The 60,948-nt window shown below is 40.3% G+C and overlaps 1 protein-coding gene across 4 annotated transcripts; it reads right to left on the bottom strand.

Moving 5' to 3' along the window:
- Positions 1-365: 365 nt before the first annotated feature.
- Positions 366-48,522, bottom strand: trim44 (tripartite motif containing 44). 4 transcript variants are annotated; one of them, XM_042412441.1, is made up of 6 exons: positions 48,418-48,522; positions 46,559-47,226; positions 44,977-45,054; positions 36,255-36,545; positions 29,022-29,044; positions 366-1,886 (listed from the first exon to the last, which is right to left on the bottom strand). In XM_042412441.1, exons 1-6 carry the CDS (start codon positions 48,482-48,484, stop codon positions 1,802-1,804), a joined length of 1,212 nt encoding a protein of 403 aa, XP_042268375.1. In that variant the 5' UTR covers positions 48,485-48,522; the 3' UTR covers positions 366-1,801. The 4 variants fall into 4 exon arrangements, with proteins under 4 accessions (XP_042268375.1, XP_042268377.1, XP_042268378.1 ...); XM_042412443.1 differs by having other exon boundaries at positions 46,559-47,246; positions 48,418-48,490; XM_042412444.1 differs by lacking the exon at positions 48,418-48,522 and adding an exon at positions 47,910-48,411 and having other exon boundaries at positions 46,559-47,246.
- Between the last annotated feature and the right edge of the window lie 12,426 nt (positions 48,523-60,948).

Genomic DNA, 60,948 nt, shown 5'->3' with positions numbered 1-60,948 from the left:
TTGTGGCAGCCAGTTGATGAAACTGGGTTCGGGTTTGTCTGGGCCTGTAGGCATGAACCAGTCAGCATTTAAATGCATCTGTGGAGAAGCAGAGAACCTAAAGAGCTCTCCTGCTCCATCCACCGCCCCAATCCCCTTTTGTTCCCAAACCTCCTATTCCCAGTACTATCTGGATGAGTTGCTGCTTTGAATTTTGATGAAGGAAAAACCAGAAATCTGCCCCTTTCCCATATTCTCTTTACAACACTTCATCTCTCTTCCTGTCTCCATCCATCGTCACGTGCCTGTAAGGTTTTCAGATAATAGTGTCACGGATGACTGATGTCTGAGCTTTCAGGTGTTTGTGGTGTTTTTCAAGAGACAAATAATGCAGGAATTTTTCTTAAAGTGAAAACGTGAATGTCATCTGCAACATCCACTCTAAGAAACAGGCTGTTTATTTATAGATTTAAGACAAAAATAGACAAATAAAAACAGAGGAAACATCAGACAGCCTGACTTCCTGTCTGTTGTTACACAAGAATAAAGAATGAGCTGTTTTTTTTTCAATAGTCTGTTGACACATCAACATTTCCCCTGGGTGGGTACACAAATCTCAGTGCATCTTAGTGCAGTGCTAGAGTAGCAAAGTCAGGTTGTTGTCATACAGGCCCCACATATTATGGGTGACACTGCTTCAATTTTGAATTTAAGGCAACAGAATCAATCACATTAAAAACAAACTGCTGGTACAAACAGACTTGCAGCGGTACATCATGAATGAAAGCTATGGCTGAGCGGGTCAAGGTAGAAAGTGCATACGCTTGTCTGAACTGTAATCCGTCATACGCCGCAGATTGGCCCGGGAGTAATGAGCCTTTACATTACAGTACATAGAGAGCAGATACTGCGAGAGGGCTATTTTGCACAGTCAAATTACAGTTCGATTTTCACCTAACAAAGACTCAGCAACATTCACCAATCAATGGGTGTCAAAATGCTCCCTTCTTCTGATAATAGATTTGACGAGTACTTGCATATGAGGAAGCATGCACAAATCTACAATAAAGAATCAGCTGGTAGGGCAGAAAGTTAGGATTGTAGGGAAAGGAGGGTTGAAGACAGTGGGATGAGGGAAAGCACAATAGACAACATTATAGAAAATAAGCTATAGACAGGTCTCCTTTTTTTTTACAATCAAAATATAATACCCAGAAACACCTTTGTGATATATTCTCTCAATGACGTAAGGCATTGGGGCATATGACAAATGTTCCCTTTCTGTGTCTGAGAGTGTCCAAAGTATTTGTCAAAACGACAGAACCAAAATGATATTGCGAATAAATGAAGAGTGAAGCACACCGTGTCACAGAATTTCCCATTTCTGACATCTGTTGGGCTTAACAGATGCTCTGCTCAGCTGCCTACCCAGGCTCCTCTCTGAGTCAGCCAGGCTCACCAGTAAGCCAAGGATCTGACTGGCTGTGGAAATTGAGCCTGATGGTAATTGATTGCACATATCTTGCGTGCTTCAATTAAAGAAAGTTAGTAGCTAGTGAGGGATTAAAAAGTTTGAGAGCAGAAAAGACGTGGCCATCCATATTTGTCACAGCAGTCCTCTTCAAGGTCAGCTCACTGCCAGCAGGCACGGGGAAGGGGAAGGGAGTGGAGGGGAGTGGAGGGGAGGGGAGGGGAGGGGAGGGGAGGGGAGACGGGTGAGAGGAAGACAGCTGACAGAGAGGGCCAGCCTGACAGCTCAACAGGGCTGACAGCTGACTGAAGCAGAAACTGAAGGACAGGTGGATGCGGTAAGAGTCTGTTATCAGGGGGCGTGGTCCATGGATGGTCCAGAATCATTGTCTCCAAAGTCCCGTGGGTCCATGGGGTCTGCCCTTGGCTCTGGCAGCCTGGAAGAGAAATGGCAGAAACAGAAATAAATCAGATGACTTCTCGAGTCTTCCAACTGTAACTAACACCTGAATACAGCCACACAAACTCACATTCCAACCACACACCCTCCACCATGCACACATATTATGGAAATATAATAAACCTTTGTGAAATGTAATCGGCTTCAATCAAGCTACGCCTTAAGTAGAAATCATCCATTCTGTCAGTTTTATATTAGCAGCTCTGTGGTGACAGAGACAAAGTGATAGCTAAATTGCAGGGACCTGTAGCAATCCAAGCCTGGCTGATAGATTCAATTTCACTGGAGACAGTCTACACTAATCATATGCTCTAATTGGACAATGTCGTAAGGGTGATAGAGCACTGCTAGTCCCTGAGAAGCAACTCTCCTCTGTAACTTCTCCCATTCCACCTTCCATCTTTTTTTAATTATGATTTCCCCCCCATATCTACCACATCCATTTTTAAAAGATTATATGTCAGCGTGTTTTCCTAAACACACACTTATGATATGGGGGTGCTGTTTAATTCAATGAGATTCAATTCACTTTAGAGCTATGCCATTTAATTCCGCCATTCAAATGTTTCCTATGACCTTCGGCAGTTAGTTTGCATTTATATTTGTGAATTTATTGTCATTTATCAGAGCAAGAATCAACAAAGAATAGATTATTCCACTCAAATCTTTAATGTCGTACTGATGCACAAACTGGAAGAGAAGAAGGTCAAGTTAACTGCTATGGCAGCTTGACTTACTGTACACTTTTTTTGGGCTTAAAAGTAGTATTACTGATTCTTTAGTTTGGGGACAGAAATGATATAACTGTTACATATGAAGCTTTTACTTGGATGAAAAAATCAGATAACCAGATAAATTGTCAATTAAGCAGCTACATCAGTATGTAACCATAGCGCAGATGCTTTGTTCTCATTATTACATTGGGAGGGAGAGTGGTTCATGGCAACCAATAAAGAAACAGATTATTTGTATATTAAGCAATATCATCACTCATACAAATGGTTACAAAACAAAGTGGATCTAATGAATAAATCATTTCCCCCACGAGCATGGTGAGTATTAACAAAACATACAAACACAGAAAATGTAACTGTATGGAAAGCATCTAAAAGTGGTGGGCAGAGGATAAGATAGCTAAATGAAATGTGGATGTAACAAAAATGTTTCATCAAAAAATATTACATCTCAACATCTAAGTTTAAGTAAGATTTGTTGTGCTCAGAGCAAGGAATGAAAGACAAAAGGACCTAGTCAACATGATCTGTAAGTGATTCCTCTAAAACAAGACATGCTAGCAGCTCTGTGAGGCTGTACTTGGGCACTAAAACCACACCGGTGCTTTGAGCTAAATGCTCAGTTTAGCATGTTAGCATGCTAGTATTTGCTTATTACCTCTAAACACAAACTACAGCTGAGGAACACAGAAATGTTGTTAATTTTGCAGGTATTTGGTCATATATGAAACTAGTGGACAAGTTAAAATTCTGACCTGATGATGGTGCTAGAGAAAAAGTTAAGGGATCATTAAAGTTATTTCAATTCCTTCTGAAGGAGACATGAATCTCTGCACCAAACTTTACGGCAATCCCATCTAATAGAAACAGTTCACTCAAAACCACAAGTGTGAACCTCATGATGGCGCTACAAAAAGTCAGGGGATCATATGAGTTATTAGGATACACCCTCTGGGGACCATGAGTGTCTGTAGAAAACTTTATCTTTATCCATAGTGGTTGAGATATTTCAGTTGGGGTTTCAGTGGTAGACTGACTGACTGGTTATAGAGCCATATTGCTAACATGGCTATCAATAGCCATTTTTTGCTACCGATAATTCAACTCAAATAAGACTTTCTCAACTGCTGAACTTCAAATCTCAAGACTAGAGCTGTAATGATTAAGCGGTTGGTCACAGCTACTAAATTAATCGTCAACTATTTTGGTAATTGATTAATTCGTTTTGAATTTCGTCATTTTTTTAAGAAGAAAATTTCTAAATTCTCTGATTCCAGCTTCTTAAATGTGAATATTTTCTAGTTTCTTTAGTAGTAAACTGAATATCTTTGGGTTATGAACTGATGGTTGGGGCAAAATAAGACATTTGAGGAAGTCACCTTGGGTTGTGGGAAACAGTGATCAACATTTTTCACCATTTTCTGACATTTTATGGACCAAACAACTAATCGATTAATTGAGAAAATAATCAACAGATCAATCAATAATGAAAATAATCATTAGTTGCAGCCCTACTCAAGACTATACACTGTCTATCAAGCTATCAAATCATATGTATTCAGTAAGGGATAATACCTAACAAGTTGTACCCCCCATTCTCAGTCCCTGCATCATCCATTACAACCATGGAACGTACAACTTGTTGGTATTCTTACCATGCATGCTTTAACCTTCTTTACAGGGTTTGTGGATACAAAACAGTTTCACAATATGAACACTGGCTGAAATGAACACTATACAGTACTTGCAAAACATAAGAGCACAACCATGCCTATAATTTTGTAATCTCTCATGCAATATCTGAACAGTTGTCATAAGAACTGAATATGCTTCAGGACACAGAATTGAGACTTGCCTGCATAGAATGATACAATTTTCAATCAAGCAGAAAATTAATAAATGCTAGATAAACCTGTTGGTTTTGTGTTGGTTATCTAGTGATATTATGTGGTCTCTATCTCCTGTCTCTCCTTCAAGGACACAATTTCCATCCATCTCTGCCTCTCTGACGCCGAAGCTTCTCTCCGGCACTATCTTAAACACTGTTCCGCCTCCGCCGCCTCCGCTTTCCTGCCCATGCTGTAATGCAGTACAATCTTTGAGGAAAAATCTACGCATCTGTTAATAGACTGCAATATCTTTCTGAGCGCTGCTCCCTGAGTATTCCTGTTTGACATACTTCTGTTGGCAGAAACAAAGAGCTGCTTCCTCTCCCTTCCTGCACCTCCTCAAGGAGCACATCACCACAGAACAAACTCACAACAGGGCATCTTATCAAAGAGCAGCAACAAATGTGAGCATGCATAAATGCGGCAGTGGCTCAGGAGGTAGAGCGGGTCGTCTGCTAATCTGAAGATCGGCGGTTCGATCCCCAGCTCCTCCAGCCCACATGGTGAAGTGTCCTTGGGCAAGATACTGAACCCCAAATTGCTCCCGCAGGCTGTGCCTTCGGTGTGTGAGTGTGTGTGTGAATGATTAGAAACTACTCCTGATGAGCAGGTTGGCACCATCAGTGTATGAATGCGGCATGTAGTGTAAAGTGCTTTGAGTGGTCGGAAGACTAGAGAGGCGCTATATAAATGCAGTCCATTTACCATATATGTACAGTCGTAAAACATTTTGATGACCTATTGGCTTTTCAGACCTAAATATATTACCTCAAAAATGCCCAGTGGTCAAGCTAAAAACACAAATCAATTCAATTAATTAAATGGGCTTTTGAGAACAACACATTAATATGAATATTGACAATAATATGAATATTAACACAACACTAAGATTGATATATATTAATTATATATATATATACAGTATATCCTATGTATTTTTGTGTTTGTGTGTGTGAGTGCATGTGTGTTGTGTGTGTCTAGATTATTCACTGTCCCTCAGGTTGTGGCATGTTGATACATATTAAGGAGCAAGATATGCCCTGTCTCCTTCTCCCAGGAGTATTTTTATTTTGAAATCTGAAACTACAGAGTTGAACTTGTTAAAGTGAATGTTCCTTATTTCATTGAATATTTTACATTGTAGGAGGAAGTGCATCTCTGTCTCAACCTCACCTGTCGAACAGTGACACCATATTCTGTTCTGTTCTAATTCTGCTCGACATGCATTTGTTGGCGTTTTTCTCATCTGCAGAATTCTGCATGTAAAGATTCTGCTGGATGTTTGTCCCAGTGGGTATAGCTATAATGACTGACCCCATATTTCACTACCATACAGCACAATCGGCAAGATGACACTATCAAATATTTTAAGCCAGATTTTAATTAAAATTTGGAAATTATAAAGATTTTCTTTTAATTGCATTTAGAGCTCTTTCAGCTTTTTCTTTTAGTGCATTCACTGCCATGCTGAAACTCCCTGATGCTGCCATTGTTATACCAAGGTTGGTATAACTCATACTATGTTCAATATGATTATTTATGGTAAACTGGTATTCGTTCCCAGCAGTTTTCAGTTTTAACAAAGCAGCAGACACACATATACACACACACCTTGGCATCAAGTGTCAACTAACTGACTGCCAAAAGAAACGACGATTTTGGACAGAGTGTATACATATGCATACAGGTTTAGTTGCTACATAGGTATGCCATCTCTCTTAAGTATACATTCGAGAGATTAATTATTCAAAAGTGCTGATCCCATTCAAATTCTTGGCAAAGCTACCACGTGTACTTTCATCCACCACACTGATTTTACTCAGCATTCAAATTGTCTACTATATCACACAGGAAAGGCTGTTCAGTCTTTTCGTTGTCAGCACAGCACAAAAGTCTGCACTGAGCTCTCAAATGCAGCTCCCTCCTGTCTGAGATGGTGTTTGGGGTAAAACGTTGGCAGACTTATTTGTGTAAGGCAATTTCATCTTGCATCTCCAGTCAACCAAAACAGTCACCCTGCTCTTCATAAAAAAAAAAAAAAGAAAAAGAAAAAGAAAAAAGAAAGTAATTACAAATATATTCATATGACACAAAGTGAGGCCTCCACCATGGAGGCAAATGAACTATTTATATTCAGACGGTCCTTGCTAAGCCTTAGGACACATGGATGTAATAACTTATTTATTCCACCCGCAGGAAAAAGGCCATTACTTGACAGAGAGAGAGCGAGAGAAAGAGAGAGAGAGGCAGTGAATGGGTTGGGTGGTAGAGAGAAAAAAGAGAGTGGAGCTTTGACATGCAACAAAATGTCAGCGGGTGGGTGATAAATTCCCTACAAGTTAAAGCCCTTGCTTTATTCTCTTTTTTTGTCTGCTCATCTTCCCTGGCCTAAGTAAAAGATCACTTTGCTGTGTTTGTGTGTGTGTGTGTGTGTGTGTGTGTGTGTTTGTGCGAATGGGCGGCTTGTTCCTGACGACTGGGTTCTTTCCTACCATGACTTATTCATAAGCTTTAATGCAGTCAATGTATTATTGATCAGGACCGATCATTGCCTCCTCCACTTGGTGTGACCATGGCCTGCGGACAGAGGCGAGCTGTGGCTGGGAGGCCTGCTGCAGAGCTCTCCGTCTGGGCTTCAGTGAAACACACTGGCTGTGCTCCTTTGGTGATGGATGGACAACAGCTTTAGTGTGTGGAAATTCGAAACTCTGTGTATGTGTGTGGGAAGGGAGAGATAAGAGTTTAGATAGGACTGATAGAGTAGAACAAAGCTAATCTTACTAATGTCCCCTGTCTGTGTGAAACAGAAAAGTTTCTCCAATAGCCCTAAAATGAACACATCGCTCACAGGAGAAAACCTCTACCTCCTCATGAGGAAAACAGAAGGAGGGAGTGTGCATGATCTTGCCTAGACTTTGACTTTCGTCTCTCTCATTCAATTCCTGTTTTGGCCTCAACCCCGTGGAGCTCTCTGGGAGATAGAGGAGGGAGGGGTCCTTGCCCTGATTAAGTTTGAATTCCCTGCTCTTGGCAGAGAAGCTGCAGGACTCCTAAGTCATCATCCGGAAACACTCCCATCACGCCGTGGCAGCCTTGCCAGCTTGATCCAGCCTCATTGCCATATGAATAATCATACTGCAGTAGTTTGGATATGCTGAATGGATTTAAGGTGTGTGTATGTGAGTGCACATGTGTAAAATGATGGAGAGAAGGAAGGGGGTGGAGATGAAGAGCAAACTGGGGTTTGCAGATAGGGCAGCAGGGTTCTTCTTGATTAAGCAAAGAGGTTGAATGAGAATAAGGCTGTGTACACAGCACTAGTGGCAATCATCTGCAGGGGAAAATAACTACTGCAATTTGCATTTCCAAACACCGGTGATGCCATCTAAACGTACTCTATCACATAAGATGGCAGGGCCCATTTCTCAAGCCCTGGAGGTCTATGAGGTTTGGTCTAATGAGAGAGGAACCTTAATGTTTATTGATAGAGCCCATGAGGACAGACTCTTACCCTTACTCTCCAGTGAAGCACTGCACTCTGCCGCTACTTAACGAAGTAAAACTTGTCATTCCTGCAGGATGATTTAACACTACAAACAGCTTCATGACAAGAGATGACCGTGATATGGAAAAATAGATCAAATAGGGGAGTGGAAGGGGGGAAAGACTGAGGGTAAAGCATTAATGACTTGGGGGGAAAAAGGAAAGCGAATGTTTAAAAAACAATAACTAATTTGTAGATGGCAATCTAATAAAAAGAAAAGACATACTGCAGGCTATTATGAGTAATTTAGCTTCTCTGCGCTGATGCTCTGCTGGATCTAATTGGCCGTTGTCCTGGAAGGGTTCCTTCTCTCTCTTTTGCCGTCTCTCTGCCAACTTCCCCTCTTCTCTCTATGGATTTATGTTCCTTTCCTTTCATCTCACAGGCCTGTCTAGGGACGTGTAATTTAGAAATAGCCCCTGCACACACCTTTCATTAAGAGCACCCCTGTGATCTTCCCAACACTTTGCACTGCAATGATCCTGCCAGCTAGAATTTGGGATATAGATGTATCTTAATGAGAAGAAATGTGAGAGAAAAAACAAGGAGGGCAAAGGAGTGACACAGAGAGGTGGAGGGGACTTAAGGAAGGAAAAGCCAATTTATCAGAGTTTCAAGAACACAAAGAACACAGAACAAAAGGAGAAGATCCGGAGTGGTGGCAGGAAGTGACATCATGATGATCTGAGTTTGTTGCTGAGGCTCAGACATGAGAAGGCAGAGGTGATGGGTAAATATGGAAGCTGTGACAGAGAAATACATTTTTTCTATTAAAGGTTACTCAGACCATGATCAGATACAGTGCTTATGTTCTCATGCTCTACTGCAGAGAGTAGTTCAAGCACTGTGGGGACAGACAACAAAAGGTGTAAGAGTCTAGAAGAGTCACATCAATTTTTGTTGATATCTAGTTAAGTTAGAGAATTTGTACTTAATGGAATAAATTCACCTGAAGTAACAAAGGAGGTAATGTAGATACTGATACTGCTACTGGGTGTGATAAATGTAAAAAAAAAAAAAAAAGAGAGGAAAAAAAAAAATAAATAAAATTTAAGCAAATAATTTAGCAATTGATCCAAGAGAATCATCAGTGTTATTCCTCCCAGAATTAGGTGCAACAATTGAAATAGTTGATAGCCATCTTAAACGGTGAATCAGTATCTCTAAAAGAGCTTGATACTGGTTAGAATCGTATTTTCAAGAGAAGACTTTCAGTGTTGGTACTATGAGTTTTGTTCTTTTTTCTATTCATATGCTACCATTAGGCCACCCTGTTAACAAATAATCTCAGTTTCCACACACTGTATATGGTTAACACACATAATATGTGACCTAAGTACCCAAATGATGTTCTTCATCTACTTTCAGAACCATCAAAATTGTGTTTTGAAATTTTTTACAGTTTAATGCAAATACACCAGCAGATTCTGTGCATATATAGTCTGTGACTGTATAGCTTTTCTAATCATCAACAATCTTGGCTCATTATCTCATTATGTTTTTTTTTTTCTTAACAGCACCATACAAAGGCATATATGTATAATATAACAGATTTCTGCTGTCCCATGCTAGCAGAACTTTGAAAGAGTCATTCATACTGTAGCTCTGTATTCTTTATACTGTTGACATAATTGTGCATCCCTTCATGTCATTCAAAATGCAGCTACTCAAGTTTTAACTGCTAAAAAGATACAAAAGCATTTTGCTCCGACTCTTCTATCACTTCACTGGTTACCTGTTATTTTTAGAACTGACTATTTTAAAATTTGAGTGATTGAGTTACTTTAAAAGCATGACTGGGTCTGCCCCATGATACATCACAGACCTTTTGACAGTTAGTGCACAGACTGAGATCAAGCTAGGGAGGTCAGTAAAATGTTTGAAGTCACTTCTATCAATCCTGTCTAGGCTTGCTTAATAAATAAATTCTTCATGTTGATAACCTCCTTGTCTTTTATAATTTATCTTACGTGTAGATGTTTTTTTTTTTTTAATCTGTTGATGTCTACAACAATTTTGGCCTCATTCATTTTTGTTCCTTTACCCTATCCTGATTGATTTGTATTTTAAGACGTCTTCTGTAAAAAACACCATTATCCTCAGCTAACAGACTTTCTGTCCTGTCATGGTGGAGAGATAAAATGTCACAGAGTGTGACAGCAGTTATTGAGAAGCCAGGACTCTATTAAGACTCTGTGGTGAGAGGCTGCTATGTGGGCACAGGTGCTACCAGCTGTGCAGGTGTTGGAGGTGGATGGCAGGTTGGATGACTCACAGCCTGACTTTCATGACTGTTTCACTACTTTGCTTTTAAACCACTGACACCAAGGATTTGCATTAGATGGCTGTTTGATTAACTGATTCTGTAATGCCTAAGCCTTTTAATTAGATTATTAAATGAACTGTGATATAGTACATGCACCCACCTACTAGAAACGTCGTCCTTAAGCAAAAATTGAAGCCATGTCTAATGTTCTCTGATGCAGTAACACACACACACACACACATACTCTGCAAAGCAGACACATAGGGATCCATGATGTTAGCAATATGCCTTGAGACAAAGAAAACAACCACAACACTGTTCTTCCTCCATGAGATGAGAGAATAATCTACGTGGGTGTCAAAATCCCCCTAGGCATTTAAATGATAAATCCGTAAAATTTCTTTATGGCCTGCGTCTGTGCAGCAACCCCCAGTTGAGCCACAGTCGCAGCAGTATTGGCTTTGTTTACATAGTGATTTATTGGACTGAGCAGTTTCTTTTCCCTAGAAACATAACTGTCTCTGCTCATGATATCCGGGCTGACCACAGCAAACTGCATACACTGAAGGAAAATGTGGTGATAATTTAATATCTAAACTGACAGCTTGATCAAGCAAAAAAAGTGTTATCATTTATCTTATCAATTATGAATCAAACATGAGTCTTTCTCAGTCATTACATCGCATTTTGAGATGAAACACAAATATGCAGACGTGTACAATTTACATGCGCATTTACATGAAATTAATTATTGACTGTATCCAAATGCCTGAAAATTAGTGGGAGAGAGTGAAGACAACGGACTGACCAAAGAGAGAGACTACCGTCATGTGTTCTGAGCTGACTGAATAATTGCTGCAAACAATGACAATCTGCCTCTTTCAGATTCACTGGTCTATCCCTACTGTTCACTGGGACTGTCTTCCCCGGAAAAACAATGCAACACCCTGTGGTGTTTCCATGCTGTTCCAAAGACTTAATCAGTTCATGGAGGAAGAGAAGAGACAAGGCGCAACAACAGCCAAAGCATTATAGTACAGGGGACAGAGCTAGGGGCTGTTTACTACGACCCTTTGTGTGAACTGCAGCTTATTCATCAGAACAAAATGAGAGGCGAGGATAAACCCATCTCATCATCCACCAGTTGTATCGCCTCAAGTAGGCCCCATTCAAACGTATGTTCATTCATGCCATTGTTTTAGAATGTGCATCAGGAAGCACGGGGCGTAGCACTCCAACCAAGGATTGCGTGCAGTCAACTCTCTTCATGATGCATCTATTATCCTGAGGACGCCTTCTCCTGCACACAGACTGTGAACAGTTCGGTGGAAAGGTCAGTGATGCGGAATAAAATACTGTGCTGATGCTCAGCCAATCAGAATAATCACACAGGTTTGTCTGCAGTGCAGCAGGTGCGAGGAGGTTGGATGAAAACCGTTATCCCTCCGTGAACTAATGTCTTGCTCATTTCGACACAGGTACCCGTCGTTACAGAGGAATTAATGTCGAGCCATTCAGATAAGGGTATTAAACCACTGTGAAGACTCAATCTTACATTGGCTCATTTAGTGATTTTACCATTTCTGTGGCCACTGGGGCAATTGAGGAATTAATTGAGGAGAACTCGAGTATGCCTGTCCATGTAGCCCACAAAAATAAAACTGCTCATTAGTGTAAATTTGAAATTAAATCTGACCTGAACACGCATCCGGGTTGTTATTCACTTCAGGTATATAATTGTGTGCGGACCATCAAGTGTGGAAAATACACCACAATGCTTCCTTTAAAGCCCCTCGTCACTGAGATGCAATCTGACAATCAACAATTACCCTGAATGGGTAACACCCCTGTGTAGCACAGGACTGTGCCTTCCAATTTTCCAGAGCCATTATACTCTTGGTCACAAATTAAATGGCTATGAACGACATTAAGAAGATCCCTTAGAGGGGAGCAAGGAGGAGATAATGGAATCACCTTAATGGTTCCCTGTTGTATAACAAAGAGCAAGGGGAGTGAGGACAGACATGTTGGCTGTTGTCTGCTAACGAGAAGTTCAATCTTAGGGGGCTTATATTGTGTCATTTCATAGTATTATTAATTTTCCATTCTTACAAATATGTGCAGCAATTCATTTCTAAAACATAGTAAAACCCAGATCCATAAAGAGACCCAGTGGGTGGTTATGAAACAGGATAAATGGCTCACTGTTTTCTACTATCCTTGCTTTTTCTCACCACACAAAGTAAATGCTATTGTTTGGTGTTTCACTGCAACAGAGAAATGACCCAGTCCTCGAGTGGTGCAGCTCAAAATGGAACTGATGACAACCTGAGCTCAGTTTACAGGTTACGGCTGATGTAATGGGCTGCTGTCTCCTGACAGGCTTGGACAAACTGCTAAAAGGTTAACTGATAGTTCAAAAAGTGAAATGGACCTTAATAAAAAAAAGGAGTGGGGGTGGGGGGGGGACCATTTGCAAAGAAGAAAAAAAAGCCTTAGTCTTATTGGGAACAAGGTTTAGGTGTTTCACTCACCTCTGCAGCGTAGGAAAGAATATGGGACTCTTTAGTAATAAGTCAGTAAGACTTAGAGTTATACAGTTCAAAAACTTACACAGAGCTTATATCATTCCCTCCAGACTTGAAAAAATGGATCCATGCTCCTCTGATCTCTGCTGGCATGATTGTGGACAAATGACTTTAATTCTTATACTGTGGCACTGCCCAATAGTCAGGTCCTTCTGGACAGAAATGTTTAATTCAATACCAGTAAGTATGACTATAAACGTCCCACCGTGGCTTGTTGTTTCCTTAAGGTCTATGTCCACGTAAAGATAGAAAGATAGCAGGCCAAGTGTTTTTGGCTGCTAAGGGAATGATTTTGTTGAATTTGACAATTCGCAACACAACTGTTTACTTGATTTTTTTATCTTAATAGTATGGGAAGAATTTATAATATCTAATATTAACTACTATTCAGATTTTTTTTTTGATCAGATGAAGAGCTGCATTTCGAAATTACACATTCACAGTGGTATTATCTTTTCCATCATACCTTCTCTTTGTTTTTGAGTCTGTATCTAAGATGATTTAGAAACTTAAAGCTCAGGTAAACCCTTTGATGACAAATATATATATATAACAAAGAAGAAGGACGGAAGAAAGAAAAGGAAAACAGAAATCTGACTTCTTGCACCTGAGTTACTTCCATCCCCTTTTCAGTGTAACTCAAACTGTCAAAGCAAAAAAAAAAACATGAAAGTCTTCTGGCCACATCTCAATCAGGAATGTGAAAGCATGTAATACTGTATATTTAGCCTTTGATCACCACCATGGTTAAGTTCATCTGTTTGGGTCAAAATGTGTAAACTCATCTATCAACTGTCTGGATAAATTGAGTCACTATTCTTACAGAACGCTGAAATAAAATAAACAGTAAACTGACATGAAGCGACACAATTTAATCACACAGTGGTTCAATTCAGCCGTCTGAACAAGTCTGTCAAACAGAATTGTATTACACTGAGTAAACACAGTGTATGACCACTTACATTGGGGAGGTATGTTTTCCTCGACTTTTATCTGGACTCTGTGATATATTGTAGCTATTTGTATTGCAAAATATTGTGTATTATAAAATCTTTATCATAATACCGTCATCATCAGTAAAGCATGTCAATGTCATTGTAAACTACTCTCATGAGTGGTTTACAATATAGTTGATTCCTTCAGCGCAAGCTTCAGGCCAAAAATAATGTGAGAGACTGCTATAAAAATCTAACAAACCATGTTCCTGTTCAAACCCTTTTCAATTAGGAAACAACATGCCCTTTCCTCTGGCACTGCTCTCAAGCCAAACTTTATATTTTTGCCCCTTTAGTGGTAAGCATCTAATAATAGCAAAGTTGTCTTTCCATGTTGCATCCACACAACAAATTTGTTTTCTGGTGTGTAAAGAGCATTGCAGCCTCACAGGGCTGCTAGTGCAGCTGCAGTCTTTCAGTCTTTTCCTCCTTCTGTTCTCTTGTTGTTGTGCTCCTCTGTTTATACTCATTATGGTAGTTAAATAAAACATAAAAGCACTTTTAATAATTAAATTCCTTCTCAAACACACTTTAGCACAGTGCCATTGTCTGATATTGTGTTATTGTTAGGTGCTTATATTCTTATTTAGTTGCATTTTTGCTGTAGCACTGGCATTGTTGCATGTGATTGGAAATATAATGTCAAACCCCACCTCTTATATGTCTAAATGCACATAGCTTGATCAGAAATATTCTCTGATTAAAGCTGATCACTTGTTTTGTCAAACCAGTTATCTAAGTATTAATAATAGGCATACTGTACACACATATCTGAGGCACAGACTGTGTTGATTTTGCTTAATTATACAGGTCCCAGGTCAGGGGATAACTGATACTTGCTAAGTACAGCAAAACCTAATTTTCCTGAATGTTTCCTTAAAAACATGCAAACTTTAAATGCAGATTATATCTTTGGCTTAAATTGAAATTTGTGTAGTATCTAATACTCCTTTGAAGTTTGAATCTCAAGCCCACAAGAGTGAGAAATGGAGAGAAAACACATTGGAGAGATAAACTTTTATCTGTCCTTTGGAAAGCACACAGGATCAGCTTACAGGTAATGAATAGTGAGCGCCTACGCTGTCCCCACACTCACTTTAACTTAAGACTTTTTTCTACTTTTTCCAATCTCTGTCCCTCAGCGTGTCCTGTATCTGCTTTTCAATGGTTTCTCCTTTTTTCTCTTCCTGTTCCTCAAGTCATTTGCCCCCGCCGACCTCTCTCTGTCCCTCTCTGCCTTTTGTCGTCGCCATAGGCACCATCGATCCAGAGTTACTGAAGGGAGTCCTTCCTAGCCTGATCTGCACAGTCAGTCATGTGACCACTGTGCTGGCTCTGTCCCAGGGCCAGACAGCCATTATGAAGACTGACTGGTCACAGCAGCGCCCACACACTTGGCAGGCTGGCAGAGCTGCCCCCTGTTGCCTCTTTCAAACGGCCCCTTCTCTGACAGCAGAATGCCGGCGCCACCTTAATCAGTGGGCTGCCCAGGTGCCTCGACGAGCTGTCCCAGAATCTGGATCGCTCTGGAGAGATTTTAAAATTAAAAGGCTGTTTACACCACACTTGGAGCAATGATACAAACTCCTCCTCTGTCAGCAATCTCCTCTATCAGAGATGGAGGGATGTCAGAGGCACATATGGTCAGAGAAGAGGAGGAGGAGCAGAGGAAAAAAGAGAGGGAGAAAAAAAAAGTGTGCGTCTATGAGACAAACACACAGAGCTGGAGAACAGACTGGCTATTAGGCAAAGCCTTCTGTCATATGAAAACTCCCCCTCCCCTGCATCTAATCCCTGTCATCCAAGCCCTCAGTGTGAAGGACACCCAGACAGACAGCCCAGAAAACCTGGGATCCAGACTGTCACAACTCTCATCTCGCTTGATAAAAGTCTCATATGCCTCATCCGTCCCTCCCCCTTTCTTCCTCTGCAGAATGTTAAACACGCTGTGGAATAAAGGACTTCCCTCAGGGTGCAGCACAAAAGTCTTTCTCTTGCAACAAACAAAAAGATTAACAGCTGTGATCTCAACAACAAAACCAGCATAAAAGAAAAGTCCTGCCAGTGAATTTTGCGCTATAATGCAAACATGTAGGCTAAGCATCAGACTTTACATGCCAGTCTGCACAAACTGAGACTAGTTTGGGTTTTATTAAGTCTGAACTGGAATTTTTGTTCCTGCTGCAGCAGCATAGTTAGATGCAGGATTGCAACACAGTGAAATACAGTCATGGGACTTGACAGCTCCCCAGTACTGCCTAACTAATAAACTTTTATGTGTTACTAATGCATCCTGTAAAACATCACTCATGAAAGACTGTCTTCTCCTGAAGGTGACATGCCCCCGTAAGATATTTAATCGTCAGGAAACCGGTGAGAAAAAAAATTGACCATCCTTGGAAATTGCATTTTTATCTGTAATCACAATAGATTTCAATTTAAAACATATGTGCACAAAATTCACAAAAATCAAAAGCAATGATATGTAATAGTTTTAAAAAATGTAAGCAATTATCCTGCTCAACAGGGAAACCCAGACATGCAAATGGGACCTCCATCAAAAAAAAAGCAATTAATTTTTGGTTCACGTCCCTCCCCTCGCAGAACATCGCTGGATTAAGGTGATTTTGTAAAGTGCATGCTAAATCTCCCATTAGAATCCTGGGGTAGTAATAAATCCCAACCATCTCCTCATTCCTCTCTAGCCAATACCATAAATCTACATGGTGACAGGGCTTGTCGTGGGGGCTGCTGAATTAAACATGCCAACCTTCGCAACACTCCCCCTTCCCCTCACTGGCAGAATAACTGAGCAGAGGGACGAACTGTGGACTAGGAGAGAGAGAGTGCCCTGACAACCGCCCCGCTGAGCCGTCAAACATGTGCTGTGACGTTGTTGCTGTGTCCAACTGCGGGAGCTGCGGAAAAGGGAGATGTTTGCCAATTGTGTGTGTATATGTGTATGTGTATGCGCTTGTGCATCTTCTGTGTTGACAGTTCATACCTAGGGCCAGAGGTTTGATAAGGCACTGATTCATTGCCCTGTGGTTCAGCCTGCCACTATCGTCTTCCTACATCTCCACCAAGTTGAAATCAGACCTGTAATTCCAACCCAAGGCTAACACACTGTGATGAGCGCGTGTGTGTGTGTGGTTAAAGGGGACATGCTAGGTGAGACAGTGTGAAGCATCTGTGAGTGTAAGCATCTTCCTGTCTGTGTGGAGAGACAGTTGCCTTGTTCTTTCCATTTTTCCTCTAATTACCCTAACCATGCAAGTGTGTGTGTGTGTGTGTGTGTGTGTGTGTGTGTTGGTGTTGGAATGAATAATGAATGTTTATACAGAGTGTGACATTTTTTGAGTGCTTTTACTCGTGTGTGTGTGTGTTTGCGTGTGTGTGCGTGTGTGTGCGTGTGTGTGAGAGCATTGCATGCATGATAGGGTGCAAGGCAAAGTCTGTACAGATCCAGTATGACAATCTGCCTTGTAGATAGAACACTGAGAGAGGACGAGTGTGTATGAAGAGCGAGAGAGAGGAAATAGGAGAGAGAGAATATGCAGCTTCCATAGAACCTATTTCTTCTGTTTGTAAATGGGTATAAATCCCTGACATGAAACAAGACAGGAGAAGAGGGAGCTCTAATGGCCTTGTCCAGGTCCTGCTAGTCATATCAGCCTCATATCCAGGTCAAATAATGTTATTCTCAAATGCAAACAAAACTCACAAGCGCTGGTAGATTGTACAGCATGCTACATACCCATCAGACCAATGAGCAACTGGCTGATTGGCAGTTTCCCATGGTGATGATTTGAGCTGACAACATTGACATTTGCTGATCATTACAGTCCAGCTGTTAAATGTTCAGATCGGATAATATGTAACCTAAAAACGCACACCAGCGACTGTATAGATTGTTCAAATGAGAATATGGCGGTCTGAACTGGCAAATCACCATCCCTGCTAATGCCACAACTATTTTTAGCCAGGCTAATGGCATGTCTCTGGGGATGGCAATGTCTGTCTGTAGGTCGGTCCACCACATTGGTCCAGAGAGAAATATTTCAACAATGATTAGAGGGACAGAAGTTTTGTTAGACATTAATGATACCCAGGCATGAAACCAACTAGCTTGGGTGATCTCATATCGTTTCCTCTAGCGCCATCATGAGGTTGACATTTTTGCTTTATAGTGAAATGTCTTAACATGAAATTAGGCATGGATGACCATGATGCACAAAGGATGAATGTTTATCATTTATGGTGATGGATGATGTATCCTAATGACTTTGGTAAACCCCTGACTTTTCGTCCAGTGTCACCGTGACGTTGACATTTGTGGTTTTGAGTGAAATGTCTCAACAACTATGGGATGGATTGCTATAAAGTTGTGTCCAGGTATTCATGAACCTCTTGGGATGAACTGCCATGACTTTGGCGACACCCTGACAAGGTTTATGACCAAATACAGTACCTGCAAAATAATGACATTCCCATAATCCTCAGCTGTACTTAGTGTTTAGCGCCAAGTAGTAAATGTTAGCATGCTAACTAACAAAACTAAGATGGTGAACATGGTAGCTGATAAATATCAGCATGTTAGCATTGTCATGGTGAGCATCTTAGCATGCTGATGTTGGTATTTATCTCAAAGCACCGCTAGCATAGTTGTAGACTCGTAGGGCCCTATCTTACGCCCAGCACAAAGCGGCACCAAACGCGACGCAAGTGCTTTTGTTGCTATAAGACGTAATGACGAATAAAATTGCCTAATTATTTAACCAAATCGTTGCAATACACGTAGGTATTTAAACAGACAGACAACAACAGATCAGATACAGATCGACTTTCCTACTGCATGAGGAACACATGAGGAAATAAATAAGGTGAAAACAATGATTAAACTAACAAAGGAAATAAATCTGCACAGCTTCTAGCTGCTGCCAGCAAAAGGATCAGCACCTTGGAGAGCTGATCAAGTACTGATAACTGTGTTGATGATTCTTTACATGATCAAAATTAATGATTTAATTTTTGAGCAATATTTAACAAATATTCTTTAACATTTTTGAGAGCACAGTGACCAGGTTTCCATACTTTCAGCCATTAAAACCCTGCTGATTTGACCTGTTACTCCATTACTGAACAAAACTATTTTAAAGAAATCAAAGCTGTAATTAAAAAAATAAACCTTTACAAAAATCAAACGATACAAATACATTTGCAACAAATTAATGATCAGGGTCCTAAACTGGTGGTCTGGGGATGTCCACGGGAGGGTTCAGGAGCAGCAGGGGCCAGTGTGCTCGTTATGGATTGTGCGCTTTCACTTTGCGCACGAGCAGATCCGTTTCCTCTGCAGGGAAGCGTTCCTTCTCACTACTTGGCAAATGCGCTATCATAATAGCAATCCGCCAAGGTGCAAGTGCACCTGGCTTTTAAAGGGAATGGGAGATGATACTCTGATTGGTTTATTGCATGTTACGCCCAAAACACACCCATGATTAATTAGGAGACAATGGACAACCCCTGTGAACCATGCGCCATTTTTCCACTGTTAAAGCAAAAGTGGATTTGGACACACCCTATATGCACTTGCACCATGCGCTTCAGACCATGCACTTTAGATTGTTAAAATAGGGCCCGTAGTCCTGTCAAAAGAATGTACATTGATTTTTATTTCTGATTGAAATTTGAGCATTTAAAATGTGCCTTTACCCTTATTTCACAATCATGTTACAGCCATTATACAAGATAGATGGTGCTTTACAGTCAGGCGGCTAAAAAGCCTAAAGGCATTGCGTGTGACTGACTTTAAAATATTACTCAATCTATCAGAATTGGAAATAGAAGGTCATTTCTACACCACGGCGGGAGAGCTGCATCCCGCCAGATATGTTTTGCCATGGTGATGAAATACCACAACATCTGCACAGTTGGAGTTCCTGCTGTCTGCCAACTTCTTCCTCACTGCACTTCCTCAATCACTTTTCTCTCACTTATTTTTGTCCTGTCGCTTTCTTCTTTTCAAATAATTGCTCGAGAGCACAAATACACACCCATGTCAACACATTACAACACACATGCACTCACCACAGAAGTATCTGCTTTCAGGGGGGAGAAAGTGAGCTGTAATTAACACATTTTGATTCATTTTTTATTTCTCATACTACTTCCTCACAGCCTTCTCTCTTGACAGAACGCACAAGCCAAAGAAGCTTCCATGACAATATGATTATTAGATGGGACAGCTAGAGAAGTCTGGGTGGGTAACTTAATGAGTAGGTGCAGAGAGTAAGAATTAACAAGACAGTCTGGAAAAAAATGAGTGCAGCACATAGAAAGGCTGCTCTGTATTCATAAATAACGAAGTAGATAATAACACATCAACACGTTTGACGATGTGACATGAATATGGCATGTTCTGCCTCAATTTACAGTTGCAGAGACAGTAAAGGAAGACGACTACTAAAAAAACAAACAAAAAAAAACGAGTATGGTTTCTAAGTCTAAGGGACACAGTATGATGTTCAACAGCACAAGGTTATCAGGAAGGGTATTTGTTGAAGCAGATATAACAAAATATGGACCACTGGAAGAGATAAAATGCTCATACCAAGAAACTTGGTGAAGTTTGCCACCAGAGACTAACCTATTGTTGCTGCTTTGTGCACTAGAGCCTTCTGAAATATTATTTGCTATGCTCTTTTTCATTTTTCATGCTTTTCCCTTCTGTATTACCAGCCTAGCCAGAAAGCTTACTGTAGTTTCCCCATTTTCATGCACGTCCCCTTTTTCTCTTCTTTCCTCTTCAGCAGTCACCCCACATCGTCCTTGTTGGAGTGGTAATACATCTCTACAGGCTACACCTTATGCACATCTCCCCTCAGCCTGGATACACCATACCTGTGCTTGACTTCAGTCTTCTTACATTCACCACTAGAAATACTTTGCCTTTATCATTTCTTTCCTAACAGCATTTTGTTCCTTGTATGTCTTTATTACTATGCTGCTTAGAATAATGTTAACACACAAATGTCTTCTATTTTAACTTGTCCCTCTGGATAAGAACATCAGCCTTACTTGTGAAATATGAATTGCAAAAGGTTCTGAACCCCACTACTTTGCGTTAAATTTAGCCTTTTTTCATACTTAAAGGCGGAGTTCAACAAATATGAATATTTAAAGAGTCCTGTGGTGCTCCTTGTTAAATTGTTAAATCCTTTTTTTCTTATCAGCTTTTCAATGTCAGCAGAACAAAACTGACAATCATTCCTTTTCTCAAGGTATAAAGTGTCTATGCTGACACTGATCTCTGAAGAAAAGCACTTCAGCACACATAACACATGAGCGTGCATGCAGTACAATATGTCTGCGAACACACCTTTGCACACATGCTCTATACACACAAACACACACACAGATAACAAAACAGCAGGGAGAAGTGCAAGGAAAGGTGTGTGGGAGAGAGATGTATTTTACACACATGGATTAACAATCCATTATTCATGGACACTACGGGCTCATTGCATCAACACAAACACAGCAGTAACCCGATTTCACTGCACTACAGCCTCGGATGCATCGCAGACACTTAATGCCGACTCTTTGCTCCCTGGTATCACAGACAACAACACACAGCACTCGGCACTGCTCTCCTATCTATCCATCCACAAGGCAGATCAATACAAGAAGCACTCTTAAAGCTCTGGTCAAAAGCTCTACACACTGTGTCCCTGGCTCAAGCACAAGTCTATAGGAACTGAACGACCACAGGATTCAGCAGCAGTGCCACTAGAACTCCGGTGAAATTCAAAATCCTGTAGTACATCAAACTTATCAGGTGGCAAATCCCCACTGCAGTCAAACCCAATATCAAAAGAGGCAGTTTCTGTTTGGAAATGCATTCATACCTGTCATGTCTGTTTCACAAAAATACATTCTTACCTGTCTGGTCTCTTTTGCATTTTGACAGGTGGTATACAGTCATGATTCATACTCTCCACTTTAACAAGTATTCAATTAGACAGCCGCTTTATCCCAACTTGCTCTTTGAACCATTCTATTGCACTAGAAGGCTTGGAAAGAATCTGGAGGCTCCCACAAGCAAAAGTAAAATGAATGGACACTGCTGAAGCCACCACAACTCTAAATCTGAAGTGTTTTTATTTTGTAGGTAAATTTGTATTCAGGAAAAGTTTCAAAAGAAACAAAACTGCCATTAGTCATCACAAATGACAAAGCTAACAGAAGCGTGCACACACATACATAATCTTTTTTCTACTTATTTTCTCCCTTCTTCCCAACACTTCTGCACACACCCCTCTGAAAACTGTATTTGATATAAGTTATGGTGGTGTTGACAATATCCACACATGCATGTGGCCACAGACAAAAAATGAACACACACACACACACAAACACACACACACACACACACACAGTTTAGCTAGCTATCCTTGTTAGGACATTGCATTGACTTCCATTCATTGTGGACAGCCTAACCCAAACCCTAACCATAACCAATTCATGCCTAACACTAACATTAACCAGGACCTCAGAAATTATGTTTTGCCTCATTAGGACCAGGCTTTGGTCCCCATGTGGACTACTGGTCCCGAGAAGGTTGGTGTTTTTACCAGAAAAGGTCCCAATGAGGTAACAAAAACGCACATACACACAAATGAATGACATCTTAAAAAACTGAGGGAACCTTGTGCATGTGGTATGAATTATGCATGCTTATAGTCTCTTATCATCTAAACGCATGTCTCTCTATTTGTCAGTTGGGTTTGTATGTGCTTTGCATTCATTTGGGACCTCAGATCCACCCCTGTGGAATGGTGATAGCCAAGAGAGAGAGGAGACAAGACGACAGACACAGTGATGCAGAGAGGGACGGAGAGAGAAAGACAGAGAGAGAGAGAGAGGGAGAATTAATGAAAAGGTTTTAGTATATGGTCATAACAAGCAGCTGGGCTTCACAAACACACATGCACAGGAAAACAGATACAGATGCATCTAGCTGAAACATTTTAAATTATTAAATGAGGGCATGTTGACACACATACACACACACAAACAGAATGGCATAAGGGCAAGAGGGCCTGTAGTGGCTCCTTTTGTAGCAGGAGATGTAAATTTTTCATTAGAGGAAATGCAGCTCACTCCCTCCATGCTCCTCTTAGTTCTGTCCTGTGTCCTCTGGCCATGCTCCCCTGACACCTCCCTGCTTCACTCAGCCCATCTATTTGACCCAGTGAAGGGCAAGCAGCTCAGACTGACTGATAAGCTGTGTCCCAAAGTACCCACTTCACTTCCCTGTCAGCCCACTCTTCCTCGGTTTGTGAGTTCATGTGAATGTACACCATGACCGGGGGCGGTCTGAAGCCTTCACTCAGTGCGATATTGCGGACGATTTGGCCCTTGCCCCTTCTGTCAATGAACGCACAATGATGGCACATCACAAGAAGGGTTTTGGAAAAATTCTGAATTGAAGATAAACACGGGTATAGGATGCACAAACAGATCAGATGCACAATAACGATAAACAAATTTACACTAGAAATAGGAACCAGCACTCATGAATAGCACGTATCGCAAAACTTGTAGGCTCACCTGGACAGAGAAAGAAGAAATTTTGCGAGATGTGATATTTGAGTGTCGGTTCCCATTTCCAGTGTTGAGATTACAGTGGCGTAATCCCCCATTTATACAGTTAGATTATAGTGGGGGATTATTGGATGTAGAGCACTACAAATGTTGAAATTGGAGGATCAGGGGATGATGTGAGATGCAGCTGAAGAGTACAATGTTAACATTGAAAAATGTATTTCCTTTCAAAATAACCAGTATGGTTTTAGTTAAAAGCCACTAAAGAAACACCATATTGAACCATTGACTGTGTGTATGCCAGTGTGTGTGTGCGCATGGTGGTATATACAAGGGTAAAACTGACACGGATGAACTCTCTGACCGTAAGTTTCAAATGAATTAACTAACAATAAAATATGTACATGTATAAATATAACTGATCAATTGTAATTATATTGGATTCTTAGATCAACACTATATTATTACTACTAGGCTAGATCATTGTGTAGTGTGAGGAAAATAGAGAGCACATCATATGCAAATATAAATTACTGTTGTAAACCTACAGTATGTGTGTGCATGTTAGAGAAAAATTGTAAAAGTATAAAGAACAGGGAAGGAAATAAAGAGAGAACCAGCTGTGTGTGTGTGTTCTGGGCCTTAGATGCATGATAAAGTGAGTGAAGCAGAGGACAGGAGCTCCTGAGATACAGTGGAGACATGAGTGATTGGAGCAATGAATGGGGGGACCTCGCATTGTAATTAGAAGTGTTACGCTCTCCAGCAGGCTTTACCATTTTAGTGTGATTACACCATGTGATTTATATGCTCAGAAGGCTGCCATCACTCTTGCTAAGTAAATTTGCCGCATGTCGCATAGCTTTAACTTTTCTTGATTCAGATGTTTTTTTCTTCTGCTTATATTCTATTCTACTATAGATTTACTGATCATTAAGAGGTTTTGACTGAGTCTGAGCTGAGAGACAAAGCACATTATGAAGCTATTGAGTTTTATGGTGTTTTTTTGTTTTTTTTGTTTAGAGAATCAGACACAGTTACTGTCACCTGAAGATTCCACTTTCTTGGCATCATACTTACTTTTGCCTGTTTTATTTCCTTTATTTGTTATATTGCATTTAGCTGTTTTTCCACCATTCTACTCGTGCATCATTTTCTCTTTCTTCCTTCTGGGTGATACGTTTTTAGACAGTAAGCCCTGGGGTTTTACAAACATATAGTTCTTATTCCATCCCTCTTATGTTTTAATAATTTGTATTGGCAAATAAAATAGACCTCATGCAGATTTTCAAAAGAATATCAAGCAGGGTCTGGTTACAAAGTAAGTGAGTGAGTGTGATTCGCTCATATAGACGTGCCCCTTATAGTCCACATTTTTTTTGTATGAATTGTCTTGTATAAAGGGTTGTCTAACCACTATACACATAACATAATCTACACTACTCAGTATAGCTTTCCAAAAGGTAAAGATGAGGCAGCGTGCTAATGGATACAAGAAAAGCACTTGGCACATATGGGGAAAGTTGCTTCAAATAAGCTTTTACTATTGTAGGCAAGTGTTTCTGCATTTCCTTGAAAATCAGCAATAGAAAATAAAGTCATACAATGACTTAACTCCATGGAGAACCTAGCCAAACAATGACAACTAACAAGTGTTGAAATATTTTTTTCTGAGTTTTCCTTTTTAGAATGTCTCTTCTTTAAGCCCTCTCATCTTCACTGCTATCCTTTATATGGTCAGAATGACAGGATATGAAAGCACAAGGGAAGACTCAATGTGGGAGGCAAAGAAAACAATGAGTTGCCTCCCAGAGAGAGAAAACTTAAAGATGACACTGTTTCCGAAAAATACTTAGAATTTCCTCTCCTTAAAGAAATGTTTCACTTCTTTTATTGGTAGATATGAGGGTATGCCAATCTTGACTGTTAAACTGCACTTTTATAAATAATTCAAACTTCCCTACTAGTGGTAGAGAAAAAGCCATACCATCTTATAGTCAGTTTAATTTCCTGACTGTTCCTGCGATACCCAGTATTCATTTCAACCTCTGTGTTCAGGGCTGTGGTACACAACGGTTCCCATGACTTATTGCTACGACTCCAATTGTTCACAAGGCTAATATTTCAACACGCTTAAATTTGCATTGCATCAAGTATTCATTTCTGTTTGTCTAACAAATGTGTAACAGCCAAACTATATAGCTCCTTTCGTGCTATTGGGAGGGAGGGGTCAAAATAATGAACAATTCTATATTAATTCCTATAACTATTACTGTATAACTAGCTATCTTGACTGCTACAATAGCCACATTTAGCAACTAAACAAACAATGTTGTGTGGCAACCATGCGTATAGTCATATAATGCTGAAAAATGAATGAGCTTCTGTTAGACAGAATCTGACAAAAATCCTTATTCCTTATTATATAAATAGAAAATGTATTCTGGGCGACATCACGTTGCCTCCAAAACATATTTGTAGTTTATAAACATAATTTCTCTGTGACAGGATTGATATATTAGACACATTGTCACTTCCTTGTTAGCAAATTGGACTTTGCCACATGGGGTGATTGCCAATTTCCATATGCTGGCTTGCTATTGCTGTTTGACAGGGGGGAATTGCTATTAGTTTCTGTTGTTTTTCAGCATATGTCGCCAAAAACAATCTGAGGTGTTCCGTATTGGCTGCCTTAGCATATTAGGGAGCAGTGGCACACTATGAACCATTACTGATTGTTACTCCCATCATTAAAATCCTAGTGATAAGGATAAAAATCTTATATTCCTTTGAGGAGTGCTCCAGTGACTCCCTCTTAGTGGCTAGACAGTCAAAGCTCCCAATCTAAAAGCTTTCAGTTGTAGAGGCCAAAAGACAGAGAAATACTTCTACATATCTACTAAAAATAAATTTCCCAAGTCCCAACAGACCAACAAATTTAAGTCTAGCAAGCGGAATCCTTAGTGTACATCTCTTTGCCTCTCATCGACTGTCTCTGCATCTGTTTCCCTCTTATGTACGATATTTCGGTCTCGGGAGAGAACATAAAATGGCTTTCTGGATTGAAAGCATTGCTGCAGCAATAAGCCCCTTTTCCCCCATCCTTCCTTTGTGTTTATGTGTGTGTAGACTACAAAATGTGAAACCAAATGGATGGTGCGTCAGTGGTTTGAGAAAGGTAAAGTCGCATGTGCTCATAGTATGAAAGAGAAAAAGAATATCATTAATGTAATTTAAAATTTAATTGAGGCGTTTAATTATTTACCTTTAAATTCAATGTTCATATCAGACACACTAAATGTCATAATACGCCCTAAGATACTAGCATATCTTATAAGTTCACACATTTAGGCACATTATTTTATGCATGTACAGTATAAAGTATAAAGATGTTGCAACAGCTGCATTAGATCCAGACGATAAATATTCTGATTTGCCTAATAGGAGTGTTCACATGGTACATACAGATACACACAAACGCATACTGCAAATTCTGTGCGCTTACACACAAGACAAACACATGCATAAATACATATGCAAAGTCAGGGACGGGAGGGTGTGGCGGTTAAAGCAGGGGAATGAAAGTGAAATTTGAAATGCATCCCATTAGAGGCAGCAGTGCTTAGAGGTGGTTGGGCTGAGGAGAGTAAAGGAAGATTTATATTCAGAGGAGGACAAATCTTGGCAGGCATGGAGAACCTATGTTAAGAGGCTTGGGGAGAGGCGGGGGATCGTATTGATGAGGAGGTCCTGGAAAGATGCGTGTGGGTGCAGGATTGCGGTCCCATGGGGATACTCTGTCTACGGCAGCGATATGGGGCTCAGACAGCGGATTAGTGTTTCTGCTCCATAATCAATTTGCTGTCTGGATCCCATTGTACATAACCCTAAACATCCACTCCTTGCTTGATTCTGCAGAATCTTTCCCCTTCTGCTCCTTCTCTCTTCCCCCTCTGGTTTCACTTCATCCCTCATTTTCCTGTTCACCCTTTTGATTGGTTTACCTTCAAACTCACACATGAAGCTTTCCAAACCTTCCCTCCTCCCAGTATTCCTTTCCAAAAATGTGAGGCATTTTCCACTAGCCGCATAAGATTCTGCACCCACTGCATTTCAGGGCGATATGGGGGACCTTTGAGAGTAATTATATCAGTGTGCATGTGTGTGTGTGTGTGTAGAGATGTAGAGGTTAACCTTGACCAAGGGCAAACTATTAGTTTCATCTCACCCTTGGGTCCAAGCTCGCTGCCATCTGCTCCAGAGCTTAGAGGTCATAAAACTGGCTGACCAATCAATAACATATTACATGTTGGCACCATGCGCCAGCCCTGCTCATGACTTTCTTGGCACATTACACTCCGCAGAGGAACTACAGTACATTTCCCAAAAGCACGCAGCATCACAATAACAAAAGTACAAAGTGAAATTAAAAATTCAATTTCTGTTTCTTAGACTTCAGAAGCACAAGCAAAGTGAGCATGTTGTCAATCAAAAGTGTTTTTTTTTTTGTGGCACACAGGGCTATTTTTGTATTCAGCCTTCATTTTAAATAAAGTCTCAAAGAGAATAAGGTTCTTTTCTCTGAGGACAGATGTGCTGGCATTTGCTGAAGGTGTCTGAGTCTGTGCATGTGTGTCATTAGAGGAGAACAGTACTTTGAGATGAAAGCCCAGAGAGACAGCCAGGGGGGGAGGTAGGGTAGGTGAGTTGCTCCTGCTCCAGGTGAAAGAGGCAGAGAGGTTTTCGTGTCAACAGATCAACAAGTGTAAGACTGGGAGAGGACTATCCATTTCAGATTGTCTGACACAGATGGAGATAAAGGTGAAAGATGTACTCTAGGCAAAAAAATGACACAAACAAACTGTAATAGCAGCTGGAAAATAATATGGCTGCATCTGTCTGGACCTGTTTCTAACTCTCCCTTACACACGCCTGAAGGCACACATAATCAGTGTGGAGATAGTACAAATGTAAATACTACGCTGTATCAGAGGGCGAGACTTGACTCCACTAATGACACAACAGCTTGCCTTAACACAAGGGCGCGCATATAGAGTATGTGAGCATATAAACACATACACACACGTACACACACAGCTCCAGCCTGTCAGCCACTGTCCAGGGTCCTCTTATTGGACCAGGCAGATTGTCACCTCTTTTGATTCCAGCGGGCACACACAGATGAGAGCTACTAATTGCCTTGCTGGGGCACCAACGTGACTCGCATGTGACCGGATAGGTTTGGAGGCATTTGGGAGGGTGGATGTGCATAGGTGACCCCGTCTCTGTAGTGAGTATGTGAGTTGTTTGAGAGAGTCACTGAAAGGTGGCAGTGTAACAGGGACAAAGACTTGTGTGATATTATGCAAGATGAATACTCGACAGTCTCATGCTGGTTGATGGCGGAAGGACCTGAGTGAGGAGAGTTTGAAGGGTCCTTAGTCAGCGCTATAAAAAGGTGAACATGAATCACACTGGCAGTCTTACCTTGGCCTGGCCTCAATGTCGTGCTGAAAACAATGAGAGAAAGAGAGAGAGAGAGAGAAAGACAGAGAGAAAGAAGAAAACATTTAAAATCTTTGCAGCACAGGTGTTGTGGCTAACAAATAAAAGGTAAACAGCATAATTTACATCAAGTTGGTCCACAGCTGGTGTGGCTCTAAATCTGACCAATTAATTTTCACTTTCATCCACCAGTTGTGCTCATGTATATTCATGAGCTTTTAAAGGAACAGTCTGGAACAAAGCATCGAGTGAGCCGCGAACATGCAGGCTTTTCTTTTTTCACTTTAACTGGGTCTCAAAAGATTTGTCAATGTCAAAATGATGGACATGATTTGTTGACTGCCAGTATGTGACAGAAACACTGCAAGCAAAAATGGTATTGATGTACCAAATGCAGTATGCGATATTGAGTCACATTTCAAATTATGTCAATTCCTGGAGGATAAAGGCATTATTTCACAAGGCTTACCCATAATATTCAAATTACAGTTATGAATTTACAAAGAGATGTATATTCAGTATTTTGCATATCAAACACACAGCTTCAGTATGTATGCAGCACACTTGAAATTGCTGTCATGAACAGCCAAACTTCTTGGTACACAATTGCTGATCTCAATTGGTCTGTTTTCAGTCAAGAGGACCTTGAGTACAAGACGGCTTTTTTCTTGTTACCTCATAATATTCTGTTCAGCATTGATTGTACTGTAGCACTGGACCTTGACTACCAGCACTAAAATGGCTGCGCCAGAAAGGGATTTTGACACTGTGTAAGTAACAGTGTCTTGAAGGCAGTAGCTCCTTGGCAGCACAGCGGATGAGAGGAGAGCTGACGAGTGGAGGCTGTGGAGCAATGACTGGCTGTCTGCCTCACTGACTGAAGATTCGGCTCTAAATTTGATTAGCTGCAGATCTGGACAAATACATAGTTTCAAATATTTGAACTGAGTGAGATTTTACTTGGTTTACCTTGTTAAACACCTCAATAGAATCAAGAGTCAATTTGTGTAATCAGGGTGCAAAGCTGGCGTTCACTAAAGAAGCTCTTGACTGGTTTCTGTAAGGCTGCCTTACTTCTATTTCTCCAATCCTTGGTTAATTAACTGACTGACGGGTTTTACGACTACCAAAGGGAAGAAGAAATGTGAAAACTCCCTAGTCAAAGTCTGCTTAAAATTAAAAATTGTAAATCCACTGTTGCCTTTTAAATATATTTGATTAAATGCATTAGAAACACAGAAAAACTATGAACACTAATAATGCTGCTGGATAAAACTATTCTTAATAGATAGATTTTAGTCTACCTCCTTTAACAGGTGGACTATATATCTGATATCAGTAATTCATTATTCAGAAGTAATTGCTACACCTTAGAAAAACATTTGTATACAAATGTGTTATAATGGTGTTATTTCATCTTTTTTGTTAAAAATCAACAATTCCCCTGAGGAGACCAAAATTGACAATGACCTTATCCCACTAACAGGGATTGTCTGTGATGCCCTGACGGTGCCTTGATGACTACACTGAGATCATTATTATTAAAATCAGGGAAGTCATTACTGGTGATCAGATGGAGTCAGATGGATGGTGTTGAATTAGTAATGCTTTACTGTCTTTCTTCAGTATTTGTTGTGAATATTCTGTTATATTACAACAATGAAAATGTAAAGTTATAGTCCCAATTGTGTGCTTTGTTTTCATTTAGTTAAATTTAGTTTTGTTTTTCAGTGCCACTGCCCACAAGATCAAATGAAATATGCCGTTTGAAAGAAGCCGACTAGTACAGAGCTTTGTTCCCATTGTAATTACCAGTTACCTATACAACAATATAAACCCCCCCCCCCATGCCTTCAGGGCTGAATAATACCAGATTCAACTTTTCCTACATTACTCACATGGCCTTAGGCAGTTCAATAAATATGTGCACACATAACAACTGCTCTCTCACAGCTACAAACAACCTAGCCTCTGGTGTCTGTCACAAAACGATGCAACCTGAAGCTGCATCATTCATAATTTAAAAACAACACTGACTTCATAGAATGATTGGTTCTTGAATTTTTCAAATAAGAGCTGAGTTTTATTTCAAAAGTGTACTGTTAACTCCTCCTACAAAGAACCTGATGGCAAACATGTTTTTATTATTTATTATATACTGTCCTGATCCTGATATAATAGATATCCACCTTAAAAAAATGAAGATTAATGTCTCATTTGACACTTAATTAGTTCAGTTAATGAATTGAGTGAAAACTCAAGAGGTTTACTCAGTATGTGGTGTACAATAGCCGCACTCTTCTTCACCATAATTCACCTCACACTATAATCATAATAGTTGAGGAGAAGAGTGCTCACTACTTTGTGACAGATGAGGATGTGCAGTTTGTGATGCTTGAACTGAAAGAAAAAATAAACTGCAAAGACAAAAAGAGTGTGAACAAAAAGCTTCAGCTTAATTAAAGATATAGCTATTGGGCTGCATTGTTGCAAATCAGCCTCTGAGTAGTTCATTGTGACCTGGGTCACAACTGAGTCAGGGTTGGGTCAGTGGTGCAGACCCCTGATGCCTGACTAATGAGGCATCTTGGCTTTGTTTTCATGCTAGAAGTCTTTTATAGCTTAAACAACAATGAGCCTCCGCCTCAACTTTTCTAAACATAATCACAGACTAAAGGAACCTTGCAGAACCTCTTCTGTCATACATGTGAAAATTTGACCTACCATAATGGAAGCAACACATTTGTTTCATAGGAACATACAGTGAATGTCACCCACATCTCTATGATAAGAGTACTTTCATGGTTTATGTTACCAGTTGTAGAACTATTCTTGTTCTGTATTTGTATGAATTTTGGGATGACACACATTTCTTGTGCTTGTGCCAGTTTGGCAGAAAAATCACTTACCTGGTGACATAATCAGTGTTTTTTTCTAATAACTGTACAGTCATTAGTGAATGTTCAAGTAAACACAGTGTGTGGCTGTACAAATGAGTACCTACTGGCACTTTTTGATGAAAATGTGGAGACTGAGAATGTTGGTAATAAATGGACTGAACTGAGACAAAATCTTTTAATATATTCTCCCTCTGGCTCCCACTGATTGGTCAATTTTCAGGATGCCTTTTTATTCCTTCCTAACCTCCTTTGTTTGTGTGTGTATGTGTGTCTACCTGTGGCTGCATTAAAAAGAAAGAAGGGAGATTATCAACAGAACCAGTCGTAATTTGTTTGTTTGACCGCAAGCGGGAAGACTGACCTCAATTATGATTTTTTTTTTTTCTATGGATGAGAAATATTTTATTTTACAGTCGTTCCATTCCACAGGCTTGCTGTTACATGGCTGCAGTATGTGAGCTTGCTATGCTTACAAAGCAGCAATCACTTTTCTGACTTGGCTCCAAAGCTGCTAGTCTCTCTTTTAAAAAAGTTGGAATGAGGGATTTACTTCCAAAAGTGCTGGAGGCTATAACTGCAGCTCTCTGGCAAACAGGATTAGATTTTGCTTTACAGGAAGAGAAATAAATGCCAGAACAGTAAACAGGGTCAACCCACTACACTCAGAGTTCCAGACTCTCCCCTCGGGTACCCGTTTCAAGGTACTGAGGATTAAAACAAACAGACATGAGCACTCATTTGTTCCATCAGCTATTAGCTTGTTGAATAGATAGGTACACGCATTTTGCTGTAGTAATGCTTTACTGTAATGCAATTTACCCTAGACTATAACCCACTGCGATGTGTGTTTGATTATGTCTTTTTTTAAACTTCTGTATTCTTTTTTGTGCTGCCTATTGCTGTGTTGCTCTTGGCCCGCGAAACAATTGCCCTCTGGGATTATAATAAAGTTTAACTTGATCTGTAAATATGCATTTTCATTCAAACAGAGCTGAAGGTGGAAATGGCTCTGATTCAGCATACTCTATTTGTGTTTATTCCAGTGTTAAATCAGCTTATATCATGATTTCATTCATGGCTTTTATATCCCAAACACTAATTCATCACATCACAGTACATTTCCTATAACTACAGACTACTCTTAACACTGCAGCAGCTATTGTTGGTAGTTGGCTATAGTGCTCAAACAACAGATTAATCGATAAGTCTCCTCAAATATGAGTCTTGGTGGCTTTGCTTCTTTTCATACATCGATAATAAACGCTTAAGTGTTTTTTAGCTGTTGGCAAGACAAAGCATCACTGTAGGCTCTGGCAATTTCATACATATTTGTCATTTTTGACATTTTAAACAATTAAGTAATTAATCTAAACAATTACTGGTACATTCATTGATTACAAACACAACTGTTAGTTCCAGCCGTGGTGTCATAGACACAGAATACTCTATACAGTTCAGCAGAACTGCAATAAAGAGGCAGCTGGATGATCGTAGTTCAATGTGCCATCTGTAGACAGATACAGCCACTAAGAGGCAAAGAGACTAAAAGTGATAGAGCAGTGAGCTGGTAAGAGAATTAATGTGTGATTCAGCTCTTCTCTGGACCTATGAGGTGCAACATACAAAACAAAACAAATTACTGCAAGTGTTGGTGAGTTACTTGATGCTACTCTTCCTCCCAACAACTGTTATGGTGACCGTGGATTCATTCACTTCAAATCTCACCGTTCACACATACAACTCGGTTCGACTCACTTTGTTGTGTATACCAACATAAGATACACATTTGCTTGGATAAGTGAATTGTTGCCACTCCACACCCACACAACCCTCTCCTGTGACTGTACATCTCCAAATAACACTGCACATTACTAACACATGAGAACAAACAGGGCAACCATCAGCATTCAATTAGGCTCTTAATGAACTTGGCCCACCATGGATTGATTTCTCAGCTAAAAAAAGCCATCAGAATAAAATAAACAAAAAAGCACATCAGATACCACCATTACTGCAGCCTTCACAGCCCTGCGCAACATCACCAGGGAACACTCAAGAGTCCTTGCCTGGCTGTGGTGACTTCAGTAAAGTGACAAGTAGACCAAAGGGATATTTTAATTTGGGGCCTAAGAGCAGTAGAAGCCTCCTCTTACATTTTTTAAATGAGAGATGAAGTGAAGAGAAGAGAGAGGGTGAGGGTGAAGTGTTGACGTGGCTTGGTTGTGTTAATGTACATGTATGTTGTGTATAAATTGTAGACTGTAACTGCACACATGCTCTGGTGTGAACAGTACTTTGGCATGGGAAACTAACTGTGACCGAGGGGCTGGTAAGTAGAATGAAAAGGAACAGGGTACCCATCTGCTGTGTAGCCAGAGGACAAACATAGGGTGCATCCCGAGTCTCTTAAATTGCATCCAAGTTTCCCTCACTTGTGTCTTTTCCTTGCGTCTTAGTTCCTCCCACCGTGGATGCAAGGAGAGACGCAAGGAAACCAAGCGAGGATAGAGGAAACGAGGAAATTTGTTTTAAGAGACATGAGACGTCCTCTCCTCTGAAGCGTCATGTGAAGCGACGTCCGTTTCTGATGACGTCAGATGTCAGTCGGCTTTAACAGCTGTAGAAACCATTTCTACTCGCAGAATGCGTTTATACTATTTATTGATCATTTATTTTTTGATAACCCTGATAGTGAATTCATCATTCAATTACCCAGAATATGATCAGGGTGTCTTCTGAACACTGGAAAATATGTATTTGGTTAAATGTTTCAGGGCAAATGGAAATGATGTAACTCATATCAAACTCGACACTCAGGAATTTTCAGCTTCACATGTGACTGAATGGAAATGACGATAAATTATGTAAAATATAAATGTGTTTAACTGTTAGTATGAATAAAGTTAGAGTCAGGAAGAGTCTGTCTGTCAGCAAGAAACAGAAAAATAAAACTTTCTAATAAATGAAGAACATTGTTTATGGTTCTTTTGTTGATCAGACTGACAATCAACAGATTTTTAACTATATGATGAATATATAAATAAACATAAAACTTGGGAGCGATACACTTAAATTTAATCTGTAATCTGTCTCCACTTCGGTATGAAACTGCAGTGATGTATCAGATCAGTCTGATCAGCTGCAGCGTCCAATCAATAACTGATATCCAATAAGGGGGCGTGTCAGCCGGTAAATGACTTCTGTAAAGTCTGCTCTCATGTTTCCTCGCTCCTCCGAGCAAAATAAGAGACTTGGGACGCTCGTCAAAATGGCGCATCAGGAACAACTTCCAGTTCAGGCGAGGAGCGAGGAGCCATAAAATAAGAGATTTGAGACGTATCCATAGTTACACTCATGCCACATCAGCCAACACTCAGGATTTAGTTATATGTTACTACCTCTATCATACTGACACAGCTGTCTGTATGAGAGGAAAAATTCCATTTCTCTACACAAACATAACGTATGGTCTCTCCATTCATTTGGAACATAGCTGTGCACAGTGGCACCTGTTTACTATAGTCATTTTACCGTAATGACTATGCAGCAGGTGCCGTAGTCATTGTCTTTGTGCTGGCTGGCCAATTGTTTGTAATTGTTTATTGACAAGAGCAACAGCACCTGTTTTTACAAGGCTGGCCTTAGTATTGGCAGTCGACCACTGTGTTCAAAGTTTAAATGAATAAATCACTTCTTTCAAAGTGCTGTCAACAGACTTGTGTGTCAGCTTCACAAATAAGGGCCTCTGGATTTGAAGCAATTTTAACTGAGGAGGAAAATAAATGTGTTTTTCATTCATTTCTGTGACTATCTCTGGTTCACAAGCTAAGACTGGTATTTAAGTTAAGTGACTTGCAGCCCAGTTTTAAACCAACTTCAACCTCAGAATGCAGTGGATCCAGTATAATTGGTCAGAAAAATGCACACAGGTAAAAATGTGAACGTTTACATAGCCTTGCACAGGCTGTAACTGGGATGGAAATATCCCATTCACTTCGTCCTCAGAGAAATTAGATTAGATACAGAAGGTCATATTTGAGCAAGGTTGACACCTTAACTACGTCAGACTTAAAAAGTGTTTGAGACTATATGTAAAGCAAACAGTGTGAGGCTGTTGAGCTGAAATTGTGTGGCTAAAACCTCAAAGCTTAAAACAAACACTATATAAATTCCAGCATGCTGAATGTCAGTCATAGTGGGATTCTGTGACATTACAACCTTTCTCCTGCAGTGACTAAGACATACAGTGTTGATTGTGTAAGCAGTCTAAGAAGCATAATAAGGATAATGAGGAAGGAGGGAAGGTTCTTCTCACCGGCACTCTGTGGGCTGGTCCAGCTACGAGGACCTCTGCTGCCACTGCAGGACCAACCGCCTGTGCCTCAACCTGCTCCAACAGACAAAGCTGGTGTGTAATGTTGGCCATCTCTTCTTGCAGGCGCTCAGTTTGGACAGTGATCTCTGCAATTTTCTCAGCAGCTGACGCTGTCAGAAATGCTTCTTTGAGATCCACCAGGTGAAGGGTCCTCCTCTCCTCCAGACGCACCAATCTGCGGAGCTCATCGAACTGGTCATTCACGTAGGCCTCCAACTCCTCTGTAGACATCTAAGATAGGTAGATGATGTAAGAAAGACAGAGAGGGAGAGAGGGAGAGTTAATGGATGAGAAAATTTCAGTGGAGGAAGTCAAATAATTACCAAGATGGAAAGAGATACTGAGCCGTCATTCCAAATTAACCTGAATGATCTACTTTAGTGTAGATATGAATCACTAAGATGAACTCTTAAAATAGAGAAGTAGAGACAGACATTGAACACAAAAATGTAAGTGAGTACAAAGTAAGTAAGTAAAAATAGAGATTAGATAACAATAAAATTACAGAAGAACCACGAATTGAACATCCCAAAAGCTGCTTTAATTCCCTACGACACTCAACTGACTATGCATCCTTCAACATGTTGGTTTAATACACTACAAACAATAACAAAGAGACATGCAGCCCTCATTAATAATAAATTATTAAATTGTTCACAGATATGTTTTGCCATTGTACAGACATGGAATAAAAATCTTGGTCATTTGAAGCCTGCATTGTCTCCTAATTGTTATCTTAAACCACAAAGATAATGTACATCTAAGAATATGTTGGAAATAAACATGGAATAGAAAGAACAAAATGAAACATATAGACAGAAATAAATACATATGAAATGACCACAGTATAGAGGCCAGACAGAGACCTCAGTCTTTTACTGTGACATGTGAATATTAATTTGCTAAACCCACTGGTCTTTATCATGCAGTAGCTGATTGATAGCATGAAGAAGATCCCCTGGAGGCACACTCCACGCATCCCATCTGTAGATATAGACCTCAGAGGTTTCTTCTACCAAAGCAAGCCATCTGTTTGACTTTCAAGGCAACTGAACTGCTCAATGAGATACCTTTTTAATCCGTTTCCCTGTTTCCCCACAGAGGATCTCTTTAGCTATGACTCATTACGTTAAAACATCTCAATAAACAAGATGCCTCCCTACAATCCATCCCGCTGAGATGGCCCCACCTCCAACACAGCTGCTGTCAGAAGGTAAAACACCCCAAAGTCCCTTGTCATGATCTCTGCTCCTGACTGTTATAATTGCTTCAATCTACGTACATCAGCTGCTTGGTCTCTCCTCTCCCCTTGAGCAGAACTTAATTCTTTTCCTTTCTATCTATTTTATCTTGTTTCCCCTCAGTCTTGCTCTCTCCACTGAAGCAAGGAATCATCAGTCTTTACTGAGGTTGGCAGAGCCATAGCCCCTAGGGGTCCAAAGTTCTATCATGTATTTGCCATTTCTGCACAAGCAATCAGATTCTCCAAATTGCCCATTAAACCAAACTCAAAAAGTAACATTTTTAATTTACTTTCTTTGTATGAGCAGAGAAAACCATGCACATCATTCATTCTGAATCAGACACAGTGTTCACATTTAATTGGAACACAAAGAGTCGTTTTCTCATTTTGCTTCACCAGAATCAATGCCCTAAATACATATCTGTTGGTTAAGAAACAATAGATTACAGCTGTGTTGCACAAGCAACATGTTTTATTCCCTGTCCATAGACACTTTTTATGGAATGACGTTATTCTATTTTATCACACAGTGCAATAGGAGGAACCGCTCAAACACAATAAATCCTACAAAATTGCAATATATATGCTGATTAAATCTTCCAGAAGAATGATCATTTTTAACACGAGCAGTGAGCATTTAAAGGGGACCTATTATGCTCATTTCCAGCTCTATATTTTTATTCTGGGACTTCACTAGAGTAGCTTTGCATGATTCACAGTTCAAAAAACTCCTTATTTATCTTATACTGGCTGTTTATGAAGCCCCTCAGTTCAGCCTCTGTCTCTAACAGGTAGTCTTAGCTCCTATGAGCCCACTCTGTTCTGACTGGCAAGCTTTCCTATCCTTGGTTTTCTTGATTTCCTTTCCAAACCTGCAGTTTGTGAATGCATATACATTAACCAAATTGAATATATCTGTTTGTCAAATAATATTCATGAAATCATTCAGCTGACAGTAGAAGTAATTTCTTCATTAGCTAAATCCGGGTCAGGCATAGCATTAGTATTCATCTATCATCATGAATACTGAAGAAATGTTACATTTTATCCATTTCTTTTAGATGGCTAGTCTATCAATTAGTTAAAGCAAGTCTATATACTGTAGCCATTGAAGTAAGAAATTATATAATCTTCCTCTTACTAATGAAAAGTTGAATTTATACATAACAAAAAGTAATTTTGAAACCAAGTTTTCTAACATTAGCAAATGTTAGCAAACATCACATAGATATTGCTTTGTACTTACATTTCAGTCAGTTTGCTGACTTAATGTGGTATGAGATCAAATTTACAACTAAGTCATTCAGTACATATTAATTAAATAATTAAAAGAAAATCTGGATCTGCATATTTTGTTCTTTTGTGGTCACAACAAGTTTCAGAGAATGTAAATGCACATCAAAAGAAAGCAGTTAGAATAAATCATAAAGAACTTGCTACCCAAGAGAGAAGCTACGATATGAATGGGGCGGACAGCATTGTAACATAAAACTTATCGTCTATCTTATCTGTCATCAATCTGACACATTCCTTCACCACATCTTCCAATCTCCAGGACCTCCATAAAGCCCCCTGCCCTCTCATCGAGTCCCCTTGGCCTCAGTGGCAGATGGGAGCCATGAACCCAGATCAGTGCCCTTTGTGTTTGTTGAGCCGGAGCCCTCTGCCCTTAGACCTTTTACTCAGTGACAGAGTTTCTCTGAGAATTTGTCCTGCTAGCGAAGAAGAAGCATTCATGCGTGCTAATCTTCATTTGCATTGCTGCAAGCTGAGGCCACGAAATGAACCCTCAGGAGAGACAGCGGTACACTGCTTACAAGGGCAGACTTGGAGTAAGGACGGGGGGTGAGAGAGAGTACAGGCAGAGGTAGGACATCAGGGCTAGCAGATTAAGAAAGCTAATTTATTTTTCAAGCAAAGTTAAGACATTAGGTAAGAAGATTAGGTGAGCTAAAATCATAAGTCATGTTTCTAACATGCGTTGTATTAGAATGTTTCTTATCTGAGAAATTAAGGTGTGATGGTAATAAAAGCAAATGAAAGACTAAAAAGGCCTTTGTCAGTACAGACTCAGTCATGCCTAAGTGGTCAACTTGAAGTTCACCTTGATAGTATTACTTTATGTGCAATTAATGGGAGTTGTGAAAGGTGAACTGAAAGTTGAAATTCCAAGGGAAAAAAAGGCTGCTTGTGACTGAAAATGTCTCTTTAGACACAGAGAGCTGGGATCTGTGGTTTGCTAAAAATGGAAAACTTCTTAAACATTCCACTAACACCTCACATGATTACAATATAGCAAGACACTCAAATAGAATTAACTTCACACACTACTGTTCTTTGTGAGTGGCTACAAAAAGAGGTTGTGCTACTCATTAGTGCTAATGAAAAAAAACGCAGAACAAGAACCAAAGCCCTTGGGAGTGAAAATAGATCAGTGATCAGTGTAGAAAAAAAAAACTACAAAAACAATGTGTTGCCTTACTTTGCTGAGACATCAGGACACACTACAGTGGAAAAAACTGAAGTAAACAGAAAATGCCTCACAACAAAATATCAAAGTAGTCTTAGCTTTAATCTTAACCTCTAACTGCACAGACACTTCAGTAGGTCCATTATTACCCGTGTATTTTGTGGGAAAATGCATCTTAATTTCTAATGAACTGCCAGAGCAAATACCAAACGTGTTATTCTGAATTACTGAAGAATATGACATCTAGGACTTACTAGTTGATGTAATGTTGCAGGAAAATGACGGCTTTTTTAATTTGAATATTTCCCTCAATTCGAGTGTCCTGTAGCTTCATTAAAATGATTAAAAAAATACAGATACAGAAGAGAGAAAAAGGAAAACATTGATGCTTCTTAAGGGGAATATTGGGAGTTCAAAGAGTTCAAGTGGTTAACTTTCTTCAGTGCTCTCACAATCAAATCAGAGCCCCACCTGCTGCTTATGCAGAGGACTGTTTTGTGTGATGTTTTTTTAAAAAGGCCTAAAAAGCATTAATAGAACATTAAGAGTAAATGGATTTGAACTGTCCTTGCCCTTGGCAATAGTGGCCCTGTTCCAAGTGAATACTCTCTCTAGCTCATGCTCTATTTTATCTCTTACAGAAATTAGATTCTCCAATTTAGTCTCAAACACAACACAGAAATACATAGAAAGTTAATCTGGAAAAACACCAGCTCTTCAAAAGTCATATAGAGTAATATAAAATGGAGAAGTACAGGAAGTTAAAAGAGGGAACGGCAAAATGAGACAGAGGGCCTTTGGTTTTATAATAACAGAGTTTCAATATCCAGCACCTTTTTATTGGTTCTAAGTAAGGCAATGTCAGCCAAGCAACTTTCTGGGGAATGATACCGAGTAATTCAATTAAATATCTGTGAGCAGAGATAGAAAGGGAATGACAGACTTAAAGAGCAATGCGAGAAGGGGGTAGGAGAGGAAGAAGAGGAAAAGGGATGAGGTAGAGGATGAATAAACCTAACAACAGAAGCCACGTCTTTTCATTCCTCTCCCCGTCTGTTCCTCAGCCTCGGCTCCCTAAGACAGCTTTAATGTGTCTGCTGCTCTTGTAGATTTTATGAGGCAGGGAAAATGGATGTAGCCACTGCACAGCACACACACATACATTTGTGACTGGGCTGATGTTGCCGTGCTGCTGCTTCCAGATATCGGACTCCTCTCTCTCTGTCGCTGCAGAGAGCGTCTGCGTGTGCCTCGAGACGACACCCTGCGCAGCGGAAAGTGAGTAAATAAAACATGAGAGCCCGGTAAATATGCTGACTACCTTATGTCCTGGTCTGAAGCCACAACATGATTCACATGTCATTTCCATACTCCCTCTGACGATAGGTAACACTAGCTGATTTGCTGAATGACAGACAGCCATCCAGGCCCCCCGTGTTACGTTATGCCTCTGGTCCCTCATTAATATGTATGCAGACTCATCACTGTTTTTTGCATTATGTTCCATTCCCCTGTGGGGGATGGAGATATGAGCTTTGAGAGATTAAAATCCCCACACCTGGGGCAAAGTACATAATTATGCAAGCTACTGTAGATTTAATAAGCAAACACCAGCTAAGGGTTAAAATTTTTACACCCACCCCTCACCTCCACACTGACAGCCTCTCACATCTCTTCGTCTCTCAAGTCTTTTAGGATGTCAATACCATACAATTTAACCTCCTCCAACTTCTGTCTATCTTTTTCACTCTTTGCCTCTGTCTCTCTCTCTCTCTCTCTCACACACACACACACACACACACACACACACATACACACAACTTTCCTCACCAGCAGCAGTCACTCTGATGGTTGCCTGTCATGCATAATAAGAAACACTGACATTTGAGAGAGCAGAGAGGACACGCTGACAAATCCGCATACTGTAATGGTCTCTAACACAGTGCCCTGTGAGTGAACAGGTAAGTGGTTTTCACCGAGCACACCACGCCTCTACTGTGGAACAGCAGAAGACTTAATGTGTAGAAAGTCCTTGGGGCAGCGTTGATATTTCAGTATGATAATAGACATGAACTTGGCTGGGGTGCCGGCTGCCAGCAAAAGTGTTGCCTCTCACAGGCCAGTCAAATTAACCTTCTACATTATGCCACTGTGCTTAGGTCATACCTCTGCAGGTATTGAGCAATGCTCCTGTGTGCCACGGCTCTCCAATGGGTTCAGACACAGATATATAGGCAGAGTATAAGGCGGATTTGAGGCTGCAGGGGTGGCTGAGAGAGCAGGTGCAGTTGCTGTCAATGGTAAATAATAGCTGAGACCAACTGTAGCTGTACATCCGTGCTCCTGCCGCTTACTGTTACATCTCTCACTGTGCAACACGTAACAGTCGGTGGTCAGGTTTTATTTTCACTGGCAGAACATGCCCCTACTGTGGCATCTGTAATGGAAATACAGCCACTGTTTTCAAGGTTGGCTTGTCATGAAAATTCAACTTCACCAGCTTTTGTTTAGGTTGATATCAAGAGAAAGGTTACAGGATGCAATGAGCACTGTGATGAAGGTTAACCAAAAGGTCTGAAATAAGGTTGTGATCATCATTTCAGATTGTGACCCTTCTTTCACAACCTCATTTCCTATGAGTGACTGGGACAATCTGAGTGGCACAAACAAATCAATGTAACTCAGTAAAGGTGCTTTGAGATAGTGAGTGGTTTCTACAGCACCTGCCACTGGGCAATGTCGGTATTTTGAACGGGCGGGCCATACACTACAGGTTGATACTATCTCACTTCTGCAATCTCATCACATAGCTAAGTATAGCACGTTGTACCTTAAAAAAGAGGAAATGGTTATCAATATGACACGATTAATATAGCAACTTCTGCTGACTAAAGTCATACAGCGAATGTTGCCTTTTGGCCCAGACCAGAAAATCAAACTTTGAAGCTGACGTTACTCCAAGACCATTTCATTTTTACTGATATGTCTGTTGCTCGTGAAGAGGTGTATAATTCAGGAAACTCAGACACCAGTAGTATTAGGTCCTGTATCGTTTTCCTTGCTATAATTTCCGTGGTTGCCATGGTCACACGGTGAGTCATGATGACAAGCTGAAAACATTGAACTAACATCGCCTCAGACGGTGGCGGCAAATCGGCGGGCGCATTTAGAGGAGCGGCAGTCGCACTCTCTCTCTCCTTGCTGCTGCCGTTACATTTACATCGGAAACAATAGAGGCTGCTGCGGCAAGTACTTGCTGTCTGAAAGAACCTTAACTACCATGGAGTCTGATTTTGAACAGGGCACCACTAATCAGATGCTACGGCTCAACTGCCATCAGTACAAAACTGAGGTCAACCGCGCTGATATGAGTATAAAGGGATGTGTGAGAGGATTTACAGAGTGAAATAAATATACAGCAGTCTTGTAATAAACGCTAATGTTGTGAATGTTAGTGTTGATTCCTATCTATGGTCATTGTTAAGGGTGTAATCTGTATTAGTGTCATATCAGACTGCATTAAATCAAAAGGTGTTTTTAATATCTTCTCACTTATTTATATGGAAGGTACGAGAAATATTAAAAACAATTTAACACTGTGTATAGTACACCAAATCTACCCTCTAAATCCTAGACTGAATACAAGGATTTTTTGTCAACAAGGGTTTAAAAACTAAAGCCACTAGAGGAAATTAAGTGCTCAGTATTGCTTTCTATTTTATATATGACAATGCCTAAATCACAGTCACTTTGAAAATACAACCTCTGACTGAGTGCAGAAGTGCTGAGTCAAAAAAGTGACATCAACTGGAGCCTGAAAATGACATGACTCAGTAATCACACAATGATGCCGTCACTCCTAAGCTTCAAGTAGAATTACATCTGCAGAAATAGGCGAGATCTGTCATCTGTGAATGGGGCGGCATGATGAATATATGGATTGAAATAGTTGGCTCTCATGTTTACTACCCAATGCCTTTATGACATAATCTCCTTTTAATCCCTCTTTATCTCATTCTAGACTCTTATGTCTCCACCGCTGCAGTGTCTATACTGCTGCAGTGCTTACTGCTTTACCTACTGAATTAGAAATGAGTAATAGCTTTTTTTTTTGCTCTATATGGCTTGAAACCAGGATCAGCCAATGTTTTTTGGTAAAACCTTACCAAAAACCTACACAACTAACAAAATGCAATAATACTATAGGCATAACCTAGCCATTTGAGAAAAATTCATGTTTTGCCTTTTCAAATTATATCAAAACTATGGCAGATAATATTGTCTTTAAATTAGATTATAAGCAATCCCTACAGGACTTGGTAGTTAGGAAAGTCCTTGACTGGGGCAACTGAAATATAGAACTGATTTAAAATACAGAATTGGATTCTGCAGGGCTGCAATGTTAATTTCTCAGGCTGACTTGAGATTGCTTGGCCTAATTATGTACACAGATATGACTCAAATTCAACCAATATTTCCCTTAGCTGCACACAAACCTAGAATCCATAGTAACAAACCCTAAAGCAACTAATATTGTATAATTCTAACTGTTCATGAACTACGGAGCAAGTGCACAGCGATAGCAGCTTCCCATATTTATGTTTTATGTGTTCTTTGCAGCCATTATATTCACTGTACTTCTTCAGCTTTGTCTATCATGGCTGCACTGAGATATATCTCAGTAAAAGGTCATCAGCAAGTTGAATACAACCATATAATGAATAGCAATGCAATATGAACACAGTACGCTGTCATTACCGCAAGGAGGTCAAATCCACCTTTTATTGCCGCAGAGAAATTCTCATTTCATTTGATAAGAGTTGGCTGAAGCTCATTACTAAATGAGAACAGTACAAGAGCAAATCTTTTTTAAGAGATTTTCTAAAATTGCCCCCATGACTCACTTTCGCCTTCGACTCGGTGTTCTGTATGCAGGAGATTGGACTCACCTCAGGGTTGGTCCACTTGGTCTTGATCTTCTCAGCCATCTGTTGTGTACAGCCCAGCAGGTCATAACCCTGCCTGTTCTACAAGTGGAGCAGACAAACAAACGGTAAACAGAGAGTATGCCAACACATAAAATGTAACACTTACACCAAGATTGAAGTACACCACACTTCCTTATGCTTTACTGATTAGTTTGTAAGCCTATACAGTGAAGGGATGGGCACATTGATGGACATAAATATTACAATATCTTTGATCGAACCAACATCTCAGTATGAATAACTTCAAAATATTTTTTATGATACTTTAAGAATATGTTGACCAAGGTACACTGTGAACAGGCCACAGTTTGACACATTAAGCCTGACAATCTACATTTGCCTGGTCCAGACCTTTGAATCCACCCAATCCATCGAGTTAAAGTGTAACAAGTTGATATCACAACAACTGCTACATGCAAGGGGGAATCATATCGCTACTCCCAGAGAAAGGATTCATTCACATGAATGAGCTGGCACAGGAAGCAGGATAAAAACTAGACACGGTTTAGAGTAAATAATGTGGCCCTGGGCTGTGTATATGTGTGTGACCCCCTTTGTTTCTCGTCAATCCATATGTTGCCCTGATGTAAGAGTAAGCCAGTGAAGTGTGCCGCGGTGCATAGCCCCATGTGGTCTACTTTTGTTTTTCAGCTGTATAGCCACAGGGCAAAGGACAACGCTGTGTTTCTACAAACTACAGTCAGCACACGATGAGGGTCATTACTACTGTAGACAAATGCATTGGCTTTGTTGTACGATTTTTGAATGAAACTCTTCCTCTTCACAAACAAAACCCCTGACTCTTCAGAATATTTATCCAAAACTAAATCCCAGGTTTGTGATCAGTGTCACATCCCTGTTACTTGGTCATCTGCACAATAGCACAGTCTGAATGTGTTCAGTGTGCTGAAAACATCTGACTGTAAATGGGACTATAATCATCACAAACACTATGCTCTGCAGAACTGATCCCGTTGAACTGATTTCGAGTTATTCTCAAAATCCGGCACAACATTAGCTCAGCTTACTGGACCAACTGTAATACTGCACTGAACGACTGGTGACTCACTGGACCTACTAAAATCGGCTGAAGCAAAAAGCCGTCAGGGGAATGAAGAAAGGATGAAGCCATAACTGGTGCCAAAAGCCGAATGGACACAGGAATATATTCATGATGTTTGATTTCCTTTTCACAGTTTTCATAGAAATTATTTGCATTGCTGTATATTTGAATCAATCTGTTAATGATGTCATATGGCTAATCATTAGACATTGTTATGTTTAAAATATTACACAGAGCGCTTACAGAGCCCTAGTGAGTTGACTTAAAGACTAGAGGGCCTACAGCTATTGGCATACTACTTAATACTGAATTAGAAATGCAAATCAGATAGGCAACGCTCTGAATACATTATGTTATACATTACCCAGCTGTAGATATGATAGAGTATGTATGTATATACAGTATAGGAAAAACAGTGAACCACACAGTGGCATTCTGTTGTATACTATAAGCCTGTCATGTTCTTAGTGTGCGATTCACCTTCTGCCAGACGTAGGCCTCGTGTAGGGTGATAATCTCGTGCTCACGGTGCTCACCCTGTACAGCACACACTACGCAGATAATCTTCTCGTCTGGTTTACAGTAGAGGGAGCCTTCCTGCCCATGCTCCTTGCAACGCAGTCTCTCCACAGTCACAGTGTCCCTTTTCCCGGCCTCTCCAGCAGCCATGGCCTCCTGCCCTGCCTCTGCACCCTCTGCTCCCTCACCCAACTCAGCGTCCAGCGGCATACCATTCTTGGCTCCCTCTCCTTCCTCAGCATCACCACTCTCATCCGCGCCAGCCATCGCCACTCCTCTCAGTGCTGCTATCGCCTGATTCACACCCATCTCAGCTCCCCTCTCCGCCCCATCCTCATCCTCGGCTCCACCTGCAACTCTGGGGTCTCCGTTTGAGCCAAGATCATTTGCTTGTGTCCCCTCGTGGTTGTAAGGGGTTAGTGGGTGATGTGTGCTGCTGGCGTGTTTGTCAGCATGGAGGGGGCAGAAGGCGAAGCTGCAGGTGTGGCACACTTGCGTGGCTGGTTGGGCTTCATCGGGCTCACATGCATCACACGATCCATCCATCTGCGGCAGCTCCTCCCGTTTCAGCCCCATGCCTCCTTCCTGGGTTTCCCCTTTGTGGTCCATGGTGGCTGCTGAAAGTAATTCTGGGGATCAGAGGAGAAGTCTTTTAGGGGACACACAGAGTAGAGGACAGGTTATTAATAGCTGTGACCTTCTGTGAAAGGTTCTCATATTTGCACGGGGGAAAGTCCAAGATTCTCAGGACTAATCCCCTCTGATATAATATTCCCATAACAGATGATGTAGGGAGGGCGCCAAAGTCCACAGTAAACAACATCCGGAGCAACACTATCACACAAAAACGCATCACTCTAAAACAGAGGCGAGAAAACAGGAACTGAACACTGAACTGTCTTTGTGTACAAACACACTCGCTTTGTTTAATGACTCAAAAGCACAAAGTGCTGGGTGTGTGCGCCCGTACCCTCAGCATGTTCTCTCACCTCCCCCTGATACACAATATCTTTTTACCCTCTCGCCCTCCTTTCAGTCCACTCTGCGGGAGTGAAGCCGAAAGACTGGAGAGACCCGCTGCATGCCTGTGCACAGAGCTCTGTTTGTGTACTCTTTACCCACTGCTGACACACAAACAACCGGTTAGAAAAAAAGTGCTGTAATGCAGAGAAAACTCCCCCTCATCCCCTCTTTCAACACCCCTGCTCTGCTATTTCCCTGTATCTGACTCACACAAACATACACACACAGGCATTTTCTTCCTCATCCTGTGGGGCTTGACAGTTAGCAGCTCACTGCAGTGTGTACTTACTCGTCTTTGTCTTCCTCTCGCCCCTCTGTTTTGTTTTTGTTTTTCTGTCTAGGGCTTGTTTTTAAGACACTATGGAGTCAGTAGAGGTGTTAGCTTGACTGCTAACTTCCTTAGCACAGCCGTTGTGCTTTAAAATAAATTACTGAGCTGTCGACTGATCCACTTTCACTTTACAGTAGAAGAGGGGGATCCAGCTCCAACCCGACAACGTTTACTTCCTTATTTTCATCTGCTGCTGCCTGTTTTTTTTCACCACTTCCTGCTTGTAGTCTTCTGTATGTGTGTCATGGATATAGGTGTGTGTGTATGTGTGAACGGCAGAGACACGCAGAGGTTGAAGAGAGAAAACTCGCTTGACAACAACAAAGAGTACAACTCAAAACCTGACGTATGAGGAAATAAAGGATTCGCACAGTTGTAACGTTAAAATAAATCTTGTGTTATTAGCTACTTGTTTTGAATTGCAGAGGCATAAGGCTGTAAGTGTGTCACTATTTGCTGAACTTACCCCACAACTGCGCAAAGTGACTTATGCAGGGTAATGCTGCATTCAAGTGCTCCTCGGATGGTCCCATTTCCGGAGTCGGGAAGTCGTTCTTTCGACTTCGGTGTGTTCATGAGCTCTTAAGCCGTAATGTGGAAACAATGTGGACGCTAAAAAGAAGATGTATTTTGTCCCAGTCTTGTTGCTGCACCATTACATTCCCTAAACCTACTAAAATATTGCTTTACCTGACTGAATGAGTAAAAAGTTTCTTGCCATCAACCAAACATTTACTTTTGTCCCCCACGTTTCTGATATCAACTTTCCGCAAGTCGTGTACCAAAATTTTCACTTCGCAAATTATTGCTCCGATTTGAGGGGGCGTGCGCGTGAATTTTCCCAAGCTTGAATTCATTTTTCCGATTATTCTGACGGGACATGAATGCCACATAATAACAGGCCAATCAGCAGCTCGATAAGTGTCTCGTGCCTTCGTGTTGCCTCTTTATATACAGTCTATGGTCGCCTCTGATAATAATTTTCTCTTAAATAGAAATAACCTCCATAATCTTCTCATTGTTTGAAAACAGTTAAGACATTATCAAAAATATTATGTCCAGTGTGCATGTAAGTAGATGTGTATGCTTTTTTAAATATGTACTACCTTTTTCCTTTGTCTTTATTGAACCAATTCAAAATACAATAAATAAATAAACAGAGCAAAAATATTTTCCAGAGTTTTATTACTGCATTAAAAGAGGAGAGCACAATACAAGATTAAACATTTCACAGTGTATATACCTTGCCAAAATTTAAACAAAGGTTTTGGATTCTTCTCTACTAGAAAATTGTTATGGTCTACCACGGTTACTTGCCATATTTACATCAGACCTGCAGAATTTTTCCAAGCTATAGACTTTGAGATTCCAAGTGCAAATATGCTTTACATGTGATTGTAAATTTATTGCACTGAAAAGTCATACAGTGCACCTGCAACCTTGCCTTTTGTTGTGTTGTTGGACACATGTATGCACATGGTTTTACCTAAACCATTTTATTCTGACTTCAGCTGGTCATATCTGCTAAAGTGTTGGATATCAAGTGTGCAAAGCTGCCTACTCCTGTTGTTTCTTTTTATAGCACAAATTTGTAGCCCAACCTACTGAGGGAACCTGGTCTCACTCATTGCACAGTTTAAACAGCTTTGAATGCAAATGTCCCACTAAGAACTAAGTAATTTAGGAGCATGAGCAGTATTCAGAGACCTGAGATATTGGTGTTGTGAACAGTAATTTGCTTATGAGACTTGATTTGGACTTGACTGGACTTGAAGTGATACTTAATCTGATTTGAGACTTTTCCCAAAAGAATTAAAAAAAAAAAAAGCTCTGATTGACATGCCTTCAAAAATTAGGTGTTGTCAGATGACCTGTTAGGTTTTTCCAAATCAGTCTTCTGTTTATGTTTGACATAAACAGTGGTTTATCTCTAAATTAAAAATATAAGATTTAAAATAAATATAATCATGGGATGCAAAAGCCTCAGATGTAAAAATAACAATGGCAATAACTGGGTTCTGGGGATGAGATGGTTTCCTTAGGGTTTGGGAAAGTGAACAAAAGCAATACATGCTCATATCACACAATGTAATCTTATTTTTCCAATGAGCATTTAAGTGATGTTAAAACAAGTGCACGTTATTGGTTCTGCATAAATTTATGAGAAATTACAACAAAGAGGTGACAGTTTGGAACCGAATGAAGATGTATTTATTATCTATATACAGGAAAATTTAGGAATGCTTCTGCTGGAAGAGTAAACAAAATGTGTATTTTAACACTGGCACTAACGGAAATTTCTAATTATGATGTTGATAATGCTTTCTCCTTCTGTTCACGTCCTTACCCTCCATAAACCAGCACTGAGGGACAATGGAACAGGATTAGAGGTCTGGAGAGAGAGACAAAGAGATGAGGAAAAACAAGCTGTTCTCTGTAGAGAGATCTAAAGAGGCTATTGAGCTGGGCTTCATACCAGCAGTATTTGGCAAATAATTGTTGACTGTTACTCTGATTTGAGTGGCACGCCATAAATAACCATAAACCGCGGTCCAAGGAAGCCTTGAGCATCCACTCGATATGGATGATGGCGCTGCTTTTGCCAAAGTTTATGAGCTGTTTTGAAGAGGTTTGCTCTTATGGAAAGATTGCCAAAAGACAAGATTTATTATAAGACTGTAAACAGAAAGGATGACTCAATGAAAACATATGTCACTGGCAAAATCAAATTTGCCTTGGCATGAGACTTGCTTAAGCCATACTAATGTAATGACTAAAACTGTTTCCAGAGGACATTTAATTGTAACAGATGTCATGGTTGTGATTAGAGTTGTAGTTGGAATCCAGAGCACACATTGTTTTACCTCACACATCACAGCAAGATCACATCCAACCATTGTCAGCTGTTGTACCACACTAAATGGTCAGTGTGATGCTAAACTTTCACCTGACTTATTTTAAAATCTTCCACTGCATTAAACTCTGCTGAACAGAGAAAGGCAGCATCATCTTGAACACTGCATTAAATTGGAAACAATTAAAAGGCTCATTGACTTGCAGTTCATTAAAGAAGCACCCAATATAAATACAATATGTGGCTACTGATAGGAACATTGACTTTTTCCTTCTCTACCCGGGAATTGCAGAGAAAATGTGACATGCAATAGGAGCTAAATTTGTTTACCAAAATTGTGTTTCTACAGCTGAGAAAAGCCTGTGCATGGAAGCTGGCAACACAAAGAACATCAAGCTCTCAGAAATGCTAGCCAAGAGTAACGAGGGGAGCTTTGGCAGACAAGCAGAGCAGACAGAAAACACTTACCTAATGCCTCAGTTTTAACATTGTTTTATTGGCTTGAGGTCAGCTGTTCGTCTCAAGATAGAATGTCCTTTAACAGCGCTGTCAAAGGAACACTTCTTGGAGTGAGTTAGCTCTCTCTCTCTTACTCTCTCCCCCCCTTTATCTGTTGATATTTTATTCTGTCTCCCAGCTCCTCATTTGCCTTCTGCATCATTCTGCTCTTGACTTTTCCACAACACCCCCAGCCTGTCATAGCTGTGAATCATAAAACAGAATCAACATGCTGTTTTGCAAGGTTGTTTGTGGATTCTTGAACTCATGTCTCAAGAAGTAAGATGACTAAATTTTGCTGACTAACCCCTTCAAATTGGGAACATGGACTTAAGTCAAGAGTAATGGGTGTATTAGTAATCCTACTGAGTGAGATAGCCCCCATATAGTGCTGCAATTCCCCTTTAATGTTTGTTTTATGTGTGCGTGTCTGTATGTAGGGCATGGTAGGGGAAGGACAGCCGTCAAGACAGATCAGAGGCAATGAACAGTGAGATACAGGTGAGGGAAGAGGGAAAAAAAGTACAATTTGTGCAGGGAGGGCGCATATGAAGGACAGAGATAAAGAGTGTTTTTTCCAAAAATCTTGTCATCCAAAACATTGCAAGATCAAGATCTTACAGTATTCTCCCAAGAATATAAATATGTACCCACAGCACACAATCAGTGCTTGAATCTGAAGGAAAACTATGTTATATACAGTATGTGCAACCTTCTCTAATGCCTATCAAAATAGGTTATTATTATTATATATTAGCCAATTAGGCTAAACTGCCATTGTTTTTGCTTGAGACAGATATAATAAAAACTTAGCTTGCACTCATAATTACATGAGTATGAAATGAAAACTTGACAGAAATGGTCCAAATTGGTAACATGAAAGTACATATACACCCTTATTCTTATAAAAAAAACCACTGAAGTATGCTTAGATTTATGAATTTATTTATAAGCATATTTGTCAATAAGGGCTTTCTAAAATTTCATGAAACTCAGCATACCTCTTTTGCCCTTGAGGCACAATTTCTCATCATTAAGCCAGGTTCTGGTATTCATCATTAAGCCAACTTCTTGCTCTAAGAAATAGTTAGAAATGACCTGCTTCCCTACCTGTATTTAATTCCTATTCAGGGTCACGGGGTTGGAATCTATCCCAGCATGCATCCCAGCCCACTTGTTCAATAACAGGCCCGTAGCTTTTGCCTAGTGATTCTTTAATCATACAGCATATGTTAATCAATGATCAGGCACTATCAGGGTAAACTATAAACCAGTACAGTTGTTTGTGATCTGATTACATACATACATGCATACTCTTCCTAAAGTTCCTATTTCTACTTTCCCCCACATAATGTAAACTGTCAATGCCTGTCTCAGAGCTACGGCCATCCATTTCTAAATTGTTATATTGCAGCCTTTATTTCACATTCTGTCGAATGGACTCTCTAATTAATACATCCAGAATGCATCATCATATATATCACACAAAGTACCAACTCATTACTGTCTGCTGCCACAGGGATATCTGGACTAATCTCTCTTTGTCTCGCCCTGCTCTCTCTCTCTCTTTCAGCGAGTAGGAGAAAAACATATTTTGAAAACTCCCTCATGAAAATAGACAGAGAGGATAGAGGCTAAGAAGAATACCACCTCCCATGATGGTGGTAAGGTGAATCTGAGTTGAGCTTTGAAAAATAGAGTGTGCACTTACAAGTGTGTGTGTGTGTGTGTGCTCTCACACTTCCAGCATTATTGTAATTTAGACCTTTAGGATGAAGACTTTTTTTTTTCTCTGAATTGATAGAATTTTGCTGGTCCCTGCTTCTCTGAGGGGCTGCAGATAGGATTCTGGGTCCAAATTTAAGGAGTGAATATGGTAAAAGTTTTCTTATAAGGATACAAAAGGTAACAAGGTGTGTGTGTAAATGCATTACTAAATTCTGACATTATGACTCAATATAGCCCTTCGCAGATGGTGATACCACATTATTCACAGTCTTCTCTTGACCTCTGTAAGGGCATTATGAGTTACAAAATCTCTTTATGGCCCTCTCCCCTATTCCCTAGAAACACAGAATCAATACCGAGCTTTGGGGCAGCGGCTTTCCATCAATAAGTCATTTAATCAATGATCCCACAAGAGTGCTCCCTCATGTCTGTCTTTATAAACCCAGGTTCTACCTTAGACTAGATTACTAAAAGCAAATGGACAGAAAAAAGAAGAGTAAATCGCTGGGTTATCTGAAACAAACTATTCAATTCTGACTCTTTGGGCTTGTGTGTATTAGAAATCAAACAGCTTTAATTGTGATCACCCAGTGATTTCTTACACTCAGATGATCTCTCTTCTTTGCCTGTCCAGTGCGTCCCCAGATCCCAGCAATGAAACTATCGAATAAAATATTCTATCTGAAGATTGCCAGAACTATAAAAATATGAAGCAGGTTGTTAAAAATATTTTAGAAGACCAATAAGGAAAAGTAATAATTTTTTTTTTTATGTAGCCTTAATATCTGCCTTCCAAGGACTCGCAAAACTGTAAAAGGCCAACTTCTAAAAATATATTTATTGCTTTTAGAAAATTCCCCAAACTTTTATGGACTCAGCACCTGGACATGAAAGATGTGCGTGTGTTCTGCACACTGATTGTTAGGTAGCCTTATTAAAACATATTTTCCAGGTGTCAATGAAGTGACTCCTAGCAAAAATATTTTCCCCACACACTGAAGTAGAGCTGCAACAATTAGTCGATTAGTCAATCGACAGAAAATTAATTGCCAATTATTTTGATAATCAGTTTATTGTTTTGAGTAAAAAAACATAAAAATCTCTGATTACAGCTTCTCAAATGTTAATATTTTCTGGTTTATTTAGTTGTCTATGATAGTAAACTGAACATCTTTGGGTTATGGAGAGTTGGTCGGGAAAAAAGAAGACATCAGAGGATGTCACATTGATATTTAGGAAACAGTAATGGACATTTTTCACCATCTTCTGATATTTTATAGACCAAATGACTAATCAATTAATCAAAAAAATAATGAATTGATAATAAAACTAATCTTTAGTTGCAGCTCTACACTGAAGTATGATATTAGATGGACAGGCAGGCATGAAGTGAGACCGAAAACACATAGTAGTGGAGATGAGATGAACCAGTGGAGCACAATCTGCCTTGGCATATATTCCCTCACCATGCCCCACCCCTGCCTCTCCTGTTTGATCCAAACATTACCCTTATCAGCCTCTTACACACACTCTGTGACCAGGGTAACTGTCTTACACCAGTAGTCATAGGGCGCTGATGTGCAACCAGCAGTTTCCTGCGGCGTTCACGGTCCACTTTTGCTCAGTGCTGCAGAAATAGGGTGTCAGGGGATGACGGTAATAACGTTGTTCAGAATCAAACATCCAGCTCAGCTAATATGATGACTTTGAATTCTCACTACACACTTCAGTGTGTGGAAGCAATTAAGCTTAGACTTGTATTCCTGAAGCAAATTGGAATGAATCATACATCAGTAGTCTTTTCATTCATTGGTTACACATGGGAGAAAATTTCAGGCAGTATAGATATATTACGTTTCTCATTGGTTTTGAACATATAGCTTAGCTTCAGCAACGGAGGTGGTGAGAGGCAGGCAACAAGGCACACCTGCATGTGGTTATCCTCTCCTTTTATATGAATGACTGGATTATTTTCTTTCTCGTTTTATACCAGAGAGGCCCATCTCATATGGGATTAAATTACAGAAAGTAACAACACATCTAAAAAAAGATGTCTTGCACTTGACATTAATGTACAACAGAAAGAATGTGAGTGAACAAATGAGTCATTGAGTCACAGAAACATGATCTCATGTTCAATCAGCAATACCACATAATATCCAGTTTTCAGATGTGATGGCAATGTGTTACACCTCTGCTGGTGGCATGGGGACCTTTTCCTCCTGCACAGACAGCTCATGTGTCTTATTTGATTCATTTTTAATCATATTGTCAAGTTTTTGTTTTTTTGTTTTTGGTTTTCATTCGCCCATTTTTCTTTGAAATACTGAAAAATAAAAATTTAAAACATATCCATGTCCCCAAATACTAAACCTTTGCAGACTTTCACCAATGTCAACTGTGTGCTCAGCATAAATACCAGAGGCTCAAATCTTTTTATTAGACTGTTTACTTGAAAACATTTTTAGAATTGTCATCATGGGACAACAACTAGACTGCTTGCTGCTGAGGTATTTACAGTACATACATTTTTTTTTGGTCTTTTCTTGAGTGAGGTAATATTTTAATTCTGCTATCTGAATTGTTAAAATGTGTCCTGAGGGCTGACATTGGGGTGGGTCCTCTCCAGTTATCAGCGGGAGAGGTAAATTCAGTCTGCAAGCTTGGAAAGGTGATCCTTTTGTGGACTGTAGCTTTTATCTTAGAAATTGGCCTTCCTTGAGCTTACTGTTGGATTTATGCCCAAAAGAGAGATTTTGGTAATGAACTGTGAGTACAGAGCAGCAAGTAATAGGAATGTGTTCTTGTCAAGGAGTTGCAATGGTGAATATACAGTGCAGCAATTCAAATATTAATATATGCTAGCACAGATAAACTGCCACAGTTAAGTGATGTCTGTTTTTAAGTTTTTGGACTGAAATTCTGGTGGTTATTATGGCTGGTCAGCTTATCTGTGCATAATGATGTATGATTTGACCTCCACCAACTGTCGCAAAAAGAGTAACAGGTGCTTGTAATGTAAGCAGGGAAAACATTGTGAATCTTGACACCAAAGATGAGGTGCACTTCTAGCTTGCCAATGAAATTGCTTTTACCGTGTGTGCATGGCGATCCCTAAAATACCAGCTGTCAACGAGCGACTATCTATCAACTAAATGCCATGTCGTAGAGGCGAGGAGAAAACATTTTGCACCTCATGTCATGTTTATCATGTTTGGTTAGTAGCAAGAGGTTTACTGAACAACAGAATTAAGTGTTACATTTTTTTACCCTTAGGTTAACAGAAGATTCCTTATTCATGAAAGGCCATTGCCCTAATCCGGTTAAAATCTTTTGTTCACAGAATAGAAAAAGTGAGTCAAACACAATGGGAGGCTTGTCTCAGGTTGTCATGTCTTGGCATAACCCATGACATGCTCATTTCCCAGCTACATCTGTGCTTCATCAGTGGCAAACAAGTACTTACTCGCCAGTGAGTCATGCTCTGCAGAGTAGAGAGCACACCACTACTATGTTCAGACCACCAGCATCAAAAATCGAGGACGTGATGTAAATGTAAATAAAAACATAAGTGCAAAGTGCGATTTACATCAAATATAGTTTGCATGCTAGAATACTTCAATAAACATTCACACACAATGCTGAGACTAACGGCCTTTTTCAACAGTCATGCATGCTTGGCCACAGCTGGACTACTGTCTGCCATGACATCATATTGGAGGACACAGAGCAGATCATTGCTTCTTTTTAACAATGACATTCAGTGTTTTCCTCTGTGGCCCCTCTCAGCAGGCCCCTAAATGTGGGCGCTGGTTCACAATGCTCCTCTGTGCCCCCTGACGTATGGCATCCTGGCACTGATGTGTCCCTGGAAAGTTCTCAGGATGAACATTTGTGCCAGAAGCTTTCGAACCTTCCAAATCCCCGGATGGCGTCCTCTGGGGCTCAGGCTTGATTGTGCGGGACTCAGTTTATAAAACGCTGAAAGAAAGAGAGAGAACTCTAAGGTGAGTGTGTTTAGTGAGATAGGCAGAGCATGTGAGAGAAATAATAATAAAGAGCCACCTTTGAATAGTTTAAAACTGGCCTGTTCCAACTAGGCGAGAAATACTCTATTTGACTGCCAAACCAATCAAGCTTTCACAATTTTGAGTGTGCTGATGATGATTTAAGGGTTTCCACACACTTGCTGTTTGGAAAAGAAGGAGGAAACACATTCCCCAAAGAAACCATACAACTGGTCTTTAAAGAAAGGGCTTTCACAAACCTCTTATTATCTTTTCATGTTGAAGATGACCTTCTAACTCATTTATCAGACTCTAGCATTGATCACAAGGTATAACTGCACCTGCCAGTCAAAAGGTGCCAATGTAAACCTTATTCCTTTCCCTGACAGAGGGGAAATGGGGGGGAAGACGAGGGAATGAGACTGCATTTGGCACAAACGCTGACGTAATTACATATTTAAAGGAGAAAGAGATTCACACAATGTTCGCTCAAACAACTATGCCCGAGGCCAACAAAATGGAGGAGAGTCTTTTGTGTGTGTTGCTGATGTGACTGACTTGGTGGTGAGAAAGGAGAAGAAAGAGAGACAGAAGAAGAGTGAGAAAAATGGAAGAGCAGGTTAGAGGAGGATAGAGGCAGAGAATAGATTTGGGGAAAGAGCAAGGTAATGTGGATGGGGGGAGGAAAAAAAAGTGAGTGAAAGGATGAAGATTGAATTTCGTCTTCACAGACGAGAACACTGCCTGCGAGCAAACAAAAGGATGAAAAGATGACCTGCCGCTGTTCTCTGATTGACGGTTGGACAGTCCCCCGTCTTCCTGATGGCTACCCCTCCCTCCAACTCACTCTCCTGCTGCAAGTCACCCCGCTGCCTGCCAGTGTCCGATATCAACTCTTAAAACAATTATTGGACTGCCAGAGGGTGGACATAGCGCTGAGTCAGCAAACAGACATGGAAGACTACCTGTCACAGGGTGCGGGGACGGCTGAGGAGAAGGGTATAGAATGAAAAGGAAAATGGGGAGGCATGTAGAAAGAATGGATGAATCATTTTAAAAGCTTCTCATTAATTTGGTTGACACTGCGACTGTATGTATGTGTGCTACTGTTAGTCCCCTATCTCTGAGGGAATACAACACTAGTCACAGTGAAAGCAGATTATGAGATTAAGTGGTGTGCTTCTGAGAAAAAAAAACAATAAACGGTACAGTAGATGGATGAATACAGTAAATTCAATGAAGCCAGAAGAAGGTCACTCTTTACTAAACTTGGTGTGTGTATGCATGTAGGGGGAGTATGGGTGTACAATATAAATGAGCTGTTTGGTGTGGATATGTATTTTTTTGCATAATATACCACAGTATGTTGCACCATGTGACGAAGACGGGGCAGAGAGGTGACCGTTACTTTGTAATGGCTTTACTGAGAGCAGAGAAATGAATCGCTAAATCAGTAGGATTGATAATCGTCTCTGGGTGGGAAATAACCTGCAGAGAATCACAATGACTTTGCTTTTATCTCCTGAGCTCACAGAGTTGCCCGTCCCACTCAAGATTGCCTTGCAAGTACATCACATAATCCCATGGGATTAAATTGTTTTTACGTAGAACATGTGTAGCATCGCAGCAGAGGAAAAACCATGGTAAATATGAAATCAGGGCTTTGATGTTAACCACTGCAGGGCCAACTATCAGCCATTTTTTTGCCATCCTTTTCTCTTTTCCTTCATTTCTCTCTATCTGTACCCCCTCTCCAGTTCCAACTGTGTGTTTAGAAACAGGATCTTATGTAGTCTAAATTGAAAATGGGACTACTCCACAACACTCAACACATGGCAGCAGATGTGTGGCTGTATGTGAGGGGGGTGGGGGGTGGGGGTGGGGGCAGAAGGAAAATGACACAGAGGGATGGAGAGAATGAAGGAAAGAAACAGAGAGGGAGAAAAGGGAATAGTAGGACGAGGAAAGAGAGAGATGACAAAAGTAAAGAGAAGGAGAGAGGGAGGGAGGAAGGGAATAGTCAGACAGGAGTGCCGAGGAGGAAAAAAGATGAGAGAGGGAGAGGGGAGGGAAGAGAAATGGAGAGGAGTTTAGAGGCTCTCAAACACTTTGCACTCCCAGCACAGCAGATGCCACATTCTGTCTGGCACAGTGATCTGTGGGCCTGCTCTATTTATACCCCTACTGTGTCACGTCAGGGCCAGCGCAACACTCACAACACGCACACACATCTAGCATCAGGCTTTTGCAGCTCTCCTGCAATGACTGAAATGAGGCAGGTTAGAGAGGCTCCCTGCAATGGGTAGAGATGGAATGGATATCGAGTGTCTGCAGACGTGCTGGACTTTCAATTTCAAAGTTCCCTCAAAAACTCATATGCGATAGAAGATAAAGATGCAGTTTTTACTTTTCATTAATGCCTGGCTGGTTTAGCTTGGCAGGCCACAGCATGAGAAAAGGGAGAGTGAACAAACAGTGGTCTGATTAAGCAATGGGGAACTTTTGGATCTCCCTGGTTACTGGGAATAACAGCCACAAGTTACATCAGCTTTCCACCTCAACAATGTCTAGAATTGGGAAACCCAAAGAGGAAAATTTTAGTGAGTGTACAGTTTTTTGCAATTGCTAACACACGTTTTCACCTATTTTCCCAAAATACTGAACACAATTCACAAAACCACACACCCAAAGTGCAAAATGCATCATATATCCTGCTAAATGAAGCACTGCATTCAAAACTACATAAACAAACTTTTGCACCAAATGACCCACACTTCATTCATATTAACAGATTTTTGTCTAACCAACTACACACTGTTGTGCTCAATAAAAAGCACTTTCATCTTTGGTGGGCTTTGTCATAATAATAGTTCGGTATGTAGAGAATTCTGCAGAAAGAGATTGTTCAAGTGTACAGAAATATTTGCAGAAACACAAATATACTGTTGAAACAAAACCTTTTTATTTTTCTCCGCAACAAATCAGTGCGACATATGCACAGCACATACAGTATAAATTACAGAAAAAGAAAAAAGAAAGAAAGAAAAATACTTAGGCTCCATCTCGCTGTCTAGCTGGGTCTGACCACAGCATCTAATCAACATCACAGGCAATATCTTCCCTGGTTAGACATCAAGGGAAGAAGTGCCTTGAGTGTCGTCTCCACAGCACCCAAATCAATATCGTCATGTGCCTCTTCAATTGTCTGCAGAAAAGGCATGCACACATAGGGCTGACGGTTATACACCTACCATCGCCATGCTGAAAAGAACTCTTCAATTGGATTGAGAAATGGAGAGTAAGGTAGGAGGTATTGAACAAGAAATTGTGGGTGGTCAACAAACCAGTTTTGGAGCATGATGGAAGCTGACATTGTCCCATACTACAACATATCTGTGCTGCTCTGCGTCATCCATATGGTCCGCTGGTACTGAAATGTTGTGCAGTCTGTCCAAAAATATGAGTATGAGGGCTGTGTTGTATGGACTAAGGTTAGCATGGCAATGGAGGACACCATTATATGTGATTTTTTTTGCTATGTTGGCCAGGAATATCTACAATGGCTTTGTGGCCAATGATGTTCCTTCCCCTTCTCCTGGTCTTTGTCAGGTTGAAAGTAAACTAATGTGGGATCATATTAGCATCCATTTCCAGTACTCTCTGAAAACAAAAAATTAAAAAAAATCAGTCAATATGGTATAGTCCAGTACACTGGGAAAAAATGCTGTACTGTGTGTAGTGTACTGTAGTCAATCTTGTACTTACATCCACATATTCATGTCTCAGATATTTGAATCATTCAGAATTTCTCTCAGTTGACATCCTGTAAAGCTGCTTCATGTGCACTTGGTTTTGATGGAGAATATACCCCAATGTAGTAAGGCTGACTTGCCAGATGTTGTTGAAAACT

Source organism: Thunnus maccoyii, chromosome 5 (genome assembly GCF_910596095.1).
Source record: "Thunnus maccoyii chromosome 5, fThuMac1.1, whole genome shotgun sequence".
NCBI lineage: Eukaryota > Metazoa > Chordata > Actinopteri > Scombriformes > Scombridae > Thunnus > Thunnus maccoyii.
Note: the sequence above shows the minus strand (reverse complement) of the source record. Positions and strands in the feature narration are given on the sequence as shown.

What these genes read in the sequence shown, in the direction of transcription:
- trim44 (XM_042412441.1), bottom strand. Translation starts at nt 48,484, where the DNA reads ATGGGACCATCCGAGGAGCACTTGAATGCAGCATTACCCTGCATAAGT. An exon ending in AGGCCTACGTCTGGCAGAAG is followed by an intron (nt 45,055 to 46,558) that starts GTGAATCGCACA and finishes CTCCACTTGTAG; the next exon opens with AACAGGCAGGGTTATGACCT. An exon ending in CCAAGTGGACCAACCCTGAG is followed by an intron (nt 36,546 to 44,976) that starts GTGAGTCCAATC and finishes TACCTATCTTAG; the next exon opens with ATGTCTACAGAGGAGTTGGA.